Below are 70,138 nucleotides of genomic sequence, written 5' to 3'. Positions count from 1 at the left end.
AATACAGTGGGTGATCGGTTAACGAACATAATCCGTTCCAAGACTTTGTTCGCTATCCGAATTGTTCGTTAACCGATTATCGATTTACCATAGGTTTCTATGGGAATTTGATTAATTCGTTCTGGAGACCCCAAAAAAATAAAAAAATATATACATTCTTACTACATTTATTCATATGTAATAATAAAAATACATATATACAAGGTCTTGCATTTTTATTAGTCGTGTTTTTTCCGTTTGTGGGGGTTAAAGAATCTGTCCAATGTCGATTGCTTTTCTGTCTTCTTCATGATTTTTCAGAAGTAATTAATAGCACTGTAATTGTAGAGATCTATAGGCCTATTAACCTCAACCTGGTTTGGATGCCATTTTAAGACCGTTGTTCTGACATCCTCACACTTCTTCAAAAGATCTTTAATAGCAGATATTGGCATAAATCTGCTTTTTCAGAAGAAAACATAAAAGAATTGTTTCTGTCAGAAATATAAAAGGCTGGAATTACAAGAAAGAGTTTCAAAGTTCGGGGAATACTATTCGATCAGTATATACTGAGTAGAATGTTGTTGTCGACGTCTCTCGCACTCCGAAAAGTTTCGAATTGTTGCCTGAGACAAAGGAAGACCAATTGGTATTCGTTATTTACGTCGCTTCTTCTTGTGTTTTTTCAGTGAATTGTTCATTATCTGAACATGTGTTGGTTGTCTGATCATAAAAATCTTTCGCAAAAGTGTTCGTTAACCGATCACCCACTGTAGTTTTATCTTAAGATAAATTACAACATTTTACTTATATGGTAAAAGATGAATGAAAGCTTAAGAAACATACTGTATTTAGCATTTTGAACCTTTTTTAATCTATCTTAATTTGTAATTTTTAAAAATATATTTTAATTTTATTAGATGGTTATTGATGTAATTAGGTTATAAAGTTTTATTTGTTAATATTTTTTACTTAAAAATTATTTGTGTAAATTTTTTTAAATGAAATTTTAAAAAATACAATATTGTTTTGTTTTACAGGTGAATTGAGGCATATTACAAAACTTAAACCTTGGGGCCTCTATGATGTTTTAACTGAGAAGTATGAATGGGATCCTGCTGAAGCACAGGCTTTTGCTGATTTTTTGCTCCCAATGTTAGCCTTTGAGCCCAGTGAACGTGCAAAAGCATCTGCTTGTTTAAAACATCCTTGGTTGAATTCATGACTGCACTATCACATATAGATTTTCTTCCTATGACATTGACATTGGAAATTCATTAACAATCAGATTGTGATCATTTCTCCTCAGATTCTTTAGCAGCCCGACAGTATACTTTCACTAACAGATCTGTATGAAAGTTATTATTATAACTATTATTACTTGTTTTGCTTATTACTAGAAAAATAAAAGAAAGTATCACATCACCATGTACAAAGATTCTTCACAAGCAACTACAACTACAATTGCTGGAAACTGTAATAATAAGTGATATGCTAATTATATCATAGATTAATTCTAAAGTGTTTTAAATGTGATTTTTTTTTTCTTCTGTTGTCATCTTATGTTTGAATACAAGAATATCATAAATTAATTTTTTTAACATTATGGGATATTTGCTTTGGTAAACAGAACAGCTGTGTAAGATGTGTGTCATTAGTTTTATTATATTTCCAATCATCTTGAATACATTTGCTATCTTTCACTTCGGACAAATGTACAGATCTAGATATGATAATTAATCTTAGCTATATTAGATACAGACCATTTAAGTAATCCATTTTAATTTATTTACTTTAGTGGATGAGAAATATAGTTACCTGAATCTTTCAGCATATTGCAGATAACTAGTTATTGAAAATACATTTTTTTTTATTTAATTACATTTAAATTTCTGTAGATTATATAATTAAAAATTTTTTTCTGTTCAATGAAAAATTTACAGATTCAATAAAGTATTTTTGTTATTTAGTTAATTTTTATAATGTTTATTTGTTACTCCACATCCAATAATTATCTTGCTCAAAGAATTATTAACTTGAGGAAGAAATGATATCATTTTGACAGATAGAATTAGTTGTTAGGATAGTTTTAATAATATACTATCAGTAATATGTTATAAAAAAAAAATTGAATAGAAGTATTGAATATTTGTATAGCACTGTTTCATCTCTTTTTATGATTGTGTGTGCGCAATTAAATATGGATTTGTCAACAGTGGATCCCAGTTACATGTCTTCTTATAACAGATTTTCAGAACTGAAAGAAAATGTGTCATGGGAGAAACAAAATTATTTAAGTTGTCTTCATAATCAAATTGTTATAAACATCAGGAAGGCATTTTCACCTGTACAGTAAGCTTCTTATGCTATCTTGAACCTGCCTTTCTATGTAATCAATTTGTGAATTTACGTCTTTTATTAAACAGTTTAAATGCGATTCTGTATAAGTTTTGGTTTTTAAATATAAATATATATATATATATATCTGGCTCACTGCACATATGTCTGAGAAGAATATGTACTATTACTACTAAAAGATATTGCAGGATTTTTTAAATCAGCAATAATGATGATCATGATGATAATTATAAACTAAATTTTGTTAGTGTTTCAATGAATAATTTGCATTGAATAATGTTCAAAAGAATTTGCATTGAATCTAATGTTCAATCTAACTCAGATAAATAAAAAAAAAGTGTAAATTCTCCCTTCAAAATTCAATATCAAGATATATGCAAGGTAATGATGTATAATCTGAATTCCAATTAATTTGTTAAATTCCAAATTTCTGTGAATTTAAGCATGAATTTGAAGATTAAGAAAAAAAAGAGTACAAGTGAAAGTAATGGGTTTTGTATTTTTGTAATTGGTTGGAGAGATATATTTATTTCTCTGTGAATTTAAATCTGAAAGGCAATAGAGAATATATGGATGTGACTCATGCTTCCACAGATATTAATAATTGGAAATATATATACATTTGTAAATCATTTTGATGTTTGTCTAACTATTTCTATTGTATTGAATACAAATTTGTACAGTTTGTTTCTTTTAGTAACTTAGACGTATGCCATTGTGTCATCAGATTGGAAATTTTTAACATGAATCAGAAATTTTCATCTGGTTGTGTTTTTATTAAAAAAACAAAAAGTATCTTAAAATAGCATAAATTATAAATGACAATGAACTGTCCTTTCCAAAAAATAAAAGATATTGACATTGTCTTCTATATTTAATTTTGAGGAGGTGGATTGTTAATTATATATATATATATTTTTTTTCTTTGTGAAAAATCAGATAAAAATCTGTTTACTTCATTAAAAGCAATATAAACATTGTTTGCCTCTATTTTTGGATACAGAAGATTTTTTAAGCTTCTTTTTAAAAAAATTTTTTATTTATAGTGGAGGTAGGTTGCATGAAGTAAATACTTTTTACAAATTATTCTATATATTACTTTTTATTATATTTATTATACAATAAATTTTAGAGAAATTTGAATAATGATAATTAAATTTCTTAAGGTAAATGTATTACAAAAATGATGTATTCATTTGCAAAAGTTGGCAGAAAATACAGGAGTGAATTTCTCAAAATTGTAAGAATAAAAGTCTAGATATGGTTTGCATGAAATAAATTAGATGTGAGGTTTAAAAAAATTGCATTATCTTACAGATGGATTGAAAAAGTCTGTTATGTGTATCTAAGAGGATTTTTTTTAAATCTCTCATCTTTATTTATTTATTACAAAAGGTAATTAAAAGATACATTTTATTTTACAGTTTAAAAATAATCACAAATAATATAGAAATATGGAAGAAAGTGCTTCATCTAACTTCTATAAATTATTAAATTCTAATTTCTTTACCATTCTTTATTATTATAAACTGTTATTAATATACAATATACTTTTCAATGTTTATTTGATCCATCCTAAGATTTGCAATTAATTTTTTCCATCTGAATAAATTTCTGATTAAGATTTAAAATTTCCATGTGGCTGGTTTGGTAAATNATACACGAATACTAGGCAATCTTCATTTTAAATTTATTTAATTTTTAAAAACGACAAAAATAATCACAGACACAGTTTCAAGAACGTAAAATGAATTTATTATTTATACCACCACTGCTACTACTGAAAAACTGGGCATTCTCTGTCGGCGTATCAAGCGCCAGCTATGCAATTAATTATTTATCATTGCTATGCATGCTAACTATTTAGTATGTCGTCCTGATGACTGCACCGGGCCATTCAACTGGCTATAATATAATGTAACAGGAAGATTAGAAGTACGAAATAATCTAATAATCTTAACCTTTGTTGTTATTTTTTGCCCAGGCAATGTTGGGCTCATCGTCTTGTAGTTAATATTATTCTGGTATTTTTGAAACCGTGTCAGTAATTTATTTCAATTCAAACACAAATTATTTATCATATTCATACAGACACTTTGCCAAGTGTCTGTATGAATACGATAAATAATTTGTGTTTGAATTGAGTTAATATTATTCTTATCGCTATAAAAAAAAATTCTAAATTATCAGAAGAATTACTTTCAATAAGAAGAAACATAAGAACACATTTTTTTTAGATTTTAGAATTCACAATAACCATATAAAAAGCAATATATTTTTCTTTATTTGTTTATTATACATACATACACAGTCGTCCAACAGAAAAGTAAACTATATTATCAATATTTACAAATCCTTTGAAAATAGATAGTTTGACCGGGCCCTAGACATTTGTCTCATTTGTCTATGCAATGATCCAGCCCTGGTACTAAGAGATTCTATAGCAAATCTGGTAGCTGGAATTAGGAATTGCAACTTAGAAGCATTATCATGCTTTATACATATGCTGCAGCTGACACTAAACGAATGCATATTTTCTAAACAAGATGTGAAAATTATAATCACAGTTAATAGAAATATTGTCACACATTTTAATCATTCTGCTGTAGCTGTAATCAAATTGGAAGATTTGCAAGAAAAGTTAGGTTTGCAGAAACATAAATTAATTCAAGATGTTCCTACTCGCTGGAATTCTACATACTACATGTTGGAACAGCAAAAGGCGCTTGTCAGATATGCTATAGATAATAAAATTCCTACGTTGAGCCCATATCAGTGGTCTCTCGTTGAAAAAATTGTTCTACTTGTAAAACTATTCAAAGAAATTACTGTGGAAAGCCAGCAAACGGGAAGCCACTTCATCTGCAATAATTCCCACAATAGAGACTCTGAAATTATTCTTATCAAAAGCAAAGATCAGTAGTTCCTTTAGTGGCATTAATACCACAACAGAAGAACTAGAAAATCCAATAAAAAAAAGATTTTCAGCATAAATAGAATACAAGTCTTTATGCTTGTCATGTTTATTAGATTCAAAATAAAATTTCAAAAAGAAAATATGGTAGAGGAAATCTCAATAAGAATTAAATTTTGAAGCTTCTACTTCTGGGGTGATCAAGATGGAGGTGAATTTGTAAGTTTTTCTGATTTATTTGATGAATTAGCTTCTGGTAAACAAAAGAATGAAGAGTAGCATGTTTTTAAAAAGAAAGAAAAAACGGGATGAACAAACGTTTCGATCAAGAATTAGAAACATATTTACATTTATCCCTTAAACAAAGACATAGTGACGTATTTTTGTGGTGAAAAAGTTCAAAACTTTTTCCTAATTTGAGCAAAATAGCTATGATATATTTAAGTGCCTCAGCATCTTCCATTGAAAGTGAAAAAATTTTCAGCACTGGAGGTAACATTTACGAGCCGGCAAAAAATAGATTATGCCCTGAAAATGATGAAATTCTCATGTTTTTGCATTACAATTTAAGGGTTTTACAGTTTAAATATTAAATTTTTATTTGTTTTATATGTTTAAACTTTAAACTTATAAAACAAATAAAAATTTAATTTTTCTTCTTAACCTATTCAATACTTTTTCTTATGTAAAGTTTAAACTTTATATTATACGTTATATTATACTTATAATATGTATCGATAAAAGGAATAATTTGATTAGTAAAATTTTTTTAATATTCAGTTTGTCATGTAATAAATAATAAATATTTAACAGAAATTTATTAGTTTTTATTACTAGCATCGTATGTAACATTCTAACAAAAATACCAAAATGTAAAATTGGCCAATTATCGAAACCGATTAATTGGGGGAATGGCCGATACAGATTAATCGGCTAAGTGGCCGATACGGCTGATTACCGATTACTTACCGATTAATCGGTGCAACCTTAATTAATATATAATTTAAAATTGTAGAAATAAACATTGGATAGGGAGAACTTCAAATATTGTAAGAACTATGTCTGTCATTAAATATACAGATGATGCAGTTTTGATAAAGAAAAGAAGAGAAATAATGAAAACTTTTATGAAACTTGAGGAAATGAGAAGTAATTTGGAGTCAAAATTAGTATATATAATAGGTTTTTATCAGTTGAAAAAAATTTAAAGTGTTTGATATTGTATGCCAAGAAACTAGTACCTTGTATTCTTTATTGTCTTTGATTGAACTGTGATAAAATATGTATTCTTTGAAAGAATAAAGGTTAAAGCTCATTCAGTTATTCAAATATTTTAGTGATAAATAATGGAAGAAATTTACACACAATCAAAATAAGAATAGCTGAAACAACAAAAATCATTTGAAATGCAAGGATTTTCTTAGAAAAAGATTAAAGCCAGATTATTGAATGTTCAAAAAATAGAAATTTGCTGACATTACCAGGGGGATTATCAGATGATGATGAATAACTGAGATATCCAGAAATGCTGAAATTTTTTAGGAAGACTAAAGATGATGATTTTATAGTTGTAAGTTTCTTGCCTCAAATAAATTATTAAATTATCTGAAACTTACCAATTAATACCAACCAGGTTTATTAAACTGTATTGGAGTATTAGAAAATCAAGATCACTTAATAAAATTTAAAATGCTCAATAAGGCTGGAAATTTAAATTCAAAAAATTTTTAGAAAACACAAGGGAAAAACCCTCAATCTATTCCAACTTGGAGGTGAATAACACATTCAAGCACCTATAACAAGAAAGGGGAAATATCAGGTGAAAATAAAGATATTTTCTCTTATTTTTGACTAAGTTTTCCTCCTTTTTGCTAATTTGAAACTATACCAGTATAATAAGTCCTATTTATAAACAAAATTTAGTGCAGATCTTATATTTAACCTTTAACTTTATACATAAAAAATTACAAATTAAAAAATAAACCTTCTTCATTTTAACTTTAATTACTGAAGGTTGCCTTGGCATATACTGCTAACTCTCCATATAGCCATCTGGTTACAAAATCTTCTATGTAATCTACTGACAGTTAACACAGACAATTCCTCATGTGACTGTATTAAATTGGTCTGTATTGTAACAGTGACTGTCAAGGAGATATCTTGTAATAACAAGATAGGTCAAGTTTTCACACTTGGAGCACGTGATCTGGAAAGTGACGGTTGGTGAGTCGGTTGAACAAGTCGAGACCGGCATGCCAACCGGGCGGACCTGATGAAAAGCTCAGCTCAGCTCAGCTCCTGATTGGTAGGCCAATGGATTTAAAACTTGGCAACATTGGCAACATTGGAACGGAACTAGAAAGACTGTCTTGGAAGACTAGTTTGTAGCAATCAAAGTGTATTACTGTGTATCTCTGTAAATAGTGTAAAATAAGTAGTCTTAATTTGTGTTCAAGGAGTCGTAAGGTGTCTTTTTGATGGACTGGAAATCGGAGGTCATTATTTGAACTTTTTTGTGACTTTTTTTTTTTTTGAGAGAATTGGTAGCCATGATTCAATTATGGAATTGAATTTGGAAGTGATTTTGTGTAACTTCACACAACCCATCACAGTGTACAGTCCCTGAACAGAATCTTCTTCATCAGGCTTTATATATCTGCCTTAACAGGACTATAAATATGATCAATTGGATTCAAATGGAGATTATAATATGTTAGGTTACATATCATAATTTTTTGAAGTTATTATTCTTTCATTTCCTCAAAGCAGGATGAGCAATCTAAAACAAGGATAATATCTTGTTTTGCCTATTGGGCTATTTCATGCCAAGTGATCTAATATAGAACATGGTTCCTGCTTGACCATTCCAATTTTGGTAAAATTTTTACAGAATGTACCAACAGGACTTGTACAAAGTTCTGTAAACTTTAGTTCAGTACAGTGAATGGTTGAGGTGCCAGAGCAATTTGCAGAAAAATCACTTTTACTATATGGGGGTAGTTTTGAAAGAAATTACACAAAGTTTATCATGTTGCTATTCCATCATAAGAAAGCTAACATGTTAAAAATTGGCATCCTGGGTCAACTTTTTGTATATAATACAAAAATTCTGGAATGGGAGCTTTTTACAATACACTTGTCACAAATTAAAGTTTTGCAAATGTGACTCTAGCTTGCTTTGTAACAGTATGAAAAAAATTTGAAAAAATTATCACAATATTGCCAACTTTACCCTATTATTCTTTATTTATGTATATTTGTCATTCTGTCTGTAAAAATTTTCTTCTTTAAAACTATTATTTTTGATGACTGTATTTGTTGTCATATTTAAAATCTTCACTTTGAAACATTAGTTTCTATTTAATTTGATATTTATTCATTAGGTTGTCTGACTGAGATGACATCTATTATCAGTTTGTTTTATAAACATTAGCATTATTGTTGTTTTTGGAAAACTGGCATAAATAATACTCATATTTTAAAGATTACATTAAGATTAATAATAATCCTCTTAACTTACATTATTTTGGTATACAATGTGTGATCAGTTAACAAACATAATTCGTTTCAAGACTTTGTTCGCTATCCGAATTGTTCATTAACTGATTATCGATTTACCATAGGTTTCTATGGGAATTTGATTAATTCGTTCTGGAGACCCCAAAAAAATAAAAAAATATATACATTCTTACTACATTTATTCATATGTAATAATAAAAATACATATATACAAGGTCTTGCATTTTTATTAGTCGTGTTTTTTCCGTTTGTGGGGGTTAAAGAATCTGTCCAATGTCGATTGCTTTTCTGTCTTCTTCATGATTTTTCAGAAGTAATTAATAGCACTGTAATTGTAGAGATCTATAGGCCTATTAACCTCAACCTGGTTTGGATGCCATTTTAAGACCGTTGTTCTGACATCCTCACACTTCTTCAAAAGATCTTTAATAGCAGATATTGGCATAAATCTGCATTTTCAGAAGAAAACATAAAAGAATTGTTTCTGTCAGAAATATAAAAGGCTGGAATTACAAGAAAGAGTTTCAAAGTTCGGGGAATACTATTCGATCAGTATATACTGAGTAGAATGTTGTTGTCGACGTCTCTCGCACTCCGAAAAGTTTCGAATTGTTGCCTGAGACAAAGGAAGACCAATTGGTATTCGTTATTTACGTCGCTTCTTCTTGTGTTTTTTCAGTGAATTGTTCATTATCTGAACATGTGTTGGTTGTCTGATCATAAAAATCTTTCGCAAAAGTGTTCGTTAACCGATCACCCACTGTAGTTTTATCTTAAGATAAATTACAACATTTTACTTATATGGTAAAAGATGAATGAAAGCTTAAGAAACATACTGTATTTAGCATTTTGAACCTTTTTTAATCTATCTTAATTTGTAATTTTTAAAAATATATTTTAATTTTATTAGATGGTTATTGATGTAATTAGGTTATAAAGTTTTATTTGTTAATATTTTTTACTTAAAAATTATTTGTGTAAATTTTTTTAAATGAAATTTTAAAAAATACAATATTGTTTTGTTTTACAGGTGAATTGAGGCATATTACAAAACTTAAACCTTGGGGCCTCTATGATGTTTTAACTGAGAAGTATGAATGGGATCCTGCTGAAGCACAGGCTTTTGCTGATTTTTTGCTCCCAATGTTAGCCTTTGAGCCCAGTGAACGTGCAAAAGCATCTGCTTGTTTAAAACATCCTTGGTTGAATTCATGACTGCACTATCACATATAGATTTTCTTCCTATGACATTGACATTGGAAATTCATTAACAATCAGATTGTGATCATTTCTCCTCAGATTCTTTAGCAGCCCGACAGTATACTTTCACTAACAGATCTGTATGAAAGTTATTATTATAACTATTATTACTTGTTTTGCTTATTACTAGAAAAATAAAAGAAAGTATCACATCACCATGTACAAAGATTCTTCACAAGCAACTACAACTACAATTGCTGGAAACTGTAATAATAAGTGATATGCTAATTATATCATAGATTAATTCTAAAGTGTTTTAAATGTGATTTTTTTTTCTTCTGTTGTCATCTTATGTTTGAATACAAGAATATCATAAATTAATTTTTTTAACATTATGGGATATTTGCTTTGGTAAACAGAACAGCTGTGTAAGATGTGTGTCATTAGTTTTATTATATTTCCAATCATCTTGAATACATTTGCTATCTTTCACTTCGGACAAATGTACAGATCTAGATATGATAATTAATCTTAGCTATATTAGATACAGACCATTTAAGTAATCCATTTTAATTTATTTACTTTAGTGGATGAGAAATATAGTTACCTGAATCTTTCAGCATATTGCAGATAACTAGTTATTGAAAATACATTTTTTTTTATTTAATTACATTTAAATTTCTGTAGATTATATAATTAAAAATTTTTTTCTGTTCAATGAAAAATTTACAGATTCAATAAAGTATTTTTGTTATTTAGTTAATTTTTATAATGTTTATTTGTTACTCCACATCCAATAATTATCTTGCTCAAAGAATTATTAACTTGAGGAAGAAATGATATCATTTTGACAGATAGAATTAGTTGTTAGGATAGTTTTAATAATATACTATCAGTAATATGTTATAAAAAAAAATTGAATAGAAGTATTGAATATTTGTATAGCACTGTTTCATCTCTTTTTATGATTGTGTGTGCGCAATTAAATATGGATTTGTCAACAGTGGATCCCAGTTACATGTCTTCTTATAACAGATTTTCAGAACTGAAAGAAAATGTGTCATGGGAGAAACAAAATTATTTAAGTTGTCTTCATAATCAAATTGTTATAAACATCAGGAAGGCATTTTCACCTGTACAGTAAGCTTCTTATGCTATCTTGAACCTGCCTTTCTATGTAATCAATTTGTGAATTTACGTCTTTTATTAAACAGTTTAAATGCGATTCTGTATAAGTTTTGGTTTTTAAATATAAATATATATATATATATATCTGGCTCACTGCACATATGTCTGAGAAGAATATGTACTATTACTACTAAAAGATATTGCAGGATTTTTTAAATCAGCAATAATGATGATCATGATGATAATTATAAACTAAATTTTGTTAGTGTTTCAATGAATAATTTGCATTGAATAATGTTCAAAAGAATTTGCATTGAATCTAATGTTCAATCTAACTCAGATAAATAAAAAAAAAGTGTAAATTCTCCCTTCAAAATTCAATATCAAGATATATGCAAGGTAATGATGTATAATCTGAATTCCAATTAATTTGTTAAATTCCAAATTTCTGTGAATTTAAGCATGAATTTGAAGATTAAGAAAAAAAAGAGTACAAGTGAAAGTAATGGGTTTTGTATTTTTGTAATTGGTTGGAGAGATATATTTATTTCTCTGTGAATTTAAATCTGAAAGGCAATAGAGAATATATGGATGTGACTCATGCTTCCACAGATATTAATAATTGGAAATATATATACATTTGTAAATCATTTTGATGTTTGTCTAACTATTTCTATTGTATTGAATACAAATTTGTACAGTTTGTTTCTTTTAGTAACTTAGACGTATGCCATTGTGTCATCAGATTGGAAATTTTTAACATGAATCAGAAATTTTCATCTGGTTGTGTTTTTATTAAAAAAACAAAAAGTATCTTAAAATAGCATAAATTATAAATGACAATGAACTGTCCTTTCCAAAAAATAAAAGATATTGACATTGTCTTCTATATTTAATTTTGAGGAGGTGGATTGTTAATTATATATATATATATTTTTTTTCTTTGTGAAAAATCAGATAAAAATCTGTTTACTTCATTAAAAGCAATATAAACATTGTTTGCCTCTATTTTTGGATACAGAAGATTTTTTAAGCTTCTTTTTAAAAAAATTTTTTATTTATAGTGGAGGTAGGTTGCATGAAGTAAATACTTTTTACAAATTATTCTATATATTACTTTTTATTATATTTATTATACAATAAATTTTAGAGAAATTTGAATAATGATAATTAAATTTCTTAAGGTAAATGTATTACAAAAATGATGTATTCATTTGCAAAAGTTGGCAGAAAATACAGGAGTGAATTTCTCAAAATTGTAAGAATAAAAGTCTAGATATGGTTTGCATGAAATAAATTAGATGTGAGGTTTAAAAAAATTGCATTATCTTACAGATGGATTGAAAAAGTCTGTTATGTGTATCTAAGAGGATTTTTTTTAAATCTCTCATCTTTATTTATTTATTACAAAAGGTAATTAAAAGATACATTTTATTTTACAGTTTAAAAATAATCACAAATAATATAGAAATATGGAAGAAAGTGCTTCATCTAACTTCTATAAATTATTAAATTCTAATTTCTTTACCATTCTTTATTATTATAAACTGTTATTAATATACAATATACTTTTCAATGTTTATTTGATCCATCCTAAGATTTGCAATTAATTTTTTCCATCTGAATAAATTTCTGATTAAGATTTAAAATTTCCATGTGGCTGGTTTGGTAAATCAAGGTGTAATAAATATTTTTCTTTTTAAAATTAAAATATCTATCAAAGAGAAAGAACAAAATAAATGTTTCTTCTTTTACAATATGTAAGAATGTGATAAGCTTTTTAGATTTATATTTAAAGAATTTAAAATTGTGAATTGATGTTGCTCAAAAGTTGGATAGATAAAATATGATCTATTTAATGAATTAATTCCACAGGAAAAAAATCTTTGAAAAAATCTTGTTCTAGGCTTCTATTCTTAATAATTTTATAAGCTGCATATCTATAAAGAATCCAGATTTTTTTTTTAATTAATTGTCTTAAGTTTATTGTAGAAAGTTCAAAACTTTGTAACTATAAATTCTATTATTTTTAAATGATAAATTTGACAAAATTACTGGTTAAAAAAACAAGAGTATCACCATCAGTTTGTTAAATAAGTTTATCTTTAAGTCAGTTTTAAAATAAAATGATTATGAAATATATTTTGCTTTCATTTTCAAAATGGTGAATAGCTTTTAAATTGGCTATTATTCTTTATTATACAGAAAGTAAACATTAAGTTAATCAGATATGATTTCTCTTTCAGAGCAGAATACTTTTTGCTTAAGTTCAAGTAATTTGGTGGTAATTTTATATACATTGACTGTTTGCTTGTGTTTACAAATTGGATTTCTTATTTAAAAATATTTCTACTGGTGAGATTTTAATTAAAATCTTAATCAATCTCTCCTTTAAGTAACAATCAGTTGAAGCTTTTGAACTAAAATATAGGAAAAAATTTAAACATTTAAGGTGTTCTTATAAGTTAAGACATTTTCTGTTTTAATTTGGAAGAATATAAGTTTGAAATTTCATCAATTTTGTTGAATATAAGAATCAATTCAATAAAACATTTAAAACAAGGAATTTTTTTAAGATATGAATAACATTAAAGACGATTTAATATTATTGGTAGTAATAATTTTAAGATTAAAGAGTGGGTAAAAATAATAAAGCGCCATAGTAAAATTAATCACTTAATTTCGATATAAATAATATAAATTCTCGAAATAATTAAAATAACTTAATAATCACTTTAATTTTCTAGAATAAATTAAAGTGAGAGTGGTCACGTGATCGCCACTTTGATACATTTTGATACATTGTATCAGTTGGTTTGTTACAATTTTTTCTTTATTCGTTTTAGGCGCGCGCGCGCGCGCGTTAAATTTTATCATGGATACGGATAATTTAGGATATTCCGAAATAAGAAACCTTCTAGATAAATGGAATCTTGTTAAATTATCGGGGATGGAAGTGGATAAAGTTGTTACGGAAATAACCGATTGTCTTTTCGGCGGAGAAAAATGGCGGCAATTAGAAAGTTTTTTGCGAGAAGTCGATTGCTCTTATCCCGGAATATTCGAGGAATTATATAATAAAAATGAAAGATTTTTACTCCAGGTCATAGCTCTTCGTCGACATTTTAAGGATTACGAAGAAGTTTATCGTTTAATTCGGGTAAGAAACATTTAATAAATTTTTTTGAGATATTTTATTGTAGAATTTTAAAAAACGAAAGTGTGTTTGAATATATTTGAAAGCATTTTTGTATAAATTATACAGATTAAAACATGGTGTTTCAGCACTGTATTGAGGTTTTTAAAAAAAGCAACAAAAGTGAAATCGTTATTGATAATCGGGGCCGTCTTGAGTTTGTATGAGGCCTAGTGGTAGAGTGGGCCCCCTAGGCCTCATACAAACTCAGCATTTTAAGTCGGGGAATCCCTCCTCGAATTTAAATGCCTGAAGTCTACATTACACTGGCCCATTAATTCAAATTTGTCCGGGCCACAAGAAGCTCTAACGCTCCACTGGCGGGTCTGTCTTTTTAGTAGGCCCCTTTTGCCCTGTTTCTTTATTAATTTAATAAAAAGTAGTTTTACATATCTTATTTTTGTTATTAATTAAAAGAATAGGAACTAATACTGACCCCGGGAAAAATCCCCACTCAACCCTGTTATCACATTGTAAGAATCAGCAAAATGATTCACAAGGCAGCGTTAAGCTTAATTTTCTGAAATAATTAAATTTTCGGTTTGGATAAAGTAAAGAACTGATGTTTGCTTTTAATATCCTGTTTAAGTTACTGTATATCATCTATAAGAATTTATATGCATATAAAATAGACATTTCCAGAAACACATGTTTCTGACAGTATCTATTCATATGGGGCATTTACAGCGCCCTTTTTCATAAAATTATTTACTTGATGTATTTGTCTATCATATAGATGTTTGACATAATGTTGTTATATACTGTATGATAACTTAAATTATTTTTGAGTAGAAAACTAAAAATTAATTCAATACAATTAGCAATGAGGAAATTTCTTAATATCACTGATTTTAACTTACATGCTTGCTGTAAATTGTGTGTTTTTTTTAAATATTTATGTTTAGAATTTATATACATGAAATATACTAACTTATTTCTGTCTATTCTTTCTCTTAAGTGGACATCATCAAAACTTGTACTTTGCCATCATCAAAATGATAAAATATACTAATCCAACAAAAATTAAAAATCTTTAATCAATTTAGTGTTACTTTTTATAGTTTCTTGTTGAAAATCTCTATATAGTGTCAAATTGAAATAAATATGCAATTAACAAATGTATAAGTTGTAAATTGTGTATTGCTTTCTATTTTGATGATTTAATATATAAATTTATTTTAAGAATTATTGAAAACCTAAACCTTGATTTTTAAGCCATGAAATTTTGTTCCATTTAATATATTTAGAATAACACTGTTAAATATATTTTTAAAACTCAAAAAATTCAAATATTGAATTATTCTTTTAAATTTTCATAAGTCTCTGTTTGTAGATTTTACATTTCTTTCACATTGTATTGTTTTTTGATAAGTTTAAACTCTTCACTTCATTTAATTTAATTTCACATTAGAATAAAAACCTGTAAATCACGATAAAACTGTTAAACAAAAACGAATTTTTTCCAATAAAATGCTTCAGAGTAGTATTTTTCCCTTATAGTAGAGAAATAAACATTCGTTAAATTAGATTGTTTTTATTTAGGGACATGCTGATAAATTGTTTGGTGTGAAAATAAATTATTAGTTACATTGTTTTAATTATTGACTTTTAAATTTTCCACAAAGCATCCCAAAAATTCGTGTTCCTATTTAAGCGTTTACTGATGTAAAACTTGCTTTTTATCTCATAAGTTATTATGGAAAACTTCAATTAAATGTATTATTAATTAAATTGCACCAAAGGGTCATTGTAACGTTGATTTAAACAATAATAAAATTTTAAATAAAATATTCTGAAAAACTTTATTTACTATTTAATTAGTAACAGAAAATACAATTTTTGTTACTTGTTCTTATAATAAAATGATATTTTAGGTATACCGATTCTTTTCAGAATAATTTGACTACTTTTTTAGTTAAAAGTATGTAATGCAGTAGGTTAAAACTAAATAATTCTAAATGCCCATTTCGAATTTTGTATTTCATAAGCGCAGATGTTACTGTGAAGAAAATTTTCTCTCTATAAATTAAGCTAAATTTAGATTTTAGCAGAAGTTAATGATTTTTAGACAACTGCTGTTAAAATTTTACTTATGAAGCTTCGTTTTATTGGCCACGCCTAAAAATTGTCACGCGACCGTTGATGTTTTCTGATTGGCTCGGATCGTCTGCCCGCTTATTCGTACATTTGGTATGAATGTCCTTTCATTGGCTACTGTCGTTCTTGTTTATAATTTGAATTTGTAAATAAATGATTTTATTCCCCAGTTTTTTGAGTTTGTTCAAAATATTCTGAATCAAATATTAAAAAAAAAATATTAAAAGGGTCAGTTTATCTACCGCACGAGATGCAAATTATCTAAACCAGTATAAATAATTAATTGGTAACAATATTTAGCCTAAAACTTAGAGAAAGTATGCAAATTATGCGTTGTAATTCTTCTCCGGCTTTTTCCCTTTTACTTCCCTTGAAATTTTGTTTTCGTAAATAGACTTAATTTATATTATTTCGTTTCAATTTAAAAATTCGTGAAAAGAAGAAAACTTGCACACGCTATCAGTGGAATTTACACAATCACTTCTGGTTTATATTATTTTTCGAAGAACACTATCCGTATTCAAACTGTATTATTGACGTTTATTTGATGGTGTTAATCAGCCTGACCAGTTAATTCTGTTAGATTACAAAACCTGAAAACGAGGAGACACGAAAACGCTATAACCGAATAGTTTGGTTAAATGAAAATTAGTTTACACAAAAACATGCTTTATGATAATGTTTCGTTGTTACGACTAAATGCAGTAGTAGCCAAACAGTTGTACTATACAGTACAGTACATGGGCTGCGTTCTGATTACAAAGACTAAATCAACTCCTATTCACAATTTTTCTTACATTTACGAATTTCTAAACAGTACATAAAATTAGAAAATTAACATTAAAGTTAACTAGGACATCGCGATAGAATAGAGCCGGAAAGAAAGAAGCGATCCTTGTATCTGTTAGGCATTGAGAGGCGATCCTGGTATCTGACGGACGCGGACAGATGAATTTTGTTTGCACTTGCCGCCACAAAAGAGGCTATCCTTGTACCTCGAGAGGTGGTCCTTGCATCTACCGGCCGTGGGAGACATGATCTTTGCAGTTGCGGACACGGAGAGGCAAGCTTGTGTTTTGCTCGTTTTTCCGTCAGGCACAGACAATGCTGTTTTTATTTTTGACCCTTAGGTCTAAATTTCGTTAGGCGCTCTCAGTCGCAACAGAGAGCACGGACATTGTCACTTTCATACCTCTGTGTATCGAAAATAAAGTCATGGACTACTATTTTTTTATATTTAAATGGATTTCCCATTACCTTTCGGGATTCCTCGTCGCAATTAATGGAAAATGGAAGTTTTATCAAAATCGGTCCATTAAATTTTGAGAACAAACTCGCTTCTATAGCGAAGCCCATAGAAGACGTGCTAGCGACCGTGGAACACGCACGACAAAGTCACGCGATTCGTGCGATATCGCGTTGTCGCGCGCGCTCGTGAAACGGCCTTATATCTCGAAAACGAAGCCACAGACCCCCATTTTTTATTACATTTTTGGATTCCTCGTCGCAGTTAATGGAAAATGGCAAAGTTTAATCAAAATCTGTCGAACAGATTTTGATACATAGAAGATGATTTTGATACATAGAAGCCACATAGAAGAGGCTTCTCTAATGCTCCGCTTCAATCAAAAATTAATGGCTAACAGTATTTTTAATGGTTCTGTATACTTAAATATAGTACTGTACTTTTAAATAGAAACATTTCACGCTCTGCCGTAAGTGAATTCGCTGATTGTGGGTGCACCGAATTCTACTTTCTTTGCAAAGATAAATTCGAAAAAGAAGAATATAAATATGATACATAACATGAGATAAATTCTGCAGTTCTTTCCGACTGTGCACAAATTTTCGTAATTTAGCTTCAGTCGCTATAATTAAAGGCCTAATTCTTAGAAAGTTGAAAAATTGACTAAATCAGTAATTTTATCATAATTTTAAGATTAGATCATTGAAAAAATTTAAATACCTTAAGATGTTTAAATTAATCATGTATCTCATATTTTTAGAATGGAAAATTCACCGATATGAATGCTATGTTAGACTTGTGGGATGAAGTTCACTACGAAGAAATCTCAAATGGAGATATTAAAAAGCTGTCGCCTGTGAAAAAATTTCGCATTCGTCAGAAGTAATTATTGATTATTCTCGATGTATTCACTTTTACAAATAATTTAACTTACTTGAGAGGCATTTACTTTATTATTTAGGAATCCTCCACCTCTGAGTATCTGTCCATCAGGAATTCGTCCAACTTGTACTTTTTCTCGTAATGTTAAAAAAATTCTGAAAGAGTGGTTAGAACAAAGGCGTTCTTATCCGTACCCTAGTAAAACCGAAAAAACCTGGCTGTGCTCTCAAACCGGACTCACCATGAAACAACTTGAGACTTGGTTTGCTAACAATAGAAGACGAAATCTGATGGGTAATGATACAAAGTTGTTTTTCTTTTAATATGTGAATTATGAATTATTTCTAAAATTATGAACTTGAGATGATATATAGATGTGGTTTTTTAAATATAATTTTACAGGAAAAAAGAAAGTTGGAAGACCTTCTAAAGCTAAGTCTAAAGGAGATATTGAAATTAAAGAGTGTGTTGCTGTGGAAGGTATGTTAGCTTTAAGTGAAACATTAAATGAAACAATACCGACAGATTTGGAAGTCGGCAAAGTAACCGAACAAAATGTAAAAATCGAGACAAAAGAATATTGCATGTCATCAACCACATATTTTAATTGCATGTATCATCCTCATATCAATACCTTTCTGGAACCCGATTCCCTTCAATCTTCTCGTATGATGAGCCTTGTATCAGAAGTTGGTTTCTTTGCTCCAAATTACAATTTTTTGTATGACGACTGGGCAACGAATGTCTTGTACTCTACTCTTAACGATGGTTTAATTTATGCTAATCAGAACAAACCTATAAACCAGAAATTTATCCCTGATAACGGTAGAGACCAACTATTGGAAAATTCAGTCTGTTAAATTCTCTTTCCTGCGTTCAGAGTTGAAGGTTCAGTATTTCAATAATTTAAAAAGATAGCAATAATTTTCCTAAGTATTAAGTTTTATTAATTTATTGTTTGTTTTTAGGAATACAACGTTTAAGATAGAAAATCGGATGCAGTGATTACTATTTTGAATCAACTATTTCAATAGAAAAATCTTCAAATGCTATTAATTTTTTCATGAGTTTTTTTCGATTTTTGTATGAATTTAATTTTTAACTTGCACGATTTTAATTATATTTCTCAAATATACATATTTTAGAAAAGAAGAAAAGATTTTATGAAATTGCAAGAATTTTTTTCATTTGTATTATTTATATTTTAATAAAGAATTAGAGTTTGCGTTCGAATCTGTAATATAGTTAACTTAATCATAAATTATCAAATTTAATCATAGAATAATTTAACGAGTAACTTTATTATATACTGTTGTTTAGGTTTACAGTTGTTTATTTTGACTGCTACTATTGAAACAAAACTTTTTAAGTCTCCGATATTGTGTTTGTCTTTGGGAATGTGAATTTTTTGAAATATTCGAAAGTTTTAATATTAAATAGTTTTTATGTCTATACAAAATTCGGATACAACGATATAAATTCGATAATTCTTTCAAATTGAAATTTTCTCTCGAAAGCAGATTTTTTTTTTACTCTTTCCGCCCCGTGGGCACTAAGAGGGCCTCTTTTTGCAAGCCCATTATGGGTTCGGCCAGGACAACAATGGGGCTGCCGGGTGGTGAAGGACGGGGCCCGACATATCCGAACGGACCACTCCCCGAAAAATTCCTGGGGACTTTTGGACCCGTTCGGACTCGAATCCGGGTTTCCCAGAGCGGTAGGCTGCTACGTTGACCGCTCGGCCACCCGGCCGCTATCTCTCTCGAAAGCAGACCAGAACTACTGAGGAACCTCGCTTAACGGGTATAATTCTTTGCAGAATCTTACTCGTAAAGTGAAACATTCGTTAATCGAAAACAATTTTTCTCATATAATTCATGTAAAATGCGATAATGCGTTCCATGCCGAAAAAATACTGAAATATTTTATGTATAACGTTTATTCAAAGAAAATTATACAATATACATTGTTAAGGAGCGTGAATCATCATCTTTTCTTCTAGCGCGGAATGAACCAATATGGAGTGCTAATTTGATAGGAAAAAAAATCGAAATACAGTAATTTCTAATATTTAATTATAGCCTTTGCATAGCCTAAGAATTTGGCATATCGTTTGGCGTGTTTATTATATGTATAACGGGCTATGGTTGTCGATGTTTATGTTACTGTGAATGAGCGATATCTGGCGAATGTCAATATTCTCCGGTGAATGTCAGCATTCACACAGTCGTTTCGTGTATGTACGAAATATTTGCTAAATATCATTATTTCTCACTTACACCGGCAAATGTNAGATCTATAGGCCTATTAACCTCAACCTGGTTTGGATGCCATTTTAAGACCGTTGTTCTGACATCCTCACACTTCTTCAAAAGATCTTTAATAGCAGATATTGGCATAAATCTGCTTTTTCAGAAGAAAACATAAAAGAATTGTTTCTGTCAGAAATATAAAAGGCTGGAATTACAAGAAAGAGTTTCAAAGTTCGGGGAATACTATTCGATCAGTATATACTGAGTAGAATGTTGTTGTCGACGTCTCTCGCACTCCGAAAAGTTTCGAATTGTTGCCTGAGACAAAGGAAGACCAATTGGTATTCGTTATTTACGTCGCTTCTTCTTGTGTTTTTTCAGTGAATTGTTCATTATCTGAACATGTGTTGGTTGTCTGATCATAAAAATCTTTCGCAAAAGTGTTCGTTAACCGATCACCCACTGTAGTTTTATCTTAAGATAAATTACAACATTTTACTTATATGGTAAAAGATGAATGAAAGCTTAAGAAACATACTGTATTTAGCATTTTGAACCTTTTTTAATCTATCTTAATTTGTAATTTTTAAAAATATATTTTAATTTTATTAGATGGTTATTGATGTAATTAGGTTATAAAGTTTTATTTGTTAATATTTTTTACTTAAAAATTATTTGTGTAAATTTTTTTAAATGAAATTTTAAAAAATACAATATTGTTTTGTTTTACAGGTGAATTGAGGCATATTACAAAACTTAAACCTTGGGGCCTCTATGATGTTTTAACTGAGAAGTATGAATGGGATCCTGCTGAAGCACAGGCTTTTGCTGATTTTTTGCTCCCAATGTTAGCCTTTGAGCCCAGTGAACGTGCAAAAGCATCTGCTTGTTTAAAACATCCTTGGTTGAATTCATGACTGCACTATCACATATAGATTTTCTTCCTATGACATTGACATTGGAAATTCATTAACAATCAGATTGTGATCATTTCTCCTCAGATTCTTTAGCAGCCCGACAGTATACTTTCACTAACAGATCTGTATGAAAGTTATTATTATAACTATTATTACTTGTTTTGCTTATTACTAGAAAAATAAAAGAAAGTATCACATCACCATGTACAAAGATTCTTCACAAGCAACTACAACTACAATTGCTGGAAACTGTAATAATAAGTGATATGCTAATTATATCATAGATTAATTCTAAAGTGTTTTAAATGTGATTTTTTTTTTCTTCTGTTGTCATCTTATGTTTGAATACAAGAATATCATAAATTAATTTTTTTAACATTATGGGATATTTGCTTTGGTAAACAGAACAGCTGTGTAAGATGTGTGTCATTAGTTTTATTATATTTCCAATCATCTTGAATACATTTGCTATCTTTCACTTCGGACAAATGTACAGATCTAGATATGATAATTAATCTTAGCTATATTAGATACAGACCATTTAAGTAATCCATTTTAATTTATTTACTTTAGTGGATGAGAAATATAGTTACCTGAATCTTTCAGCATATTGCAGATAACTAGTTATTGAAAATACATTTTTTTTTATTTAATTACATTTAAATTTCTGTAGATTATATAATTAAAAATTTTTTTCTGTTCAATGAAAAATTTACAGATTCAATAAAGTATTTTTGTTATTTAGTTAATTTTTATAATGTTTATTTGTTACTCCACATCCAATAATTATCTTGCTCAAAGAATTATTAACTTGAGGAAGAAATGATATCATTTTGACAGATAGAATTAGTTGTTAGGATAGTTTTAATAATATACTATCAGTAATATGTTATAAAAAAAAAATTGAATAGAAGTATTGAATATTTGTATAGCACTGTTTCATCTCTTTTTATGATTGTGTGTGCGCAATTAAATATGGATTTGTCAACAGTGGATCCCAGTTACATGTCTTCTTATAACAGATTTTCAGAACTGAAAGAAAATGTGTCATGGGAGAAACAAAATTATTTAAGTTGTCTTCATAATCAAATTGTTATAAACATCAGGAAGGCATTTTCACCTGTACAGTAAGCTTCTTATGCTATCTTGAACCTGCCTTTCTATGTAATCAATTTGTGAATTTACGTCTTTTATTAAACAGTTTAAATGCGATTCTGTATAAGTTTTGGTTTTTAAATATAAATATATATATATATATATCTGGCTCACTGCACATATGTCTGAGAAGAATATGTACTATTACTACTAAAAGATATTGCAGGATTTTTTAAATCAGCAATAATGATGATCATGATGATAATTATAAACTAAATTTTGTTAGTGTTTCAATGAATAATTTGCATTGAATAATGTTCAAAAGAATTTGCATTGAATCTAATGTTCAATCTAACTCAGATAAATAAAAAAAAAGTGTAAATTCTCCCTTCAAAATTCAATATCAAGATATATGCAAGGTAATGATGTATAATCTGAATTCCAATTAATTTGTTAAATTCCAAATTTCTGTGAATTTAAGCATGAATTTGAAGATTAAGAAAAAAAAGAGTACAAGTGAAAGTAATGGGTTTTGTATTTTTGTAATTGGTTGGAGAGATATATTTATTTCTCTGTGAATTTAAATCTGAAAGGCAATAGAGAATATATGGATGTGACTCATGCTTCCACAGATATTAATAATTGGAAATATATATACATTTGTAAATCATTTTGATGTTTGTCTAACTATTTCTATTGTATTGAATACAAATTTGTACAGTTTGTTTCTTTTAGTAACTTAGACGTATGCCATTGTGTCATCAGATTGGAAATTTTTAACATGAATCAGAAATTTTCATCTGGTTGTGTTTTTATTAAAAAAACAAAAAGTATCTTAAAATAGCATAAATTATAAATGACAATGAACTGTCCTTTCCAAAAAATAAAAGATATTGACATTGTCTTCTATATTTAATTTTGAGGAGGTGGATTGTTAATTATATATATATATATTTTTTTTCTTTGTGAAAAATCAGATAAAAATCTGTTTACTTCATTAAAAGCAATATAAACATTGTTTGCCTCTATTTTTGGATACAGAAGATTTTTTAAGCTTCTTTTTAAAAAAATTTTTTATTTATAGTGGAGGTAGGTTGCATGAAGTAAATACTTTTTACAAATTATTCTATATATTACTTTTTATTATATTTATTATACAATAAATTTTAGAGAAATTTGAATAATGATAATTAAATTTCTTAAGGTAAATGTATTACAAAAATGATGTATTCATTTGCAAAAGTTGGCAGAAAATACAGGAGTGAATTTCTCAAAATTGTAAGAATAAAAGTCTAGATATGGTTTGCATGAAATAAATTAGATGTGAGGTTTAAAAAAATTGCATTATCTTACAGATGGATTGAAAAAGTCTGTTATGTGTATCTAAGAGGATTTTTTTTAAATCTCTCATCTTTATTTATTTATTACAAAAGGTAATTAAAAGATACATTTTATTTTACAGTTTAAAAATAATCACAAATAATATAGAAATATGGAAGAAAGTGCTTCATCTAACTTCTATAAATTATTAAATTCTAATTTCTTTACCATTCTTTATTATTATAAACTGTTATTAATATACAATATACTTTTCAATGTTTATTTGATCCATCCTAAGATTTGCAATTAATTTTTTCCATCTGAATAAATTTCTGATTAAGATTTAAAATTTCCATGTGGCTGGTTTGGTAAATCAAGGTGTAATAAATATTTTTCTTTTTAAAATTAAAATATCTATCAAAGAGAAAGAACAAAATAAATGTTTCTTCTTTTACAATATGTAAGAATGTGATAAGCTTTTTAGATTTATATTTAAAGAATTTAAAATTGTGAATTGATGTTGCTCAAAAGTTGGATAGATAAAATATGATCTATTTAATGAATTAATTCCACAGGAAAAAAATCTTTGAAAAAATCTTGTTCTAGGCTTCTATTCTTAATAATTTTATAAGCTGCATATCTATAAAGAATCCAGATTTTTTTTTTAATTAATTGTCTTAAGTTTATTGTAGAAAGTTCAAAACTTTGTAACTATAAATTCTATTATTTTTAAATGATAAATTTGACAAAATTACTGGTTAAAAAAACAAGAGTATCACCATCAGTTTGTTAAATAAGTTTATCTTTAAGTCAGTTTTAAAATAAAATGATTATGAAATATATTTTGCTTTCATTTTCAAAATGGTGAATAGCTTTTAAATTGGCTATTATTCTTTATTATACAGAAAGTAAACATTAAGTTAATCAGATATGATTTCTCTTTCAGAGCAGAATACTTTTTGCTTAAGTTCAAGTAATTTGGTGGTAATTTTATATACATTGACTGTTTGCTTGTGTTTACAAATTGGATTTCTTATNCTGTAACTTTTTAGTATGTCAAAATAGGAGAAAGCTTAAGTAATAGCACCTGTAAATAAACTGTTGAACCTAAAACGAACAGTACATTCTTAATCAGAAAAGAAATTAATTCAATAATAAATTTACACATAAATTACGTGATTAACGTTATAAATCTTATTTATTGCAACAACTTAAACTGTTGTGACACTTTGCAGTTGTAAAAGCAAGAGTCCCTTGCTTTTACAACTGCATTTATTCGTGGAACACTTCTTTTTGCAATGACAGCATGTATAGCCTTGCCCTCCACTTTTCGAATTAGCTGCAGCTGCTTCTCTCAGCGATATTTCTTGAGAAGAAATCTCATCTATGGAAAGTAACTTTTCTTTACAAATTACGAACTGATTATGTTATTACGTGATTACGAAATTATCTGTTAATGGTGTCTTTTATTCGGATATCGCCGACGCCTTACCGACGACCCCTCTCATCCTCCGCCACTCGACCTGACAAACCGATCCCCACCTCACGGGATCAAAAGAAGAAAAACACTATCCAGTGGCAAAGTGGGCAGTTTCTACCAAACCGTTGCCGGGAAAAGAGGTACGACCTTGTCCTACCTCCGGCTACCCACAAAGGATTTGGTGACAGATTGTCGCCTCTCTGTTGACATTGGTTTCTCGAGTGTCGTTTAGACCTCCACCAAAGCTTATCTGTGCTTGTCGACATACATCAGTGATTGTTCGGATGTATAATAATATGACCAAATATTCGGTCTTTCACCGACGTATTTTGTATGTGTCGACATTTTCTAATTTCGGTCTTTGACAGTAACATTTATATGTAATATGTCTGAACACAACTTTGGAAAAATGTGCGATTACAAGCGACGCTATGATGCTAGCGAAACGAGTGCTAAACACAGACCGATGTAGCGTGCGCACAATCCGGGACTTCTCCCTCGTCGCTCGTTAAGCGAGTCATTTTTTTTTTTACAATTTGTTTTTCTCGTTATGAAAGATGCTCGTTAAGCGAGATTCCACTGTATTAAGATCAGTTTGAAGATGATAAAAATTGTACATGAAACAATGAAAATTATTGAGCAAACCTCAAACTCGCGGAAGCAAGTCACAATTACAATACGGTATATTTCGTCTCAGAACCTTAATATAAGACCAGACATTTTGTAAGTACCGGCATAATGTATTTCGGTTCGTGCTCTTGTGTGAAGACTAAATTCTTCTATCGGCAATAAACAGTTACTTGTTTATTATCTCAGACATTAACATTCTCTTCAAATTGCTGTTGTTCTTTGTTTAATTGTTTGTAGTTATTACATCAGTTCGATTCTTTTCCAAATCGTTATTCCACAATACAGTAAACCAACAGGTTTCATCTTTATGACTGCAATTCGTCTCCCTTACATTTTTGCTTTCGTGTTCTAACCTTCATTTCGGAGAGCATGGAGGTAGGAATGTATTGTATTTATCTCTCCGCATATATAATTAATAGTATGTATTATTTACAGTTATTTTGTATGTATCCTAAAACATTTTAATAAAAATGATAGTAAAACGAGAGAAAACAATTTAAAATAATTTTGAGCAAATTTAGCAGCAGTAATTTTTCAAAAGTAAGTAGAGCGATGCTTAAAAATGACTTAATGTTTTTTTTTTTTTTAAATTCGGACTATTAAAAATACCACATAAATGCCGCTCGTCATATATATAGTTTTATGTATAAAAAGTAGATAACGAAAAGTTTGTGATACATTAATTTAATAGGATTTGGGGAGAGGACTTTAATCGTGGCGAAAGATAGTCACATTTTACTTGTGGCCATCTTCGGGATATACAATTTCTAGCCACATAAGTGAGGTCGTCACCAAAAAAAAAAATTGACATACAAAACTAATTAGAGTACCATAGTGAATCCTGCTAAAAGTTTAGTACATATTATAAAAGTGAAAATAAATAATTTAGATAATACTGTACTGTACATCCTTTGCAATATACAGTACGTACAGAGTTCTGTATTTATACTAAATAATAGAATATTGAAATATACATTGCATTTACAGTGAATGCAAGCTGTTCGTAGTAGGGTTCACTCAGTTACTGTAAAGTACAATACTTAATGGAATGCCCACCAGTAGTCAAGTAGAGTAACGGCTGTCTTCTTTTGCCGTCACTCTCGGGGAGTAACGGCTATAGAAACTCTCACAGGAATGTAGGTCTCTTAAGATCATTGTGCACATGTTCCTTTTAAAAATTCGCCAAAAATCAGCTATTGTAAATGTATAAAAAAGGGTTTATTCATTTATTATTGATAGTAGTTTTAGGTGTAATATGTTTTTATTGTTAGTGTTATAAATTTTTTGAAAAAAAAATTAAATGAAATAAATGAAAGTTGATATGTCTTTGTTTACCCATATTTGTGACAAAATAATTAGTTTACCAATTTATTTATTTGTTCCTCAGACCAAAGCAGCATGATACAAAATATTGTTCTGTACATTTTGATATAAAATATATGTATATTAGCAGATGAGCCCGGCGTTGCTCGGTCAAGAAGTAACGATAGCGAAGATTAAGATTATTAGATTAAAGCCGATCTTACCCTTTTTCACTGGGTGCAAGAATTAGGTTCACTCTCTTCCGAGACTAATTAGAGAATTTTTTGATATGTCTAAAAATATGTTCGATTTCCCACAAAAACGGAAAAATCCGCATCTAAAATAGTACAGTAAAATTCGAATTCTTCAGGGTAAGTTTGTTTAGTTAGTTATGGCAATGCAACACTTGGGCGATCTGCCTGGGGTGCCTTCCGAGAGGTATTTTCAAGGGAAACTGGCCCCTATTTAGGCGTTACAGACGTGGAGAAAACCCGTCCGAACGATGCACGAACTCCACTGTTCAAGGAATGACCCTTCAGGGCAAGCCTTAATCTTTTCTCTCTCCCCCGCGGGGGAATTTCGAAAAATCCCTTCTTGGTGTACAGTACATTCTCATGACGTACCTTGATACCTTGACTGTGTTTCAACTTCAACTTCTAACCGTTTGGGTTATGCGCTTACTATTATTATCATTTTCAACCCATCTCGATTATATTATAAGATAGTCTTATTGGTTATTGAATCACATGGCATAAATTGGTCTATTATGTTTTGTCACGTGTTATGTGAAGTAAATATAAATTTATGTCAATATTGTGAAGTTATGAACATCGCATCAAAAAACTTAATGATTAATTCAATTTCAACACTACCTCTTCTCACTAACGATATATGAAACTCGTGAATTAGAAAAAATACTTTTTTTTATATTTATATTTATGACACATATAAAAATTATTCTCCCTTCTAACAACGAGGTGATTTATGGCTGCAATAAGTAGTAGAGTCGGTAGATTAACTGCAGAGTCGGTAGATTAACTGGTCTTTCGACTAATAGTTCAAACTTAGCTAGAGACAATATTTGCCGCTAGTCGGCGCCACTGTTAGCAGGAGATCGTTGTTCTTGCTAGGTATATACTGAAGTNCAACGAGCGAAGATAGGAAGTCGAAAGACCAGTTAATCTACCGACTCTGGTAGTACCCATCATCATTAACAAGTAAATGAAATACAAATTATTGGGCTGCAATTTGAAAAATTGTAGACCTACGAGCAAAATATAAAAAAGAATTAAATATGAAAAACAAGTAAAACCGTATTTGAGACAAGACTATGTCTCGGAGACGGACCACTTCGATGCTCAAGGCAGGTGTCGTTCTCATTCTCCTATCTGATATCCCTGCTTTTGGGCGCGATCGTTCAAACTTCGCCGGCCACGACCACGAGATCGTCCACGATGCATCTTCGATGAAATTAACCTATCTGATTTCAAAATTTCTCTCCGTTGCGTGTCGGCCCGGGTTGAATTTTTGTAACGAAAATTTCCCGTTTTTGAAAAAAATAATTGTGGCTATTGTATCGTCCGAAATTATTTTTTATTTTGCACAAACAGTGTACAGTTTAACCTGATTATAACGTCATCGGATGTAACGATAACCCTAATATAACGTCAAATTTTTATCGGTCCCACGATTTTACTATACTAGATAATGTTAAAAAAATCCACTTGTAACGACATAAAACCGTTTTAACGTCATATTTGAAGCACTCCCAAATTTACAAAATTAGATTACAAATTTTATTTAACATAGAATAAACTACGTGTTCATTCCTAAGGTCAGCGTTTACTTCTTAGAATGACTGTGGGTGGTACTCTCCCCACCTGACTTCAGTGGGGTGAGGTGCCTGTTTTGCCTGTTTGTAGAAGAGGGTCGCCATTTTGTATTTTATTTTGACTCGATTCTCGGTCCCCTGAGTACCTACAAGTCTGGATTTTTTATGCACAAATAATTTGGGCACCTAATACTCTGTGCCAAATATCAACTCTCGACATGTACTCCTTCATACCTCTATGCTGGTAAGAACATCGGGCAGTACGATTTTATAAACAAGACAGTCTTGTCAATAATCATAATAAATAATCAAAATTTAATATATATATATATATATATACTTTAAATTTCGATATATATATATAAGGAAAATGTTAAAGAGTAAACATCTTCATTATATATAAACAATTAACAAAAACAAAATAAAAAAGCTATGAAAAATATCAAAATACCACACTTAATACAAACCAGTGTTAAAAAATAATTTTTCGAAGTTTTTAAAAAATAAATAAATTTAATACTATAGTATTTAAAATTCAAGCTGTAAAATGCGATTCTCGTCATTTGCAAACTACGGTGAATACTTTACTCGATAAAAATCTAGTTTAAATTAGGGTACCTTTATATAGGCATCCCAAGTTAAAGAAAGGAAAAGAAAATGCCTTGATATGACTATTCTGAGACCCTAGTAGTATCGCCAGTATTATTCCAAGATTAAACAGACAGTCTTATTTTGTCGTTGGTTATGATAGTCACCTGCACCTAAAAACCAAGCTGACAACTTGGGTAAAAATCCTCAAATCTATCTCTTTTTTTTCAAACACAAGATTACTGAAAAATAGAAAATATTTGTCTTTACAAATCTATCGTTTCACAATCTTCACTTACAGAGACTACCTTTTATTTGAGGTGAATTAACTATTACTTAATGAGCAAAGGAATAATATATCCTAAAAACTAGATTGTGTATAAAGAAGGGAGATAAGAAAAGAGTAGATTGTGAAATGGAGTTCAACATGTCACGATTTTGAATGAAAATTTTCCAGGTAAAATTCACCTCAAAGTAATATTCAGGAAATATGTGTGCTTATGGTATATGTTTTGTTAATTTTAATAATGTATTTGAAGATTTGAAAGACAAATGTATATTTAATAATTTGATTTGTACACCAAATGTAAGTTTGTTTTATTGTTTATATTTTAATAATTTTATTGTTAAAATCGGGAAATTATTTGTACGTTTGTTTTGTACAGTTTAATATGTAACAACTGAAGAGGGACGACATGAGTCCGAAATGCATCTTATTAAAGGTACTTAAAAAGAATAAAAAAAGAGTTATAACACACAAAAGTCGTCGGTAATTAGTTTGGGGGAAAACAGCACTATTTGGGTTGCTGAAATAATAATTTGATAGAGATCCAAACAAGAAACTAAATGAAGAAAATGTTTATTTTATTTAAACGTTGTCAGCCGGAGGAGGGATTTCAGCAAACAGTCCCAAAACTACAGCAAGAAAACTCCGTTTAAAGCGCTCTACACAATGTTGTCAGTTTATAAACGTGAGATTTTCGTGTTCTGTTGGCCACGTAAACAGAGATAAATGTCACTTTAGGACGCTCCTATCTTGGCCAGTTAAATGAGGTCGCCACCAAGTTGGAGTTTGATTTATATTAAAGCGTGCAGTTTTACAGGGAATTTCAGAGGTTGCCACATAAGAGAAGTTTTATTGTAATTTTCCAATAAAAAATTTTACTTCAGAATCTTAAGTTATCCTTCTGTGTTCCTCCTCTTTCGGCACTTTATTGAAACACAAGAATTAGAATCACGTTAGATGTTTTCAATTAGTATTAAACAATTTAAACTCTACATGTAGTATATCCTTTATAGAATAGATTTTGAAGTGATGACAATATCTTATAAGAAATTTGTTTCATAATCTATAATGTTTTAATACAGCTGAATTATCTCAATGTATTAAAATATTACACGATAGATTCCAACGTATAGTAATTCTTTTTTTATTGATTAAATTTATAGAAATTAGTGGTTTTGTTTGGCACTTTTTTTTATTTCAGTTTCCCAATTTAATCTAAATTTAAACGTTTCCTAAAATTTTACCTAAATAAAACCTAATTTTATCAGCAATATTTGACTTTTTCACTTTGTATTTGAAATTCTCTTATATCGCTAATTAATAACAAACGCATTTAAATTTAAAAAAAAAAAAATAGAATACTTATAAATAACTAATAAAATATGTTACGTGAATTTGATCAGTTCGCGATGGAAATTGTTTCAATACTCATTTGATAAACAGCAAAATTTCGAATAATAAACTTTTATTAATATTTTGTTTGATTTTAAATGTTCTTAATTAAATTTTGATATATATTATTGTTCTTTTTATTAAATATTCTCATTTCCTTTCAATTTTGTACTCCAGCTCCCAATTCGTAAAGACCATTGATCAGGTTGGAAATCTGATCTTTATACTCCTGGAAAAACACGAACTGAAACACAAAGACGAAATCGTTAAAGAACGAAGCTGTAAAATTTACATGCTAATGCTAACACTACGTCCAACTCACTCCTATGAAGGTTAAGATGGTAATAACTCCAGGAATTAGGAGGATTTTACCGACCATCATGAAAATCGAAAACGATTTATCTTTGGGACGAAAATCCGATTCGAATGCGGAATTTTCCATCTGGTTCGGTCGTACGTAGCATTTAGCCAGAGAAATACACTTCTCGGCTGCACACAAAATGCGATAGACGAAAATTTTCAGCCAATGCATAAAACATTGACATGCCGATGCAAAAGCCCGATTTGCGTAATTGAATACGTTCACCAACGTCTCCTCCAAGAAGTGGCATGTCGAAGCGAAAGAACCTTCACTTGTATTATCAAAATCTTTTCCTATAGAATATAATAGGTAATTATCACGAAAGTACGTAACCAAATTTGTGAATAATTAATTAAAATTACTTTTCGGGCATTTCAAGGCAGACGAAATGGCAACGAAATAAATAAACATCAGCAAAGTTGTTGATAATTTGAGATCCATGCTGAAAAGAAAAGTTGTTAAATCTCTCTCGTTTCGAACAATAGAAAACATCGTGTTTAAGTCTTCAGTTCGAAACTATTATGATTGGAGGTAGGACTTTAACATCCCTCTACTCTTACCTCATTTTTTTCAATAATTTTTTTAATAAAACGTCTCGATATCTTTCTTTCTTCTATATTATTTTAATAATGTTTAATTGTTGTATTGTTTCAATAACGCGTAACAATGGGTTCGATTTACTATCGTATTTATTAACTGTCTAATTTTTCACAAACAAAAACTAAGCTTCTTTTTGTAATGTAAAAATTTTGGACTCGGGACCTGAAACGTAGAGAAATGCAAAAAACTGATGTTACAGTGTGTGGGAGGCACGATTTGTACACCCTGTTTCAAGCTTAATAACGTCTATGCTTTTTGTCGAATATTTCTGAAATTTTACAGGGAAGTTTTTATTAGGAGGATCGATGCTATTAAATTTTCGTGGTTAAAGGTCGACGGGTGGAGAGATAAAGGGAGTCGTGTGTATCGCCATAGGGTCGGACTTAATGACGATTTTAATCGTTATTAGCATTTTTTAAAAAATGAAACCCGTCCCTACCCTCAAAATTGAGCTTTTTTTTCCACTTTATAAAAAGTTTTTAACTTGTCTAATTATCATATTTTTATTAAAACAAAGAAAAAAAGCTGACAAAGAGGAGTACATTTCGGCGGGATAATTTTTAATTGGAAAATGGAATATCTTTTTATATTTGAGAATTTGTTCGACTACCCCACGAGTCTGTTATTTAAAAACCTTTTCATGTTTTACATATGACTGTAAAATGTTAATTAAAAAGTCTTTATAAAAGCTTACATTACATTAAATTATACAAAATGTGATTATAATGTTATACAGTATGTACTGTACTGTACTTTCTAAAAATGGAGTGAGTGATCAAAGTAAAAAAATATGTTTTCAATGACCTTAAAAGTTGTAAGTAACAAATTTTATGATGATAAGATCAAATTAAAAAATCTACTTTCGCATAAGGAAATGGAACCCGAAAACAAAATCATTAATCTGCAAACACGTGAATCCATCTTCTGTGTTTGAATTAATGAGTATAGAAAAACTTTTATCGTAATTTTCTGGAAAATGCCTGAATAGTGGGCAGGGGCGCCCGTACATTGGGTCATTATCTCGGTCGCCCTTTTCCTAATCCCCAAGGGGGTCAAAACAATAGAAAATTCGTGGCTTATTCTGTAAATATAAAAGAAACTAATGGACGATGTTTGTCCATTGACCCATACAACTTCGTTGTATGTTGATCAAAACCCCATTCTTTATACGTAATAGATATGTATATATCCATGGTGCGGTTTACTTTATATTACTTTTAAAAAATCAATTTTTCAAAAATATTTCCTCAAAATTGATGACAAAACTTTATGGGTTAATTGTACCTAAATAACCCTAGTTTTTTTGCCTGGACCTCATTTAATCAGAGACAAAGAATACGAATAAAAGCTTTGTCTCTGATTAAATGCGGTCCAGGCAAAAAAACGGGAGTTATTTAGGTACAATTAACCCATAAAGTTTTTTCACCCCATTCTTTGTTTTCGAGGCCAAATTAGCCCCGAGAGTAACCAGCGCCACCAACCTGTGGGAGCGCTGATCCGACGTTGAATCAGAGTTTGAAGCTCCCTGCGTAATGTACGATGGTTTTTTTATAGCTGGTGCCCCCTCCTTTTTCATAATTGCGGGCGACGCTGATAGTGGTCTTGCGGATATGGTAGAGTTTAAGTACAAGTAAATACAATACATCCACAAAATTTCATCGAAATCGGCGATTCCAAACTGCCGGGTTCCCCACGTTAATATGAATCATCAACATAACAATAATTATATATAGTAATATCGTATACCCGCACGTTTTGAATTAAAGGTTGAAAGTTACGTGATAACTAATGATGTCTGCAATGCAAAATGTATCAAAACGAGTTAGTATTATGGGGAGCCACAAAAACATTAAGTTCGGAAAGGGCCAAGGATAAAAAAAGGGTTGAGAAAAACTGGAATCGATGAGAAATTTTCGTTTCTTAGTTACAATATATCATCAAATGAACTTAACTGTTCATTACAGGCTTACAATAAATGAGACTTTAAAACAAATCCATTGGCTTATTTATGGAATTAGGTTATTGGTAAGGTTAGCAGCCTTAGATCAATGTTGGAATTGGAAAATGCAGACAACGATAATAATATAGAAGTATTGGATAGCTACTAACAAACTGATGAATATTAGCATGCTTCTGTGACAGATGAAATTTTTATGAAATCTTGCTTTCAGAAGTATTTTACTTATTGAATATTTCTGAAAACACATTCTTCATTTTATTTGAAATACATTTTCAAAAGTCTGATTAGTTTTTGGCTTAGAAATTTTAAAAGTACATAATTTGGTAATGGTTCAAATTAAGAACTTTTGAAGATAATTTTATTAAAAATGAGTATTTTGTTGGTACTTTGCTTCTTCTATTTAAAATTGTTGAAATTAAGCTTTAGAGAACATATCAAAGTTACTTAATGCTTAACTCCAACAATTTCAAATACAGTAGAACAAGCAATCAATGTACCAACTAAACCCACTTGTGATAAATTCTCTAATTATAGCACCAGTACATCAAAAAGAAAATCAGACATTTAAGTATAAAAACTTTTTATTTGAAATAAGCTCTACAACAGATAAATCAAAAATTTTAAATAATAATAGTACCTTTTTATCAAATTTTAAAATTCCACAGTTAAAAAATTTAATTTTTTTTTTATCGTTTCTTATTGACTGACAATAGTCGTTTATTTTATTAAATAATACTGTATTTTTGGCAGCACTTAACTGTAGAAATTATGTCAAGAACTGAGCCAGGGATGCTTCAGACACTCCAGGGCTGTGGCACGTTTATTGGGATCGAAAGCTAACATGGGAATTAAAAAGTCCATGAATCCTTGGGCATCGGATGATCTCCATTTGTATTTCTCTGTCAAAACACTGTACAGATTCCATGGTTGCAACTGGTTAATATGTTTCAGATTGCCTGTAATAATAATAATAAAACATTATTTATCATATATAACCAAAAGCCGGATTTCTTCAAGCTATATTTAAATATTTTGGCTAGACTTCTTAGTGTCTCGCTACATACAGGCTATAGTTAATTCATTTCGTGTGTAACTTGATAAATCAATAATCCCAAGAATATAGAAAATGTAATTGAAAATTAGGAAGTAGAAAATTTTCGCAATCATCAATACAGCCATTTCAATTTCATAAACAATATCACGTCTGTGTTTCCATTCAACTTTTTCTTAAAAGTTTTGACTGTTTATAGATGCCACTTCATTTTTTCATAAAAGTACTGTATTAGCCTGAATATTGATCTATGTTCTTTCCAGTTGAAAGGGGCAAAAAAAAATCACTCCTGACCTATATTAACCCATCCTGCAATAAGTTGCTTAACTTGACCAATAACGTAATGATTGTTCTTGCTGTATCGGCCTCAAACCCTCCCATATATAAGTAATTTTTAAATATCACTTATTTATAAATTATATTGAATCTCTGTTCATTGAGGGATTTATAACAATGAAACTGAAAATATCATTTACAATAGTTGCTTAATTAATGAAAGCATTTCCTTCCTAATTTTCATTTTCTTTTATAGCCTAAATAATTATTCCAAAGAAAACTTTTTTCTTGCTGAAAATAAAGATTATTTTACTTATAATATGCTTAAAGCCATGGTTCTCAATCCGTGGTCTGCAGAACACGGGTGCTCCATGAAACCACTTCAAGTGTTCCGGGAAAAAATCAAAATACAGTCGACCCCCCTATAACACGGTAGATACGTTCTGGTTTTTATGAATCCATTTTCTATGAGTCCAGCCAATCTCAGCCCGGCACATATGCAGTTTACGGACTATGGCTGTTTGAAAGGTTTCTTCCATAAAATTAATCGATTCTAGACTAACTCGACTCAACATTTCCAAAATACATATAATTTTTTGGAATAATCCATATAAACTATGCTATAAATAAAAAATTGTAGGATTACTTATTGAGCGTGCACCGTTCGACTACACCATTGCTTAAGCTTATTTTTGTTGTGGAGCTTGTCATCGAATGCCACTCGCGTGCTTTCTGATAAATTATTTGTTTTGTGAAAAATTTGCTGAACTTTGGAGACATCATTAATATAAATATAATTTTTATGGGCATTAAATAATAAATGATTTTTAGTAGGTCCGCTGCTCATTTAAACTCAATGGTTTGTGCAATATCCACTATTGGTCTAGATTCGACCAATCCTGTTGCAACACGAGTCGGCAATGATGTTTTACTGAATTATAGGAGATTTTTTTAGCATGTTTGTACGAATACTGTTGCAATTTTTTTGCCGTGATATAAGAATCCGAACTATAGGAACCCGTGTTATAGGGGGCGGGTCAACTGTATACAATTAAGAATTGTAGCAAAAGAAAAATCAATACAATGTATAATAATTTTTGTATGGGAATGTAATCTGCAAATGCCAATGATGTCATATACTAGATCGAGTGCACTCTTGTTTTCAAAAAGGTTTGTCACCCCTGCTTTACAGCTGATGTAAGTGTTCTGTGGAAAAAAATGTCAAAGTTTAGTGTTCCCCAACTTCAAAAAGATTGAGAACCACAGGCTTAAAGTAATAAATTTTGTTTCATTTATACGATGGTCATATTTACCTCTTTTATTGAAAAAATCTCGAGAATATTTTCCAGAAAAAATAATATGCTTAGGAATTTCTCCAAGTAATTCTATTATAGATGCCAAATGACCTTCATCTCTTGTATACTTCTCACCAGAATGAGGATCAAATAAGTAATCACCTGTAGCTAGTTCAAATGCCTGCAGATAAAAGAATTATAATTAATGTTTTAAGTTCAAACACTGGAAAGAATTTACATGTCAAGACATTTCCATAAGTTTAGATATCATTTTTAGTGTTATTGAGAATATTTTGACATTCAATATTCTCAACAACACTAAAAATGAACTTAATTTTAGATCTTTTAATTATCCAATATAAAGATTATTTTCCATGTTATCATACTATAAGAATTATTTAATTTGTACATTGAATAAAGCAACATTAATCAAGATGAATTAACTATTTTTGAATTACACATACACTAAGACTTAATGAACTTTTTAGTTCATTAAGTCTTAGTGTATGTGTAATTATTTAATTTTACTGTAACTTCAAATTTTTCCTTTGTATGTCAGTACAATATACAGGATGATCCAAAGTCAGTTCACAGAGATATTTTTAAGATTATTTTATGGGTGATTAAAATTGGTTTGGTACAGATGTATCATTTGCAATTCATATATAATCAACTGAATCAAAAAATATTTAAAACTGAATATACATTTGAATATTTTCTCTATTTTGTGCATATCGTACAATAAATTTGGCAATGAAGAAATTAAATTTTCCAACACTAAATTCCAGACAACATACCAACTTTCCTGAAAGTACTAAAAGAAATCTTTTATAAAATAAAATTATATTCTTTTAGTTTAGTTTGTTCATTTTTTTTATAAGGATAAATCCATAATTTGTAACAATTCAGCTTACCAAACAAGCCGTAGACCAGATGTCTGCTGGAGGTCCATAATCAGCACCCAGCAATACCTCAAGAGATCTGTAATGCCTGGTTTGAATATCTTCCATAAAATGTTGATTCTTTAACACAAAATATGATTTTGAAATCGAAAACTGAAAATAAGATTTGTAATCTCTAAAAATTAAAATTATTCTTACCACCCAGCATGCATTTTTAAGATCTGCTATTTTAACAGAAAGAGCTGATATCTGATTTAGAGAACTTGTAAGTTTATTGATCCTTAAATTTATTGTTTAAAAATTATTCTTTAGAACAACTTTTTTCTATATTAATTCCTGGACACAATTCAATCTGTAAACAGAAAAACGTTTTAAAATTAATTAATGTTTCTCATATGTAACTGAGAATATTGAATTAAAAATTTGTTACTAACATGAATGTTTTCATCAGTCTCAGACTTTTCCAATTCCTGAACTTCCATTTCAATCAATTTTTGTTGCCAATTGGCTTTCTTTTTCAATTTCTTCTTCTTGTTTTTTGACATATTTGAATTATTACAATTTTTTAATTCTCTTGGTGCATTACAAACTAAAAAATAATTAATTATAAGTTTAACATGTATGCAATAAATTAAACATTATATAGAAAATAAATTTCACTCTGACACACACCTTGAGATGCCAAAGGTCTAAGTCCAAGTTTCTGGCGTTGAATTACTTCATACGTTAGCTTTTTAATGTAGCTTTCATCAACTGTTATTAACACATTTTCTGGCTTAATATCTGTATGAATAATATTGCATTTTGTATGGAGATAATGTAGACCTTCCAAAACCTATTGGTTGTAAGATCAGCATGGTTATTAAGTTCTTAATTTACAGTCCAGTGATATTTTGTTTTTAAAATGAAAATCATCAAATTTTCATTTAAAAAAAGAATATCACTGGATCCTCAATAAATAAATATGCTTTTTTGTATTCTTATAATTTTATCAAATGTTTTTTAAACATGATTCAAATAAATGAATGACTTGTTAAAATCATATAATTATGGAAAAGAAATAGCCAACTGATTTGTTATTGATATGATTATTATTGAAAATTGTTTTCTGATATACTTATGTATATGATAAGAAAGATTTGTTTATGGATCTAATTCTTGTTTCTACTACAAATAATTGAAATTTTTATGTTACTTCATTATATTCTTATATAAAATTTACTTTGCTTGTATCAATCTACTTAAAAACATATTCAACTGAATTTATATCAAACTTTATTATAATCTCAAAATACAACTTAGTGCTATTTTGTGTTTAAAAAATTACATAAAAATATATTAACATTACCTGAGATATAATTGTTTTCACACATTGGATGGGTATTCCTTGATAGTTCGATCGAATAATTAATTTCAATAAATTATGACCTAATACTTCAAATACCATGCAAGTATCTAATTAGTATAATTAAAAAAAAATCAATCTATATTTCTAGAGTAATTCTTAGTAAAATGTAAATTTAAATGCAGTATGATTTTATGAATATAAGAATTAGGTTTTATATTTCATCACATATAGAAAGGATACGATTTCCATTTATGCTGCTTACTTGAAAATTATCTAGAAGTTGGATGACTCTCTCTCTGCATGGATCATCTAGATCAGTATCTCTAACCTTGAATCAATTATTATTATTATTATTATAACTACAAAAACATTACCATAAGATAGTAATTTTGATTAGGATATATTACACTTCTCAATAACTTGATTTCATCAGCAGCACTTTCTGTAAAATGACTTGCACTTTTCACTAACTTTAGAGCCACAAATCTTTTTTCCCTGTTATAAACAAATTATTTAAAAAATAATACAACTAATTTGATCTTAGATTACACTTTACAGATGTTATTAAATGATGTAAATATTGTAAAACAATTTCCATTGGCAATAATATATAAAATTTAGATGCCAAACTTGATATCACCTGGTATCATGCATAATTAGTATTCTTTATCAATACCAAGGCTGTGGAGTTGAAACACAAATGCTTTTGAGTCTGACTCCAACTTTGACTCCTCAAGTTCATGATACTAACTACCGTGTTTACCCGAAAATAAGACCTAGCACAGGTTTTGCTGAATTGTGAAATATAAGACCTCCCCCTGAAAGTAAGACCTAGCGAAGTTTTTTTTTTAGTCGTAATGGTCATCGACAGATGGTTGAAAGTGGCCGTTGGCTTTTTGAAAGTACAGCCACTGATTGGTCAGCAGACAATTACGCCACACGGCATGATTTGCATAAGACTATGGCTTGGGAATCACAGGTTTGCATAACGTTACGGCTGGTGATGGCTAATTGGTCGGCCGGGAATCACGCCACATGACATTTGCATAGTGCTATGGTTCAGTAAGCACTAATTGGTCATCGAGTCTGATGTTGACGCTATAAAAAGGCGACAGTTCAACACATTGGATATACGTCACTCTCGTCTAAGTTCGACTTGGGAATTTTTTTGTTCAATAATAAATGTGAATTCTTCTTCCTGGAAAAAATAAGACATTCCCTGAAAATAAGACCTAGCACGTTTTTCAGAGCAAAAATTAATATAAGACACTGTCTTATTTTCGGAGAAACACGGTATATACTTTTTATATCAATTGAATGCAAACAACATCCAAGACATCCCATCACTATCAATGGGAACCAGACTATCTTTTAGAACTGTAACCTATTAAAGTTCAGAGCCTGTCCATTTTTTACTGATTCCAACTCCAGTAACTCAAGAATTGCTTTTGATTCTGACCCCATAGCTCTGGTCAATACTGCCCATTATCTAGTGTGAAAAAGGTTCTGCAATTATTACAGATATTGGTAGTATTGATAAAAGATACTAATTAGGCATATCAAGTGAACAATTTGATTTTTAAGTGTTTTGGAGATAAAACCTTTAGCCTTGGTGCAGTAGATTATCTTTAGTACGTCCTTGATAAAATACAAATTTGAATCATATAATTGTAGTAACTAAAAGGTAATATGAAATATAAATCATACATACTGGTATAAAACTGAGTGCTGTATCAAATATCATATACATACTGCTGGCATTTGATCTTTTGGATAATGTATTTTTTTAAAAATTACATTTAAATAAAAATACACATTAGATATATGTTTTGTATTTTGTTATATTGGATAATTTTTAGTCTAATTTAAATATGTTTATTATACAGGTACACAACCGAATTTCTGCAACTGATGGTCCAGCATCCCTTTAATCTGGACAAAATTGCAAGAGAGAACTTGTAATTCCTGCAGTCATCAGACTAGTTTACTGGGTGGTCTCAGATGGCATTGTGTTGGGCATGCTTATTAACACTGCACTTGGTAGTAATACTGCAAATTTGTTGTATTCTTAGTTAATTTTGTTGAAATTTAAACTTAGTTATGGCTAGGAAAAATAAGTGTCAGTAGTCATATCAAACATAAACATCCAAGATATTGATCCAAGATAAAGCAGAACTGCTGAAAAAAATGGACAGTGGTGTTTCAGTGTGCAAGCTGTGTAACATATATGGTACTGACTCATCAACTGTATTTAATTTTTGCTTAATCATCTTGTTTCATTAATGTATTAATGTATAAGTAACTATATATCATTTATTTATTTAAGTTTCTAGCAGTCCTTGTGTACTTTAGACATGAAAGAAATGTAATTAGTGAGTCAAATTTGTTGATGAATTACAGATATTATTCAAGACCACAGTTGTTCCAGCAAAATGGTTAATCCAGCAAGGCTTTGGAACCTAGGATACTGGAAATTCAGTGGTGTACCTGTACATAAAATTCATAGAATTCCTAACGGATTCTACAAGACACTGTCCTAAACATTAATGAAAAAATTAGTGAGAAAGCATTCTTTAATGAAAAACATAATATAATTTATTGGCATAATATAATATAAATAAAACATAATATAATATATTTTATGAAACATCATTTTAGAACTTAAAGTAAATTTTTTAATATATTTTTTTAATTCATAATTCAAATTTGTATATAACATTTAATATATACATTAGGCTCAAAGACCGAAATTGGTCATTGAGCGAAAAAACGACCACAATGCGAATTTCGTGTTGTGGCTTTCAATGCGTAGTGGTCAAATAGACCACTACGCATTGTAGTGATTAAGAAAAGCCATAATGCGTTCTGAATGTTAGCTGATGCAACCACAATACGAAGGATTGGTTGTAACTTGTCAACAAGTGCATTGCAAACACTTGCAGAGTTTGTATTGTGTTCATTCTTGACCAGTGCTGCCATTTCTACGGTAATTACCGTTTTCTAGAGTAATTTCAACCTCTCAGAGTACTGTTTCGGATAGTCTTATATTTAGGGTAAATCTAGGGTAAAACTACTCTGTGTTCTTATGCTATTATCACTCCACAAGTTTTGCTGGAAAAAGTTTTAGCTAAAACCATTCTTTTTCCCTATAACTGGAGGGTTTTAGGATAGGACAACAGAAGCTAAAGAAATAATGCAGATTGATGCTAGGTACATGGGTGTACACTGTATAGTGATACTTTGGTTTTTGTCGATAATCTGTCCAAAAACAATCAGCGAAATCCGAAACTGACAATAACTGAAGTCAACGAAAACCGAGGTATTACTGTATTGATACACCTGAGTAGGATTTCACTTTTCTCAACCTTCATGCCATTGAGCCATTGGCACTCTCCATATGAGATGTAAATTAATACCTATGTAATGTAAATAAAGCCTAAAAATCCTAAGACATTTTAGTTATTAAAATTTTCAAAAACAGTAATAATTGTTCTGATTATTATTTCACAATAATATTACAGGGATCTGCATCATAGAATTGTCTATCTTATGTTTTTGTTTTTATTTGAGCTTGAGCTCAGAGTTTTGTCAATTTGGGTAATTTTCTGCAGTTGAAATTGGTTCGATTGTTTTAGTTAGGGTGCCTAATGTTGATAGGGGATGTGCAGCTCCCAGAAATGTTTTAGCTGTTGTTATGAGCATTAATCCATCAGGTCTCTATCAGTTAGAAAACAACGAAAGTCTTCTTGATCGACTTTATGCTCGTAATGAATTTACAATTTCTAAAGTAACTTTATTAACATTCAGAACACACCCTCAACTTTATTAACACTTCGCTCAGCATCCATGTTAACATCTGGAAGTAAGCAAGGGTTTATAATGTGTCACTGTAAAAGATACTGTATTGATAAAAAATGCAAATGTCACTCAAAGAACATAAAAATGCATGAATAATTAAATGTTGTTGTAAAGTAACCAAGTTAAATTTCTGTATATGGTGAATAATTTTGTTACCTGCATATATAAGATAAATAAATCATAATGAAAAAGAAAGTTTTATTTTCTTATCATCGCTCGTTATTAGTTAACATCCAGAACATGTGGTGGCTTTTAACCATAATAAATCCGTCACACAGTGGTTTTTAACTTTAGCAGCTGATTTTTATTTTATCGTGTGTATCAAGCACCTACAAGTATATTTAATTAGACCTATAGCACTTTTTAGCAAAACAAAAGAAACAAATGTCTATTTTTCTCCATATATTTTATTTCTTTGAAATTTTTTTTAAGTATGAAAATTAAATTTCTAGGAAAACTTGTAGAACTAATGTTGTTCAGCATTAAAAAATTGTAAATAAAAATGTTTCGAGCCTATAATCCATATTTTAAAGTTACAAACCACTGTGCATCATATGATCCTGTATCGTGGTTACATTAGCTAACATTCAGAATGTGTTATGGCTTTTCTTAATCACCACAACGCATAGTGGTCAAATATCATGAAAGCCATGGCATGAATTTCACTTTGTGGCCATTTTGAAACGACCACGTGTTGTGGTCTTTTTTTCGCTCAATGAGCGATTTTGAGCATAACATATATACATACATATATATATGTATATATTAAATTATTAAATTTTATTTACAATATCCATTACAAAAATTAATAACTTACTTTGAATCCCAGCAAAGCCATACAGTGGAAAAATGTCCCCATCCTAACTTGCGAATTATACGATACTGACTGTTTAACACATCTCCAATTTTTACGGGACAATACCCTCCTACACCAGAGTATAAATATTAGAAATTATTTAAATTATCATTTTATTTCAAATATTAAAACAATAAGACATTGAAAAAATATTATAGAATTGTTTTAATATAAACCTATGATTATAATTCCAAGAATTATGAAAGCAGTAATTTTCATTTAACCTATTATTAAATACAATTGTTTTTTATAAAACTATGCACATCAGATTATCAAACTTAGATTGCGTGCATTTCATCACATTAAGTTAGCATCAATAATTAAAAAAGTAATAAAATTTAAAAAATCTGAACATTTCTACAATGAATATGCATCCATTTTCTGTACCTAAGTATTTCAGTAACAAATTGAAAATGATTAGTATCAGGTGCAGCAGAAGCATTGCATTGAGACATATGCACTAAAATATCATTTAACATTTAACAATTAAAAATGTAAAGAGGTTAATAAAAAATTCAGCAATGAGTTGCATAACTTTCCTGGCTATTATGAGATTTTATTTAGAAAATAACTTTTATTTTTTAATTACAATATAATAAAATTGTGTGTGGTGCCATCTGTTATGAGGTTTTATTATAAAAAATCTTTTTAAATTTTTTTAATTACTATAAAATGGCAAAAAGCAAGCTTTATAAAAAAAAAAGTATAAATGTTAATAACAATTAAAATCATCAAGTCTGACCCTACTGGAGATACACATGACCCTTTTATCTCTTCACTCCCTTGACCTTTAACCACCAAAATATAACAGCATCATTGCTCCTCATACACAAGCCACCATGCCAAATTTCGTTACTTAATCTTTACCCCATTCAGCGATATTAAGCAAAATAGTCACCAACACAAACACACAATTTTTTTTACCTTTTTTTGGATTCAGGAGGTCTCAAAACATGTAGGATGTGCAAAAAGCTCTGAGGGTCAAATTTGACATGAATCCAATACTTTCCTATGTAATTTATATATAATGGCCAGGAAAATAAAAAGATGGAGTTCTGAAGTATTGTTTTAATACATATACTGTATATGTAATAGCTACTTAACATAGAAAGGTTGTTATAAATGATTAATAAAATATAATTTATAAGCTTTAAAATAAAAATTAAGATTCAAATAATAAACTTTGAAATAATAAAATAAAAAACCTGGGGCCATATTCTGGTCACTGTCTCTGGTCTCTCATAAGCCGGTCACTGATTGACTAATCATTTGGATTAGCCAATCAGGCAAACAAGCCCATTTGGTTAGTTAAGTTTAAAATATTGTAATTACTATTTTAAATAAATTTAGTCCATTAAACATTTATTTTTAATTCAATTTAAATTGTAGATTATTTTGTTAAAAAAATAAACTATATTGTGCTATATAGAAGTTTGTATCTGGGTTGAGGCAGATACCCAAAAGCGATAAGATTAAGGTGATATTGAACATCAACTGGTTCCATCAAGTCTCTTTTTGCCCTTCATAGTTAAATTTGGTGATTGGTTTTATCTGTTGTTGACATTCAATGTTGTTTGAATATTGTCATCCATGTTTGGCTTTTAGTATTACTGTTCCAAATTAGCATGTAATTTAATGATTTTTGTTTTGTAACAATTATAGTTATAGTAAATTCATCAAATCATTTTAAATTTATATCATTTTCATAATGAATTCTATCATTATACTATTTTATAGTAAATACTAAATTTATAAATGCAATATAATAACTTCAAAACTCATTAAAAGTTACAACTCATTTATATTCTACAGATAATTTAATCTAGACTATTTCATCAAATTCAACATTGACTATTTCATTTAAGAAAAAAAAATACATTATTTATTCAAATAACTCTTAAATACTCAAGTTTCACTGGTTTTAAATTTGAAATTTACCTTTACAATAATCTCTCTGATCTTCTTGTTCATCTTCAGAACTGGAAAAAATTTCTTCATTGCTTATAGATTCAGATTCTCTAAATAATAAATTAATTGTAAAAATTAGAATGAAGTTTTTTAAATGCATCTTATGCTAAATACTTTTAAGGTTATTTGATTTTTGAGTATATTCATTAAATATTTTAAATCAGATATCCAGTATAAATGAATATTTTCTATAAATGTAATAAATTTTAAAATTTATAGAAATTGAAATTTTTAATATTAAATTTTTGAAAATTTAGAATTAGAATTTTTTTCTTCAGATAATGAAGAAAGATGTTTAAATATTCAAATTTTATGTAGCTGTAGTCAGTATCAAGAGCAAGCACGACAGCAAAAGGAGCCCATTTCTAATCTTGGGACCATTCATTCTGACCAAATGAAATACTGTACATAAATTTTTCTTTCTTTTACTAATAAAAGCAATCGTAACAAAAAATAAAATCTAATTTATAGGAGTAAAAACTACTATAGGTCCAGGGAAAAATCCCCAGCTTCTCCCCTTGACAGCCCTGGTGTTTAGTAGATTCATATTACCAAGTTAGTTTAAAATTTGATTAAATATTTTAATATCAATCAAATATCTTACATATTATTTCAGTTTTATTATTATATTCATTAATTAAAATCTCATTTTAATGCCACTTAATTTTTGGTTTAATTTATTAAAAAGTATTTACCAGCAAAAGCATCACACCTTTCAGACGAGTTATTAGAACTACAGATGTTGAAACCTCAAATTTTAGACATTATTATTAAATAAAGTTTAAACGAAAGTTTAGATATATACATAGGAACACTATAGATTTGTTAACCTAGCAAATACTTCATAAATTACCGGACTAAAATTTACACATTATCAGATGACAGCAATCTTCATAACAGACGATAGATTTAAAAAATTTTTGTAAATTATCATTTATACTTATATATTGTTATTGTATCATGTTATGTACAGTACACTCATGCATTATGTATTTGAACATTTTCAAAAAATTTTAAAATGTTCCTTTCCTTGCATTCCATCTTGGAACACATTAGCATGATGATGATGATTTATTTAGATCAGTGTTTCTCAACGGGGGCGATATCACCCCCATGTGGGCGTTTTTCCATGTTGAGGGGGCGATTAGGAATAAGTTATATTTTTGGGGGCAAAAAACAATTTTCTGGGTGATATAGTAAAACATTATATTAATAATAATTAGCTATTTTATTCGTTATATTGTACAATAATTAAACAAATAACATTATACTAGTCTATTCAATGCAGTACAAATTTGGCATTAGCCTTGGCCCTCAGCATCGGAATTTTATAGTGAAGGGGGCGATACTACGTAACGGTTTTACTGAAGGGGGCGATACTACGTTGAAGGGGATGACGATTCCTTAGAGGTTGAGAAACACTGATTTAGATCATCATCTTCATACTGTGTTCAAAATGGAATTTATACTGGAATTTCATTTATAAGGTTCATTGGTTTGCATTTTTTCTGACATACTTTATTCCAGTCTTAGCATTTGAACCAAATTTACCATTATTATAATTTTTTCCTTCAATATTTATATATCTTTCATTTTGTCAGAGAAAACATTGATAGAAAATTTATTTAGCTGTATTTTGCAATAACTTTATGAAATTTTTGTAATTTGGAACCTAAATGAACAAAAAAGTCATACAAGAAAAGAATCTGTAGGCGTTACTTTTAGTACAATATCCATATAATTATAAACACACTATTTACCTAAAGTTAACATCTACCTAATGTATTTATATATAGACAATGAGTTAAGCATTACTTCCTTCTTTACCTAGCAATGAATTTTTCGTTCTTGTTTTTAAACCCGTTCTTCTTTTTTCCCTTCTTTGCCAAGTCTGAAAACAATAAAAAAACATACGAATAATTCATTATATTTTTTTAATCGATAAAATAAATGATAAATACTTCTTACATCTTTTGTTCCTATCCGAACTCATTTTCATTTGAACCAGCCGCCGACGCCTCCTGTGTATACTGATCAGTGTTGCCACATGGTGTTCAAATTGGATGATTTTTAAGGTTTAATTAAAAATTACAAATAAATTTAATGTAAGCGTTCTTATGAAAATATTTGATTTTATTCAAAATGTATTTTTTTAACTGGAAAATAATTACAATAATCGTTTTCTTTTTTAACGATTTTGCCTTAAGGGCAACCGAAAGCGTCTTTTTTAAAAGCCTATTATAGGTTCGGCGAGGTCCACGAAACTACCAAGTAGCCAGGAACGGATTCGATATATCTAGAATCTACTCGTTAAAAATTTCTGAATAAACTCTGTATTGAATCCTGGTTACCTGAACGGATGGATGGCCGAGCAGCTAAAGTGGTAGCCTACCACTTTGGAGACCCGGGATAGAATCCGAACGGGTCGAAAACTCCAGAAATGTTTCGGAGTGGTCCGTTCCGGATATGTCAGGCCCGTTTCTCACTATCCGGTGGCCTATTATGGACAGCCTTAATGGGCTTGATAAAAGACCCTCTAAGTAGGCACAGGACGGAAAGAGTTAATAGGACCGATCTTGAAGGCAGAATAGCCGAGGCGATCAACTTATTGCTCTGGGGAATTCAGAATCGAATCCGGGTGAACCAGGAATTTTTTCACGGGCGGTCTGTCGGACATAGTCTTTCCCAGTCCGGCTGAACCTACAATAGATATGAAAAAAGGTGCCTTTTCATGCCCAAAGGAGTAAAAAGCCAAAAATGAGAAAAACACATTATAATTTTTTTCATTAGGATTGACCTAAATGCAGTGGCATCGGCAGCACGAATGAAAAAGAATAAGCCATACAGTCAGAAATATTTTTAATACAAATGAAAAATGATGAGGAACGGGGCCCGATATATCCGGGACAGATCGCCACAAACAATTCATGTGACTCCAATATGCAACGTAAGACTCCCATTGCTTGATACCAAAACTTCGGCATTATCGAAGATAGTTAAGACTAGGACCAAAATAGTGTCTAAATTGGATTTCTTACCGCCCAAAAAAAGTCTTTTATTCTACAGTGATTGATTGATTGGTTTGTTGGGATACGGCAATGCAATACATGATCGATCTGCCAAGGGGAAATGCCTTTCGGGAAACTGACTCTTGTTTAGGTATTAGACACGTAAAGAAAACCGAAAACACGCAGCTAGCTCATTAGACAGGCACGAATCCACGACCAACTATAAGTGTTTAGTGGTTTTATCCACTGATAGTTACTTTACAATAAATCCATTAATGTAGAAAGAATGGCGGCGTATATACACTGGATTGTGTGGAGAAAGGATAATACTCCTTTTCTTTCTCTATATTATCCTTTTTCTATGCAGTCCGTATTCTAATCTTTTTTGGCTGGAACAGATTTAATCCTTCTTTCTCTTAAACAGATTGTCGACAGAGAAGAGGAGCTTGGAATTTTTCCCGTGCCCGGAGAAAAGGACCCATAATGGTTCCTACCCTAAAAAATTAATTTTTTTTACTAATAAAAAAATAAAATCTTTAAAACTGATCTTTTATATTAAAAAAAGCAGACATTTTACTTATTTTATTTGTTGAAAGCAAAGAATAAACAATAAGACAGAAGGGATTCTCTCTACCCCGAGAACCATACAGGCTATCGATGGTCCTGGCGAAGAGCAGGGATAAGTTGGTTAAAGCGCTCAGAACGGAAATTAACTAAATTTTTATTAAGGGCAAAGCTAACTTCACCTTTAAAAGTGAAGCTAGCCTTTTCATTTTAACGATGTTTTTAAATTGCTGTTTTCTAATTACGATTTAAAAAATCATTAAAAATATGTAATCAGATACGAAATTGCTCTTGTTATTGTAAGAAACTTATTGTAAGTATTTCCAGAAGTATGTCTGCAATTAATAATAAACAATTGGCACAAATTTACTTTTAAAAACTTTTATATAAGCAGTTCTTCGATTGAATGTGACGCTAACTTTTGATTCCAGCTGAAGGTTCCATATTGTAATTATAGAAACTTTTCTGAAATTAATGACTGCAAAGCATATTAAGTGCCCTCTTAAAACTTCTAAGAATATTATAAAGGAAATTTATTAGCGAAATTTACTATTACTTAATTCAATATTTTAAGAATTGATTAGAGTATTTAAAATATTTCTCATAAACTGACAGTTGAGAAGCACCGAAATGGAATTACTCTGTCGGTATCATTTTTTAACACAGAGTATTAATCTTTCCGAAACGTATATAATACTTAACGACAGAATTAATTAATCATTTATCATGTAAATTAAAATCAATAGTCTAATTAAAATGTAGAATTTATAAATATGCCCTTAATCATTGATTTTCATTGTTTACGTGTATTGTTTCGCCTCTTCTTCTTTTTAAGAACAGAAAAAGAGGCTCATCTTTCACATCTCTTCTTCTCCTTCATCGAAAGGCATCTTGATTAATTTTGCTTATACAATATTTTCCACAAATTTTCCTATATAATTATATTATTTTAAAAATAAAAAGCTAGTATTTTTCTAGTTTAAAGTAAAGTCGAATTTCCAACAACGGACACCTCTAAACGGTGTCCATTTTACCAGGATCGTTAAACAAATACAAAATAACCTCCAAACAACGGACAATTTTTTGTGTTCTCGTCAGTGGCTGTTATTCAGAGGTTTGACTTTACTATATTTTATTTGTTAGGAAAGTAGTTTCTTGATAAATATATTTATTATTAAACAATTTATTCAAAAATCCATTCATAACGAATTCGTTTTAATGAAATTTTGTATTCAGAATTGATGAAACGGATTAAATTTATTTCAAATTTCTCTACAAGATTACTTTTAATTTGTGTTATTCGTCACATTGAATACAAAGTAATAATAAAAATAATAAATTGCCATTAAATGAATGAATAGGCACCTAAATATAATAGAAAGATAATTAAATAGTTTCAATTATAATGGATTCTTTAAAAATATTGTTTCGAAAGTCGAATTATGTTGTAAACACAATATTTATTTAAAATTCTAATTATCTAAGACTTACTGTAATTTCCCCATTGTACCTGAAAAACCAACTAAAAAACATCTCAGAGTACAAAATAAAGAGCTTTTTTCAACTTTCCAATTAAAAACTTTGAATTAAACTTTTATTTTTAATATTCTAAGCTAATTTTTAACGGAATATTAAAGGATATCCGACATTATTTATTAAAGTGTTAAATTCCCTCTTCATATTTAGTCCGTTTCTGTCCTCTGGGGCCTTTTTAGTTGCCCTCATCATTGATTCGGCCCAATCCACGATGGGACAAACAGAAAAATCGTAAAGATTGGACCGAACTCAGATTGTACATTCTATTTTTATTGCTATTTTATATATTTTTTTAGTATTTTATGAAAGAATAGATAACAAAGAAGCTATTGTATCTTTTTTTTCACCATGATACATATAGAAATTTGGGAATTCGTATTGAAAATATTGATTTCTAAAATACACACTTCACTGATCTTTATGAAACTCTAAAGAAATTGTTTTAAAAACTTATATTTTTAATTAGTAATAAATTAAATAAAATTTCTCAAATGTATGTTTTGAAAATTTTCAGAAAATTTGCTGAAAAAGCCCAAAATTTTGGTGACAAAAATTGTTTATTTGCACACCATCAGATGGCACTAGAAGGATGCCATTGAGGATTATTCAAGAGGCATTTCGATCGGATATTTATATTCAAATATTCATTTATTTATTAATATTTCATAAACATTCATCTCGTCCGCCCATATCACTTAATGGAACGACAGCATCACTCGGAGATAACTAATAATGAAAAATACGCTCTTTGTTTGCGGCCATTTTATTGTTCTCGCGCCTGTAATGAAAAATAGTTTTTTTTTTTTTTTATGAGAATTCTCAAATGAAACATTATAACACTTAGTTGAAAATGGCGAATTAAATTATAAACGCGACTGCGTTATTACAATTTTATAACAGTAAACGACATAGAAGATCTGAAAGCATTACACGTATGCTACTATCTTTAATCCCATTTTCGAATTTAGTGCTTAACCGATTTCAAATTCTAACCACAACAATTTGGAAAACTAAGTTTATTACGCTGTCTTTGTACGGGCTAATGGTCATTTCGGCACAGCAGGATTTGACAGTTGACAAGCGAGACAAATGTGTGATTGCTAAGGTGCTAGACCAACGCCTCTCTCTTCTCCATTAGCTTCGTTATCTGCGTAGAATATTTAATAGCTCTTACTGTACTTCAATAACGGTTTATTGCGGTGACTCAATTAATGGACACCAATTATCCTAAGTCGATGACGTCACGCGCGTACGTACCCCCCCCTTCTCGACAAGTTTGCCTACTTGTTATTGTCTACGTGGAGAAAGTGTAAATCGGCTATTTATTTGCTAAATCCCACTCTTCCCCCTCTATTATCTCTAGAAGTTTAATGAACGGCAAGCAAATTCTCTAGTTGCAAAGGTAAAACTCGGACACATCACAGTTTGGCTTTAATTAACGAATACTTCACTTTACCGGGGCAATTCGTCTGTCGATAACGCGCTATAATCGGACGAAAATAGCGCGAATGGGAGTTCGAATACATTCGAAAACGTAGTTTAATAGATGGGAAAGCATTTAATTGTTAAACCAACTCGCGGAATTATACCTAAATGAAAGCGGTAATATAATTTATCCGAGAGAATTTTCTTCGATTCTTTATTAGGAACGAAGATTAACTGTAATCCAGGAGAAGCGGAACGTAACGTAGCGAAGTTACCTCATTAACTGTTGGCTCCAGTCGTGATTAGTCTTCGTCTATCCAATATTCCGATTGAACAAATACGGAATGAATAATTAGGTTTTAGTTCCTTCCTTCATCTCGAATTGTGATTGCTGCGCGTTTATTTTTATTCTTTTTCACTTCCCTTCTCTTCTGATTCAACGCCTTAACACCCGTGAACTCCTTTGTTTTAATTCGCTAATTTCTCCTTTTCAGTTTATAATTAACGGATATTTTCGAATCATTTTGTAGCATTAAAGATGATTCCCGACCAAATTGTATTTATTTATTTTCCTTTAAAAAATATTTGGATAAACAGGGTGAAAAAAATGGTCGGAAGAGAAAGAAATTCGAGTTTAAAGGAAAGTCCCCTCCAACCTGAAAAAGTGTTTTATTTTGAAGGAAACAAACCCAATTCCAACCAAGCTTAACATTTGCTGTATTTTCTGTATTCTTCTATAACAATTTTTTTCTAAAATAAAATAAAATAAAAATAAAAATAAACGATTGGAAGGACAAAAATGTATATGGATTGAAATGCGCCAAAAAATAGCCCAGATCGAAATAATTTTACGTGTTAGAAGAACTCAGAAATATAAAAAAAAAGTATATCGATTAAATAATAGATATGGCTAAAAATAAAGCCTCATAAGTATTACTGATATGAAATTTCCATTCGAATTACAAATGACAAAAACATTTCCTTTTCCTAAAATAGCTTTATTTCTCATCCATATTAATTTTAAAAAAATTTCATAATTATTTCGAGAAATTAGAGTTAATTTTACCATAAAATCGCTTATAATTTGAGGTGAGATATTTTAACAATACTAAAATAAACGAGTTGAAACTTGTCAGTTGCTTCTTAATATTCGCGCGACTACTATAAACAGTCGTCGTTCGAGCCTTCTAGATGCCTTTCTTCTGCTTGAATAGCCTCATCGGTACAATTAGGAAGGTTATTAAGCATTCCTAATTGTACCGATGAGGCTATTCAAAATTATTGATTATTTGTAGTATTTACGATAGTGTTAAATGGCATTATTGTGTTATATTTAATACCTACTAACGCCATTTTTTGAAGTTGAATTCTATGCACTACGTCTTAAATTAGTGTTAAATCGAGCGTGGCGGTAAACCGAAGCACTTCAAACAATAATTACACAGTATTTAGGTTTGAGAGTTTGAAAATCGGCGATTTGGTGATTGACATACAAAACCGAACAGTCACATATACCAAAGGATTCTCAATTTAATATTTATGGAGGAGTTCCGTTGCGCTTTACCAGAGTAGCGCTATATCGAGTTTTGACTGTAATTGAAAAACGTAAAAGACCAATCGGTAACAAGCGATGTGGCGATGTAGAAGTGTGACGTGTTCCCACCGAAAATGCCCAAATCGATACTCCCAAGAGCATAATCAATCTTTCCTCTTCCGGGGTAGTAGGCTACCTCTTAATAATCCCAGATTAAAAACACTTAACGAACAAGTAATAAAAGAATCCGGACATTCCCGGTAATAACCTGACGACATTCAATCTTGGTCACACGCGACGTACAGAAAAACAACTAAGAGTATATTTTTAAATGAAATTTCTCTTGTAACGTAATATTATAACACGGGTCGATAAGAAAACAAAAGAAGGAGTGGAAGGGGGAGGGAAAATAACTGAAAAGAGAATTTTGAATATGTAATTTTATCCCGATAGCTTAGAATTTTATGAAGTAAATCGCTAGATTATATAAGAATGCATTGGTGTGAGTTTAATGCGATGCTTAGGAGGATATCGGAGAACGGAAGTGATGTCAACCAAGTTGATGCAAATAGGAAATGAATTGAAGCAACAAAGAAATACGGTTAATTCTAAGACATAGATAAGCAAAGAAATCGGAACTGAGGATATCAGCATTCTTGTTGATTTGGCTAGAAAGGAAATTAAAGCTACCTTTAATAATTCAAGTCTTGATTGAGACTTGACAAGTTTACAGACTACAAAGCAGTGAAGTGAAGAATACTACGGAAATTATCCTTTACTTCCCATTGGTTGATTTTCATTGACAGCCACTGAAAACTGGACGTGTTCTGCTTGTTAATTAAATTTGTCACGTCAGAATCGTCGTGTCTGATTCATCCATTTGCATTTTTCGTTTTATATTTTAATTTGTCTCGATTGCCGTCCCCCCAATGAGTAATTCTGTGGGATGTTTCTAACGAACATTAAATTCTTTTACTCATAAATTTAAACTTATCTCGTAGCGTTGTGATTGGCGTTAACTCATTTAATGTATTGTTATTTACAGTTTTGAAGTTTTAAAATGTTCTTCATTTATTAATTTAAATTCTAATTATTAAATTTAATATCTTTCAATACTGTAATATGTTTTAATTTCATGTAATTACCAACATTACATCTGTTTAGTTACTGTATGCTGTCTTGTGTACCATTCATGTTGTGAATATTACTCATAGTTATTTCAACTATGTGAAATTACATAATATAATATTTAATGCAGCTTTATATATAGGGTGAACTTCAGTACATATACAGGATTTGCATAAAAGCTAAGCAAGCTGCAGCCTAGGGTCTCACATTTACACACATATTTTGATAAAAAAGGGCCTGACATGTTATAGCTTAGGTCCATAACGAATCTAAGTTAAATTTTGTATATATATAATACTGTTACGTATACTATACTAATTTAAAGTATACACGTCTCACAAATTAGCTGTGGTACGTGTGTATTTTGAATACAGTGCGTGTTAAGTATATTATATACATGATTACAAATTCGACAGAATTAATTTAAATCCCTCTGCTATTTACGAAAGTAAAGCTCTAAAAAATTTATATTTTCTCGTAATTATAGAGATTTTTTTGGTCAATCCAAACTTAGAAAGAAAAACTATCCTTAAAAAATTCAAAAGTTACAGTCGCGTCGCACGTTCCGCCCGTGTGAATGCGTTAAAAATTCATTGTAACTCGATTACGGCGATCGTTGCAATAAATTACACTTTAAAAAATATATATAAATAAAAATTATTTTCTAAATTTCAAACAAATTTTTGCATAAAAATCACATTTTACTATTTTCAAATCTCATCAAAACCGATATTATTTAAATGGGAATCATAATTTTGGATCTGGAAAGATTTAAATCGTCAGATTAGTTTCAATTGAAAATTTTTCTTATTGTGGGATAAATCAAAAGGGAAGAAAGTTGAAAGGCATCGCCCAAGTGATTAAGCTAAACGACTCTTAATGGAGATCATTTCTCATTTTAATTAGAGCTTAATTAATGCAAAATCTTAAGTAAGTCTCCAAATTGAGAAGTGATTATTAATTGAGAAGCTGTTTATTTTGATTAATGAGCCAGAATATGTATCCACCCAAGAACATCTCTTACAACGTGTCCTGTTAGGAAATAAGACCATTGCTTCCAAAAATTATTAATAAATTACCGATAACTTCCAACCTGCCAAAGACAGTTTATTATTTAATTCCATGAAGAAATTAATTATATTTTGAATTTTAAATTAATTCGTTCCGGTTTAAAATTCTTAAAATATAACACAAAAAATCACCGAAATAAAAGAGGGGAAGAGTTCGTTAAGGATTTTATGAAGATTGATGCCATCGATTGGTTGAAATTTCCCAAAAAATAATTGGTTAACAGTCGCAGTTTTCGTCACAGGGAAGAACTTTTTATTTAATTGTGTGAGACGTTTTCAGTAAGGTATCGAGGATATTCGCTAATTAAATATGGCGTCGTTCCCTGGTAGTGATTAATGTTTAAAGGTTTTTTTCTTTAAAAATTTATAAATAATAATATAATGTTTACGTCACATTAAAAAGTAATAGATCCTGTTAATAAATAATGTTACTTTAATCAAGTCAAATGAGATTTGTATTGAAAATTTATTGGCATTTAATTTTTAAATACTTTATGAAACTTAATTATTACATTTCATTCGTCTATTTGTCTGTCTGTCCTTTCTTATTAAATATTAACTTATATATATATATATCTTTGTATATAACACTTTTGGAGTTCTTTTTGTTATTAATTATAAAGGAGTGAATGTTTTATTAAATATTTTGCTTAAAATTATTATAATTAATTTAAAAACATAATATGAACGTTAACGTAAATATATCGATCAATAGATTTAAAATTAGAACTGATATAGAAAAAGGACTTTCGGTTCTGATGTTAAAGTGTTTGGATTCATGAAAGAATCGAAGTATGGCTTACAGTTTTTTTTATTCCGAAGGGTGTGGGTTCGATTCCCATTGAAATCGAGCCCACCAGTGGCTAAGTGGGTTAAGCCACTGAACTCATAGCGTTCTGTGGCTTTATCCACTAGGAGTTCAGTGGGTTGTGGGTTCACGCCCGAAGAACGGGCTGGCACGTAGAGTTTTTTGAGTTTTCTTCAAGCGTCTAACATCCAAGGGTTAGTTTTCCATTGAAATACTTCCGGAAGGGACTTTCTCCTTGACAATCTCCCAAGTATTGTATTACATCATTCCACCAATTCCAATTAAAATGAGTTCGTATAAAATTTTCATCGTGTTTCTGAAGAATGTGGATTCGGTTAGAATTTTCGATGTGTTTTTGAAATTCCTATAAAAATCGAAACTTTTCTTCTTGTAGATATCAAACTTATTTTTCAGAAACACGTTTGAAGTTCGAATTACTGTTTATTTAGCTAATAAATTTACGCATCTAACAGTTTTATCTGTAAAGACGAACTTATTATGTTTGGAAAATCCGATATATTAATAGAAGTCATAGGTACGGATTTGATTGATGGAATCTGTCAAGGAAGTGCCTCTCGGGAGGGCTTTCTATGGGAAATTACACTCTATTTATTAACAGATGGTAGAACACGTGAGAAAACCTGGAAAACTCCACGCATCAACCTGTTACTCAGGTGCGAACTCGTGACCAACTGTCAATGTTCAGTGGTTTTACCATTCCGCTATAGGTTCGGCTACCAGTCGGATCTAATCACAGTTTTCTTTTATTTTTTATTCCTCTTTTAATAGACATACTGTTTATACATTATACTTTATACATAAATACATACATATATATGCTAGAGATAATTTTTATTTTTATTAACTTAACATTTTACAGAATTTTACTTCCGTATATCACTTTTCGACCAAAATGGCGACCATTTCAATTGTTGGCATAAATAAATTTTGAATAAAATTTGATAAAATTTTGATTTCAAATTAAAGTTTCCGAAAATATTTTTGCTGATAATTACTATAATATATCTTGTTTCACCGTAATATAAAAAATTATGATCTTATCCAGAGATTCTCAAAAGTTGAGAAAGGTTCGAATACTTATCCTTCAGATTCCTTGTATATTTATATTTTTTAAATAATAAGATCTGGAAAAAAATTAAAGGTTTTTAAGGCTCGTAAATGTGAGGCACAGGCCTAAAGACATATAACCCTTATGTGATAGCGCATAGTTGCTTGGTTATTCCGTTGAAGCAATAAGGCAACGAAACAAAGGACTCGAACGAAAGGGGCGATGCCTCCTGGGAGGAGTGTTTATGCTAAATTGGCTCTCTAGTTAATACACACGAAGAAGACCTGAATAGCTTCACGTGGCTAGCTTATTTGTGAAGTTCGAACTCGCGCCTTACTTCCTCCTCTTTCTTCCTTCTCTTCGTCCTCTTTCATGGCCAGTGATAGGGCACGAGTTTTGTTTCTACATACATTAGATTTTTGTATGAATTTGAATAAAATGTTAGCTGTTTAAAAACCTTTGAGAGTTTTAAAAATATTTTTCCCTTAATCTTACTGTAATTTAATAGAAGAGAGCAATTAAATTGACTTTTACAGAGGGGGAAAAACACGATTAAAATTCTAATGATGAGGATGGAAAGATCAATAATATCAATTTAAATTGACTTTAAATAAAGTTAATAATAATAATAATAATATTTTATTATTTATAACTATAAATTTAACAAAGTTTTATAAAATATTTATAACAAATCGTCTTTATAACAGTAAAGAAAAATTATCTGATAAATTCGGATAAAACAAATCGATTTTTATGTAATAACTTGAGCAGGTTTTTAAGCTGTAGGCTATAATAATGATAAAAGAAAATCGAAAATACTACTCTTTTTTTGTATTTTTCTCAGTAAAAAATAGGTATAAATGGATGTAATATAGCTTTTTTTTAAGAGTAATAAATTTTTCTAAGGTATATTTTCGTTATTTTTCGCGTGATTAATTCAATAGGTAATAAAGATGGACTTTTCATTTTGTCACTGGTAGATACAAGCTTATTTTTCTTCCTTCCCCCGTCTTTCTTCTTTGTTTTGTGTAGAAATAAATGTAATTTAGTACTAAAAGAAGAGTGACTTCTTGAGGAAATGCTGGTTGAATCTGAAAGTATCGACCTTTGATGTGTTTTTCCCCGGCAGGTACTGTACTTCTGGTTCGCTGTAATGGAGGGCGAAGAAGAGAGGAAACGGTTCCTTTATTGACATGTTACAATTAAATATCTGATACGTACTGTCGTTGCCGGTAAAGGAAAGCATTTAAAACTCTGAAAAACAACTTTCCAACTGAAGACATGCTTTAATGTCAACATAAACAAGGTTTCTCCTAAAGTCTTTGGCTCTTCTTTTATCAAACTAGTAAAAGTTCTAAATCAGTTTTTCTTCTTAAAAATAAATAAATAAAAAAACTATATTACTTGTGAATTAATTAAAATATTTTAGTGTTATTTCCACTTAAATTCTTAGGAGGAGAGATTTTTGGGGTGATTTATTTACAGGCCTATACCATTTTATTTCGGTTGTTGTATGGGTTTATATGTAGAGTTTTCAATAAATTTTGACTCTATCACGCTCTGTTTCGTTTCATTATAAAGAAATAAAATGGCTGACGTCTCTCTTGTTTATTCTTTAATAAATCCCAGAATTTCGAATGAAAGTGAACGAAATTTTTTTGGAACGTGCATTATAAAATTTAAAATTTCACGTCTTTATTTGATAAAAATGGCTTTAAAACTTGTACAGTTTTTAAAAAATAACAAGTAGATTTTTAAATTAAAAATGAATTTTTATAAGAAAATATCTAGTTACTTGAAAAATATAAAAATAATAAAAAAATTGCCTTATTTACAGCGTAAGTAAACAAGTCATGTAACATTTTCTGATGTAATTTCAGTTACTATTATTGAAAGATTCAGCATTTTTTCTACGTTGCTAAAACATTTATATATAAATTTTTTATTAGAATCTACCGAAGAAAGAATGAATATTCACTAAAGGCAATCTCCTTTATAAGGAGTGATATAAATATAATAAAAGAGAAGAGAAAAAGTAAGAAGGAAGGGAGAGAAAAAAATTTTAAATCAATAGAAAAATTATTTTTGTAACAAGATAAACATATTTTTAAATATTAACTTATAAAAAAAAGCTTCTAGTTATTAAATTTTTCAATAGGAAAGGTCTTCAGAAGTGTTAACTTATGCTTATCTTTGCTGGAGGTTGGACGTTTGTACAGATAAACAGACGTCTCCTTTCAAACATTCCTTACAATTATAATAAAAGTATTTTAATAAAGTTGACATAAATAGAAAATATTTGAAAAAATGATATTATTTTTGAGTTAATTTAACACGTCGACGAAGAAGTAACTAAATTATTAAGAGAATAAAAAGGAGAAGAACTTTTTTTTTCCTGTTATTAAAATGTAACAAAGAAGCTTAAAGTAATGATTAGAAAAAAATCCTTCACACAAAATAAAAATAATTTTTATTCAGTAAAACTTTATTCCAGACATTTTTCTTTCTTTAAACTTGCCAATTTAATTATTATATATTACTAATTAATAAAGAGAAATTAGAAATATTCTGACTTAACAAAGGGATGCTGTAAAAAAAGAAGAAGAGGAGGAAGAAGAAGAAGAAGAAAATAAAGTTATTTGGTTCTTTAGCTTTTCTATTCACGCCCTGTTTTAATTAAACTCGGTTTATCTTCACGATTTGCACTTTTTATCCTCATGAATTTTTAAAGGTTTTATCATTTTCTTCTTTTTCTTTTCCACTTTTTGTTTAGTTTCTTCTTTGCAGAATTGATGCGTATAAATATTCAGCATTAACTTCCTTTTTTTTAAACTGTAGTTATTTATTATATTTTAAAGGATCTACAGGCTATCATCACGTAGGTAAAACTTAGAAAAATTGAAGAATATTTTGTCAAGAAATACAAGAAAGATTTGTAAAAAAAAAGAAAAAAAAAAAAGAGATTTTTATAACGAGTGCAATCAGAGAGGAAGGACACTCGAGCATTGAGATAAAATGAACATTAATGGAGGAGGATGTTAGTAATCTGATAGGCAGAAGCAAAATGGTTCTGTAAGCCTCCTAAAATGAACAATAATCTTTGGACCAGAATAGTTAGATAGATCCGAAAACAGTTGTGCGGATAACCAAAGAGGATTTACTAAGAGAAAACCGACTCTGCTAATGAAAGGCCAACTTATTTTTTGAGTTTACACTTATTTAACGTTGTAATTTCCATATAAAACATAATTTTTATATATTTTTAAACGTTTTGTTTACTTCGTAAGCGTATCTTTCATAAATATAACATCACTTCGGAAATAAGGAACGATGCTAAAGTTAGGAATGTCAAAGCATTAATATTGCACCATTAAACTTTTCTAATTAAATATTTTCAATTATTTTTCATAAAATCGCTAAACATTAATTCATTTCTGTACATAAATTAGCTACAACATCGCGTATTTTACAGAAGCAATCAACAGATAATAATGCGTTTGATAGCTTTACATAACCGACGTGCTGCACTTTTAATAGAATCTGTCCACGGATGAAACGACGTTAACGAGCTTTTACTTTATTTTTTTTCTATTCTAAACACAGAATAATTTGAAGAATGAGTTTTTAAGGAGGTTGACTAAACTAAATCAATGAAAAAACTTGAAGTTTTCGTGAATTTTTGCATTTCTTCAGTTATCTGGAACTTTGCTAGGAACCTGAAGCATTCCCTCGAAACAGGGAGCTGTACAAACTTTACGACATTGTAAAGAATCAAGAAAATTGTTTACATTGGTGACGACTTTAGAGAAGGACGCAAATAAGTCTAATCAAGTTACCAACTTTCAAAATTTACCTCATATTCGGTCCTACTTTGATTGGTGTTCGTTCAGGCAATAAAACAAAGAAGTAGAGGAGCTCTACTAGAATAAATAATAAAACGCCTCGGATTTTATTTTTAAAATTTGGAAATATATTTAAAAAGAAAAAAAAGAAACTCGTGGATATAAATAATATAACCATCTTCTAGTTTCTAATTTATAAATATTAAATTCGTAAATCTGTAATGTTTAAAAATTAAAGAAAAAAGAAGAGGAAGAGGAATCGATTTTTGGTTGAAAGTGAATGGAAAATAAAGAAAAAATAAAAAAAACTGTTTTGTATATTTATCGATTCGTTATTTATTCATTTCGAATATATAGTTTAATGTTTGCATAATGCAAAAATAGCAAAAAGGGAAAGAAAAGTGGAAGAAGCAATTGCTTCCCCTGCTACTTTCTTCAACATTTATAAAAAAAAAATAATAAAATTAATTCCCATTTTAAAAAGAGGAAAAAAAGTGTTATATATGCAATTAAGTAACGTGTGAAGAGATAGGAAGAATTTGAATTTTGTTTATTTTATTGTAAAGAAATTAATGACTGGATGCTGTGTCAAACTCGGCATCCATCCTTATTCTCAGCATCCAACTCTTGTGTTGATCGTACATCTTTTCTAATCACGACTTCTAATTAATTTTACTTTAGAAAAAAAGGAAGAAGAATGCGATGCGTTACGTATACAATTAAGTAACGAATAAAAGGATAAGAAAAATTTAAATTTTGTTTATATCGGGATTAATAATTAGATGCTGCAATGCGTTTATACACACAATTAAACAACGAATGAAAGGTTAAGAAAAGTTTAAATTTTATTTATTTTTTGTACGCAGATTTATGATTGGATGCTGTAATTTTTTTCTGCACCCAAATAAGGGAGGTGGAGGTGTTTAAATTTTATTTATTTCTCTGTAAAGAGATTAATGATTGGATTCTGCGTGGAACTCGGCATCCTNTAAGAAAAGTTTAAATTTTATTTATTTTTTGTACGCAGATTTATGATTGGATGCTGTAATTTTTTTCTGCACCCAAATAAGGGAGGTGGAGGTGTTTAAATTTTATTTATTTCTCTGTAAAGAGATTAATGATTGGATTCTGCGTGGAACTCGGCATCCTTCTTATTCAAACTCCAATGTTGATCTTTCATTTTCTTGTGCATCTTCTCTAATCGCAACTCTATTAAACCAACCTTTGGATCAAACTCCTTGCTTAATAGAAAAGTAAAAACTTTGTCATTACCTCCAACCAGCTTATCACTGAGGCAAAGGAGAGAAATTTTTTGTTTTTTTTTTCCAACTTTTCTCTCGACGTAGATTGAATTCGAAAGAGGGGGAAAAATCCAAGAGAAAGAAGAAGAAGAATGAAAAAAATAAAATAAAATAAAAAACCAGAATCGTTTCGGTAAAAAAAAGAGCCTGGGGCTTAAAAAACCCCTCTTATATATATTTTTTTTATTTTTAATTTTTCAATTTTGAACCCAATAAATTTGGTGAATTATGGAAATGCTTTCTACAGCGAGAAATGCCTCCTAGCTAATTCTTAAAATTAATTTTATGTTTTTTTGAATAATTAATTTTATTTTATTTATTTTTCTTTCTCGTCCCTTCCAGTCTATTATTTACTTCTGTTAAAAGTTCATAATATTAAGAAGAGCGACTTCTACAATTTTATGCTGTTGATTATTTGAGAATTTCCATTCATCATCAGCTTCGACACGTGTCTTCGGCTGAGTAGTTTATACAGTAACATATCTTTTCCATTTATAACCATGAAATTTAGATGCAATATACATTATCTAGCACTCTAACTAAATATCAGACTTTAGCATTGATGCAATGGTAAATTTTAAGGGTTTTTTTTAAGTCAAAATTTACTTAAAGTTTCAACTTTTTTTACTCGAATATTTGCATAATATTACTAATTAATAAAGAGAAATTAGAAATATTCTGACTTAACAAAGGGATGCTGTAAAAAAAGAAGAAGAGGAGGAAGAAGAAGAAGAAGAAAATAAAGTTATTTGGTTCTTTAGCTTTTCTATTCACGCCCTGTTTTAATTAAACTCGGTTTATCTTCACGATTTGCACTTTTTATCCTCATGAATTTTTAAAGGTTTTATCATTTTCTTCTTTTTCTTTTCCACTTTTTGTTTAGTTTCTTCTTTGCAGAATTGATGCGTATAAATATTCAGCATTAACTTCCTTTTTTTTAAACTGTAGTTATTTATTATATTTTAAAGGATCTACAGGCTATCATCACGTAGGTAAAACTTAGAAAAATTGAAGAATATTTTGTCAAGAAATACAAGAAAGATTTGTAAAAAAAAAGAAAAAAAAAAAAGAGATTTTTATAACGAGTGCAATCAGAGAGGAAGGACACTCGAGCATTGAGATAAAATGAACATTAATGGAGGAGGATGTTAGTAATCTGATAGGCAGAAGCAAAATGGTTCTGTAAGCCTCCTAAAATGAACAATAATCTTTGGACCAGAATAGTTAGATAGATCCGAAAACAGTTGTGCGGATAACCAAAGAGGATTTACTAAGAGAAAACCGACTCTGCTAATGAAAGGCCAACTTATTTTTTGAGTTTACACTTATTTAACGTTGTAATTTCCATATAAAACATAATTTTTATATATTTTTAAACGTTTTGTTTACTTCGTAAGCGTATCTTTCATAAATATAACATCACTTCGGAAATAAGGAACGATGCTAAAGTTAGGAATGTCAAAGCATTAATATTGCACCATTAAACTTTTCTAATTAAATATTTTCAATTATTTTTCATAAAATCGCTAAACATTAATTCATTTCTGTACATAAATTAGCTACAACATCGCGTATTTTACAGAAGCAATCAACAGATAATAATGCGTTTGATAGCTTTACATAACCGACGTGCTGCACTTTTAATAGAATCTGGCCACGGATGAAACGACGTTAACGAGCTTTTACTTTATTTTTTTTCTATTCTAAACACAGAATAATTTGAAGAATGAGTTTTTAAGGAGGTTGACTAAACTAAATCAATGAAAAAACTTGAAGTTTTCGTGAATTTTTGCATTTCTTCAGTTATCTGGAACTTTGCTAGGAACCTGAAGCATTCCCTCGAAACAGGGAGCTGTACAAACTTTACGACATTGTAAAGAATCAAGAAAATTGTTTACATTGGTGACGACTTTAGAGAAGGACGCAAATAAGTCTAATCAAGTTACCAACTTTCAAAATTTACCTCATATTCGGTCCTACTTTGATTGGTGTTCGTTCAGGCAATAAAACAAAGAAGTAGAGGAGCTCTACTAGAATAAATAATAAAACGCCTCGGATTTTATTTTTAAAATTTGGAAATATATTTAAAAAGAAAAAAAAGAAACTCGTGGATATAAATAATATAACCATCTTCTAGTTTCTAATTTATAAATATTAAATTCGTAAATCTGTAATGTTTAAAAATTAAAGAAAAAAGAAGAGGAAGAGGAATCGATTTTTGGTTGAAAGTGAATGGAAAATAAAGAAAAAATAAAAAAAACTGTTTTGTATATTTATCGATTCGTTATTTATTCATTTCGAATATATAGTTTAATGTTTGCATAATGCAAAAATAGCAAAAAGGGAAAGAAAAGTGGAAGAAGCAATTGCTTCCCCTGCTACTTTCTTCAACATTTATAAAAAAAAAATAATAAAATTAATTCCCATTTTAAAAAGAGGAAAAAAAGTGTTATATATGCAATTAAGTAACGTGTGAAGAGATAGGAAGAATTTGAATTTTGTTTATTTTATTGTAAAGAAATTAATGACTGGATGCTGTGTCAAACTCGGCATCCATCCTTATTCTCAGCATCCAACTCTTGTGTTGATCGTACATCTTTTCTAATCACGACTCCTAATTAATTTTACTTTAGAAAAAAAGGAAGAAGAATGCTATGCGTTACGTATACAATTAAGTAACGAATAAAAGGATAAGAAAAATTTAAATTTTGTTTATATCGGGATTAATAATTAGATGCTGCAATGCGTTTATACACACAATTAAACAACGAATGAAAGGTTAAGAAAAGTTTAAATTTTATTTATTTTTTGTACGCAGATTTATGATTGGATGCTGTAATTTTTTTCTGCACCCAAATAAGGGAGGTGGAGGTGTTTAAATTTTATTTATTTCTCTGTAAAGAGATTAATGATTGGATTCTGCGTGGAACTCGGCATCCTTCTTATTCAAACTCCAATGTTGATCTTTCATTTTCTTGTGCATCTTCTCTAATCGCAACTCTATTAAACCAACCTTTGGATCAAACTCCTTGCTTAATAGAAAAGTAAAAACTTTGTCATTACCTCCAACCAGCTTATCACTGAGGCAAAGGAGAGAAATTTTTTGTTTTTTTTTCCAACTTTTCTCTCGACGTAGATTGAATTCGAAAGAGGGGGAAAAATCCAAGAGAAAGAAGAAGAAGAATGAAAAAAATAAAATAAAATAAAAAACCAGAATCGTTTCGGTAAAAAAAAGAGCCTGGGGCTTAAAAAACCCTCTTATATATTTTTTTTTTATTTTTAATTTTTCAATTTTGAACCCAATAAATTTGGTGAATTATGGAAATGCTTTCTACAGCGAGAAATGCCTCCTAGCTAATTCTTAAAATTAATTTTATGTTTTTTTGAATAATTAATTTTATTTTATTTATTTTTCTTTCTCGTCCCTTCCAGTCTATTATTTACTTCTGTTAAAAGTTCATAATATTAAGAAGAGCGACTTCTACAATTTTATGCTGTTGATTATTTGAGAATTTCCATTCATCATCAGCTTCGACACGTGTCTTCGGCTGAGTAGTTTATACAGTAACATATCTTTTCCATTTATAACCATGAAATTTAGATGCAATATACATTATCTAGCACTCTAACTAAATATCAGACTTTAGCATTGATGCAATGGTAAATTTTAAGGGTTTTTTTTAAGTCAAAATTTACTTAAAGTTTCAACTTTTTTTACTCGAATATTTGCATAAATTATCTACTTTTTTGAATAAATTATGCTATTATAGAGTGTTAAAAGAGTCTAGAATTAAAAAATAATAAATATAAATTAATATAGAAACAATTTTTTTATATATAGAAGGAAGAAAAACTTAGTTTAGCGGAGGTTAGGAGATTTTTGAAAGAAGTGTTGCAGTAGTTTGATTAATCGATAACTCGGTTGTTGTTTAATGTAACATGACTTCAAAAATCGATTACTTGACGTACAAAATTAGGAGTCTGGAAATAAATAATCGTTATTTTATTTTTTTTTTTTTACATTCTTTCAAGCCATTGAGAGGAGCGAGAAAGCGCGAAGATCCCATCTTCTAAGCCTTCAAGGTGTCTTAACTAATTTTACAGTTTTAAAGATTTTCGGAGGTTTTATTAACAATTTACTTAATCTCGATAATTAACTAGAATCTTTAGAATATTTCTTGGATTAATTTGATGTATAAAATGTTAAAAGTAACTTTCCAGTTTAATAAATTCTGTAATTATTCTAGATTTTCTCAGCTTAACTTTACAACTCTAACTGCATCTTTATTCTTCTTCAACGCTTCATCAAGTTGTTTATTCTCTGTAATGTTAACTACGAAACTTTTAATTTTATATTATTTCAATTTACTTTGTAATTTTTTTTCTTTTTATGTATTAGCCACAAAAAATGTCTAATTAATTCGACGAGAGTTTGCTTTATATTACAACAAGTGTATAGACGAAGCTATATGTTACTCGCTCTATTAATATTGCAAAAGCTCTTATCTCATGCTATTGCAGTAAATGCAACTGGAAGAAATCTTCTGTGTTGCTAGGCAACGGAGGTAGTAACTAGATTGATGCCGTCTGTTGGCAAAACGTTTCCGTTGGCGTAAACAAATCAAGCTTCTTTCTCGCATTCTAAGCTGAGATCGTTAGGTTCTGAGGAGAAATTTCCCTTTTCTTTGCCTGTTTTTCAATCGATAGGAATTAAATTAACGCTTATATGTAGTGTGATATCAGACCTATTCATCCCCAAATGCTACTAGAGCATTAAATTGGCCTAACAAAGATAAAACCAATTTCTCATGTCGTAAATTTCAAAGCATCCATCTGGATGTTGGAATTTTACATTTTATAGTGATAAAACGCTATAATTCGATTGTTTATATAATAAAATATTGAATTAATAATCAGATAAAGTGTATTTTCGTGTTTAAAGTATCTAAAATATTGTCTTTAACATCTACTCTTTCAGATGCATCTAGAGCATCTTTCGCATCAGATGCTGAAGATGAAGCCAAAAATCTCTAATATTTAGAGACTAATTAAAGTTTAAATATAAATTCTTAGAGTAAAAATATTAAATTTAAACTCTAATTAATGTAAATAAACGATGTTTGAAGTGAGTTACTGTAAATACATCTTATTCCAATGCTTCTAGAGTAATAAATTGCTACATCAGGAACAAAGTCATTTCCGTATGGAGAATGCTCAATTGTATATTCAAATATATTCTACATATTTCTCGAATTTAAATTTAAATTTTATAAATAAAAAATAATCGATAATTTATATATATAAACTAACAAACTATATTTAATCTTTAACGTAGAGTCGCATCCTTTCATCGTTTTATGAAAGAATTTATGAAGATAATCGGATAATCCGAATTTTTCTTCAAGTTAGAACAGATTAGTTTATAAGTATAAATAAAATATCTGAAGAATACATTTATATTTTATTATTAGAACGAAAAAAAAATGTATGTAATAACTACAAGATACATTTATTTTTATGTGGATAAAAGATGGAGTAGATCCTCGTTTAGTTTTTCAGCATTTGGCGATTTATCCACTTCCATTAAAACCATTTTCCATTAAAACTGACAGAAGAATAATCCATAAATTACATTATAAATTAATGCTTCTTTGGTAAAAATAGGAAAATGTTCGTCACAGGTCGTTAGTCGCATTTAAATTTTAACTGTATAATTAATGTCGTGACTCTAGTCTCAACCTGCCCCTTTTATGGGTTGTAATTCTTCATAATACGTATATTAATGAGATTTTAATCCTTGCGACTATGTTTTCTTCTGTGTTTTTGAATATTTTAATCTGTTTTCTAAGAGAATTTTAACTTTAAGAAGTGACCTTTTTTCCCTCTTTCGTCTGCTTTACACCTTACTAACAAGCAACATCTGTAAGTGGAGGAGAGAAAAATTCCGTTAAAATATCACAAAAAATAAAAAATTTAAAGTGGAGAGAATTTTAAAAACAATTTTTATGAAATATTCACTATAAAAATGAATATTTTATAATGTTTTTTTTTTTCAAATTTCTCATACGAACATTTGTAAAATAGAGACTTTAAAATGAAAATTTAATCATTACGAAACTGTAAAGTAATCATATAAATACTTTAATTAAAGTTTAGTAGACGAACAAAATACTTTAATTAAATGTTAGAAAATGGCTAGATGTAATTGCTTAGTATAGCAATTGCACAGAGAATGACTTGGATAAAACGTTGTTCATCAATGAAGATAAGAAGTGAATTGCTGTTCAATGAGCGATTGATCCTGCAGATACCTTGAAGAAAAAAACGTTTCTACCAGTCATTAATCTATTTTTGTCAAACGTATTATCATATATCTTCTACTTTTTTACAATTTCTGTACATTTAATCTACATAAACATTATAAAAATATATATTTAAAGTTATTTTATCAGTTTCCACCTCCGAAACGATCCTTCTCCAATCTCAAATTAACTAAATTAAACGTTTTTATACATTATTCTTGATCTGAAACTATAAAAACTACAACTAAAAACATTCAAAAACAAATATTTAAAAATATTTACACGTAAACGGAGAGAGAAAACTGAAAAAATAAACGTAATCCCGTTGAAGGGATACAAAAAAAAAAGCAGCGATTAATGTAAAAGTATTTAACTTAAAATAAAAAAATATATTTATTTACAGAAGAGATTTGGAAATTATTAATATCAAAGGATATACAAAAGTTATATATAGAAGAGTCTTT

The 70,138-nt window shown here is 29.4% G+C and overlaps 4 protein-coding genes across 4 annotated transcripts in view; 2 read left to right on the top strand and 2 right to left on the bottom strand.

Annotated features, from left to right (window-relative positions):
• LOC111637656 (zinc finger BED domain-containing protein 4-like) overlaps positions 1-5,481 on the top strand; it is an 11,204-nt gene extending 5,723 nt beyond the window's left edge. Inside the window, exon 2 of the mRNA XM_023383205.1 lies at positions 4,790-5,481. Within this exon, the coding sequence (XP_023238973.1) occupies positions 4,841-5,260 (420 nt within the window). The 5' untranslated portion in view covers positions 4,790-4,840 and the 3' untranslated portion in view covers positions 5,261-5,481. The remainder of the gene's footprint in view (positions 1-4,789) is intronic.
• An 8,292-nt stretch (positions 5,482-13,773) lies between these two features.
• LOC111637566 lies at positions 13,774-19,628 on the top strand. The gene is made up of 5 exons (XM_023383078.1): positions 13,774-14,258; positions 18,398-18,519; positions 18,599-18,813; positions 18,922-19,407; positions 19,488-19,628. Exons 1-4 carry the CDS (start codon positions 13,974-13,976, stop codon positions 19,377-19,379), a joined length of 1,080 nt encoding a protein of 359 aa, XP_023238846.1. The 5' UTR covers positions 13,774-13,973; the 3' UTR covers positions 19,380-19,407; positions 19,488-19,628.
• Positions 19,629-31,674: 12,046 nt separating this feature from the next.
• LOC111637639 lies at positions 31,675-32,604 on the bottom strand. Its single transcript, XM_023383182.1, has 4 exons — positions 32,534-32,604; positions 32,336-32,415; positions 31,935-32,266; positions 31,675-31,856 (listed from the first exon to the last, which is right to left on the bottom strand). Exons 1-4 carry the CDS (start codon positions 32,536-32,538, stop codon positions 31,773-31,775), a joined length of 501 nt encoding a protein of 166 aa, XP_023238950.1. The 5' UTR covers positions 32,539-32,604; the 3' UTR covers positions 31,675-31,772.
• Positions 32,605-38,349: 5,745 nt separating this feature from the next.
• Positions 38,350-48,136, bottom strand: LOC111637599 (SRSF protein kinase 1-like). Its single transcript, XM_023383121.1, has 10 exons — positions 48,056-48,136; positions 47,915-47,978; positions 46,058-46,137; positions 44,081-44,189; positions 39,813-39,900; positions 39,646-39,733; positions 39,406-39,512; positions 38,730-38,892; positions 38,492-38,646; positions 38,350-38,409 (listed from the first exon to the last, which is right to left on the bottom strand). Exons 1-10 carry the CDS (start codon positions 48,084-48,086, stop codon positions 38,359-38,361), a joined length of 936 nt encoding a protein of 311 aa, XP_023238889.1. The 5' UTR covers positions 48,087-48,136; the 3' UTR covers positions 38,350-38,358.
• Positions 48,137-70,138: the final 22,002 nt, after the last annotated feature.

Source organism: Centruroides sculpturatus, unplaced genomic scaffold (genome assembly GCF_000671375.1).
Source record: "Centruroides sculpturatus isolate CEXI.00-Female unplaced genomic scaffold, Cexi_2.0 scaffold53, whole genome shotgun sequence".
Classification (NCBI taxonomy): Eukaryota; Metazoa; Arthropoda; class Arachnida; order Scorpiones; family Buthidae; genus Centruroides; species Centruroides sculpturatus.
The sequence above is the reverse complement of the archived record's forward strand: the minus strand, read 5'-3'. Positions and strand labels throughout refer to the sequence as shown.

Bases quoted from the DNA above. Each gene is read 5' to 3' on its own strand.
- LOC111637566 (XM_023383078.1), top strand. From the start codon at position 13,974: ATGGATACGGATAATTTAGGATATTCCGAAATAAGAAACCTTCTAGAT. The intron at 14,259-18,397 runs GTAAGAAACATT...TCATATTTTTAG, and splicing joins AAGTTTATCGTTTAATTCGG to AATGGAAAATTCACCGATAT. The intron at 18,814-18,921 runs GTAATGATACAA...ATAATTTTACAG, and splicing joins TAGAAGACGAAATCTGATGG to GAAAAAAGAAAGTTGGAAGA.
- LOC111637639 (XM_023383182.1), bottom strand. The intron at 32,267-32,335 runs GTAATTTTAATT...TATATTCTATAG, and splicing joins TGCCTTGAAATGCCCGAAAA to GAAAAGATTTTGATAATACA. The intron at 31,857-31,934 runs GTGAGTTGGACG...TTTGTGTTTCAG, and splicing joins CCATCTTAACCTTCATAGGA to TTCGTGTTTTTCCAGGAGTA.
- LOC111637599 (XM_023383121.1), bottom strand. From the start codon at position 48,086: ATGAAAATGAGTTCGGATAGGAACAAAAGAT. The intron at 47,979-48,055 runs GTAAGAAGTATT...TATTGTTTTCAG, and splicing joins TTCGGATAGGAACAAAAGAT to ACTTGGCAAAGAAGGGAAAA. The intron at 46,138-47,914 runs GTAAAGAAGGAA...TTTATTATTTAG, and splicing joins AACGAAAAATTCATTGCTAG to AGAATCTGAATCTATAAGCA.